General features: G+C 47.2%; 1 long non-coding RNA gene across 1 annotated transcript; it reads right to left on the minus strand.

Annotated features, from left to right (window-relative positions):
• Positions 1–20813: 20813 nt before the first annotated feature.
• LOC120761042 (uncharacterized) lies at positions 20814–56890 on the minus strand. Its single transcript, XR_005703540.1, has 4 exons — positions 56843–56890; positions 32942–33114; positions 22088–22187; positions 20814–21462 (listed from the first exon to the last, which is right to left on the minus strand). It is a non-coding gene; the product is annotated as an uncharacterized LOC120761042 (long non-coding RNA).
• Positions 56891–72089: the final 15199 nt, after the last annotated feature.

Genomic DNA, 72089 nt, shown 5'->3' on the forward strand with positions numbered 1-72089 from the left:
AAGCAGAGATCTTTAAAAGAAACCAAAGCAGGGATGGTGTAAAGGACTAAGGCAGGAGATGAGTTAAGGGTGGGCAAAGTCATTGCTGGGCACGGAGGGCTCTGCTCCGCTGCAGCTCCCTGCCAGGAGATCTGTCTCAGGAACTGCACAGCCATCACTGAAAAAGGATGTTCACAGGCCTTACACAGCCAGGCTAGAGTGGGTAATTGCCCAAATCCTGTCAGAGCCCCTGACATTCATTTCTGCCCTCCCCACAGGGAAAGAGTGAGTAATCTTATCTCTCAAAGCTGGACAGTAAGTGAATCCAGAAGAATCATTGCCCTTTCTTTCATCACTCTCAGCACTAAATTCTAAAAGTCTGAAGATCTGCTTTTTATTTCTTTGTGCTGTGAGATTCCTCTGGTGGCTCTGGAGGAGGAAAGCACCCCTCAGGTCTGTGGGAGTCTCCCTCTGAAGGAGGCGAAGGAGGATTCCCACGTCTCCCCAAACCACCGAGGTGAGTCAGGCAGGTGTGGGCTGGTGGCTCCAGCCAGGCAGGGATTCTCAAACCAGACAGGCTGAAATGGATCATCCATTTCTCCAGGGAGAACTGGTTTCCATGAGCTCTTTTGGGGTTAGTCAGACAGACACATGGGCAGAAGGAGCTCGTCCCCTTCCAACTGGCCACCCCAAAACCTTTCCGAGCAGAGCTGGGGATCCTTGGGAACCAGTGCTGGCTGCTCTCAGAGACCACAGAACAAACCACAGGCTCCAATTTCCACCCCATCCTGCACCCACGCGCCAGCCAGCACCACCCCAATGTAACTCAGCCCAGGGGCTGCCCCAGCACCCAGCGTCACCAAAACCAGCTCCCAGTGAAAAAACCCTGTACCCAGCTGTCCTGCACCTGTGCCACAAAGTTCACCCGGAGTCTGGTTTGCTGTTAGTGAGACAGCAAGCAACAGAAGTTACTCTAAAAAAATCTATAGCTCCATTAAAACTCCCTTTATTCAAATTATTGGAGAGCTGTTCTTGGTGCACAGGCAAGATAGGGAGGGAGTGGGGCAGAAAGTAGCAGTTGTGTTGCCCAGCTCTGGAGCTGTGTTCCAGGCAAAGCAACCATCATCATCATCAAAATCACATTCTTATACATGCAGTTACAATAACCAGTTATTTTCCTGGTTGCAATAAAATGATGGTCACCAGCGGGGCACAGCTTTTGATATTAAAGACAGACTTCTTCAAATAAGAGAAAATGTTACTGCAGAATTCTGTGCAGTGTTTTTGATCACAGGGTTTTACCAAACGCACTTCAGTGGAAAGTGGATGATCATTTTCTCACAAAAATAACTTTTTTTTTTTTTTTTGCCATTACAGATCTCCTCTCTCTATTAAAATAGTGAGAGACCCTGCAGATTTTTTTTTTCCCAAACAATTTTTAGTCACTGTAAAAATATGTGTAATGAAAAAATTCAAAAACTGGACTGAGTTAAGATTTTTTTTTTTTTTTTTTTTTTTACATAAATGCCTCCCTGTTTTGCTGACAAGTTTATCAGGGTCAACATCAGCTGATGGAAATGTCATTGGCTACAGGCAGTGGTTGAAAGCACCTGTTTTGGAGCACCACAGGACAGCAACTCAGTGAGGAACATCAGCCCTGGGGACAGGACAAATTCTTACCAGGTGAGACTTCACCTTTCCTGCTCCAGTTCTTCCAAGTCTCCAGTTCACCAGCCAGGTCCAGCTCCAAAACCCACAAATCATAAAAATACCAGTAGACACCAAGATGTCTGAAGTTTGGCCTTTGCAGTCACCATCATGAAAAGCCAGAAAAATATTCAGACACCTAATTTCAACTAAAATAAAGTGGGTGTTCTTCTGCCCATGCAAAGCTTCCTGCCTGTTCCCTCCCTGGATCACATCCCATGCTTCTCCACTGCAAAACACATTGGAAAATGGTAATGGGACTTCCCAGGATCCTGTCGCTTCCAGGTCAGGTTGTGTGAGGGCTCAGCTACTTTAATTAACACGAAGCCCTTACTGGCAAATGAGCTGCTCTTAACCAACACAGGAGAGCAGCTCTGTGCTAAACGGTCCCATATCCTGCTGCTGCCAGCCTCTGGCTAATTTCCTGACCCAGACTCCAGCCTAAGGACTGCAGGAGCACCTGCCTGGATTCCCAGTGGATGGGAGGGAGCTGTGGGAGTGCCAGTTAACTCCCATCAAGCCAGGAGATGGCATTCCATAACGTGTAGGGCAATGCCTGGGCTTTGATGCCCCAAAGCCCTCTCTTTTGTCCCTGCCAAGCCTTCCCACCCATCAGCACCCAGGTGAGTCCTCAGGTGGAGCAGAGCTGTTCACCGGGGAGGGGACAGCCAGCACGAGAAGGGGACACAGCCACCAGGCAAGAGCAGGCAGCTGTGACCAGCACTGCTCCCACCTGCAGCCCTCCAAAGGCACCATCTGGCCACCAGCAGCTTCATTTTGCAACCTGAGGGTCCCTTTAATGCATCCCCCCACCCCTTTTTATGGAATAGGCAAAAAAGTCGCAGTAACTGATCATAAAATTTCAAACTCATTTACCTTTCAGGAGGCAACTCAGCGCAGGCTGTTACAGGGCAATTTGGTACATCATAAAGTTTCCTATTAGAACAGAAAATAGAGCTGCTTGCACGGGCTGCCAATTGGAAATAAAATAGTAGTGGGGTCATGATCATTAGCACTGCTTTTTCTATTAGGTTTGCCTTCCACCAGGGTGGGAAGAGGAAGGAGATTTAGGTGCAGGTGAAAAGAGTTGAGGCAGGTCTGGAAGACAAGAGGAGAGGGAGGAAGGCTGAAGAATTTTGCTTCAGGAAAGCAGCAACAGAGCTGAAAGCAGCATAAATAATGGGTTTATTTCTGTGAAGGAGGAAAAAAACCTTCTTCCCCCTACCAGGAGCTCCCTTATGCTGATGCTTACGCTATCAGCATGCTGAGCCAGGTGAGAGGCTCAGCTCACCTCCACACACTGACTCAGCCACAGACCCCCATCACAGAAATCAGAGACACCAGGAAAGAAATTGGTCCATGGAAATCAGAAGGCATCAGCTCAGAGTTTGGGGCACTCATGCCACACCTGTACCTGAACACACAGACCTCAGGCCACTGCATGGACCTGGAGCCCAAGTCCCAAAGTAATAGTGAGGAGTAACATCATCATCTGTTTGTTAATATTCATCCCACGGTTCCCATAAAAGCCCTTGCACCCCTCGAGAGCTCTGTCCTCTTGCATTATTCCTCACAATTTATTGACAAATTGTTCCTACACCACAGCTGGGAGGTAACCAGAGCCAGCAGCGCTGTCTCCATCTCGTGGGGGAACGCAATCCCAGCCGGCCCAGCTCACTGCTCGCTGAGCAGGTCGTGGGTTTGTCACCTCCCCACTCTCCCCTTGGCTTTGGGGTGGTTTCCTCTCAGTTACAACCTCCAGCTCCTCCTGTCCTGGCCTTGCAATCATCCCTGAAGCATTCCACCCCTTCCCACCCCACCGCCCTTCCTTTGTGGGGAGTCCAGCCGCAGCTGGGCAAGACCAAGGGCGCAGGAAGGCTCCCCAAAACTGTGTGTAGGAAAACACTTTTTCCAGCAGTAGCAGCACCTGGACAAGGAGCCCTGCTACAGCTGTACCCACGGGTCTTTTCCAGCCTTGAAAAGCACCAACAGATCTCACACAACCTTTGTGCCTCTTCAGCCAAGAGCCCGCTCGTGGCCCCGCAGCAGAGCGGTGGGCAGGGCACAGCTCCTGCAACTCGGGGAGCTCTGCCTGGCTTGGCTTTCACTGGCCTTCACCTCCCCAAAGAGCCAAAAGCTGGGCTCCCTGCAAGGCAGGACGTGTCTCCCTGGCACTGCCTCCTCCGTCCCCAGCACTCTGCCAGCTGGCAGGGACATCCCAACCCTTGTGACTGCTCCGAATGGGAAACACAGCCAGGCTCACACTCAGGCACACACCCGGCATTCCCAGCAAGGACCAGGAAAATAAGGGAGCTCCGTGGTGAGATTTTTGGTGGCCTCCTGGCAGATTAACATGGGTTTCCACTGAAGGGATTCCTGTAGCCCTGCTCTGAGATGGTGCTCCAGCCCGGATGGGTGAAAATGCACCCATGGCACAAACCCACCTGGCCCGAGGGCCGGGGAGCCCCGGGTTCCCACTGTGTCTGGTCTCCTTGGACTCTGCACAGGTGATCACAGGAGCAACAAACTGGGAGGCACTGCAGGAAACTGCTCATCTTGTGGCCAAGAGGCTGGGCCAGCTTCTCTTGCTGCACACACACTGCTCTGCCAGCCGAAAGCGGATCCAGTCCCAAACACCAGCTAGGCACGAGACCCAGGTGGGCTGGGCTGCTGACCCTAAAGCCAGACAGGACAGCACCAAGGCTGAGGGCAGGGTTTGTTTACAGCAGGTGGGTGAGGGTTTTCCAGGGGTCTGTTGGGGGTGGGAGTGAAAGCTTTATGGAGTGCTGGTGGGTGCTCCTGACAGCACTGAAGGCAACACGGATTTAGCACAGACTGCAGCACTGTTGTCCCCTCACCCTCTGATTTCCGAGTTCCAAAGGCTTGGGGTGACAGATAAAACTTTGCTACGCCATACTTTTAGGTTTATGTTCCACCAAGTGGCTCTTCACATTCATTCTGAACATTCTCCTAAATAATTTTGCTGCCATTAATTAGCACTGTCATGGATTTGATAGCCTAGAGCAGAGCTATCAGCCAACAGCAGGTAGCCCATGATACAACTTCAAGTCACAGTCATCTTTTATGGCCAGGATTCATTCCTTAAACCTTTTCTAGCTTGCTTTGATTTGGGCTTTTCTTATTAATTAAATGGCAAGTTTTTAAGTAGCTTAAGATTGAATTATAAGGCTTGTTTAGAGGAAGGAGAATGATCAGAGCAAAGGGTAGAAGCCATATATGTAATATATACATATACTTAAGACATGGAACTTTGCTTCCAGACGTTTGGAACAAATTAAATAGAGGATCAAATTAACTAGTGATTGAATTAAGTGGAAAGCATCTCATTACCTAAAAGATGGAAACATGTGTCATTTTATAACGGCTAAAAATAAAGCAAGAATGGGTTGAAATGAAAAGCAGGAACCTGAAAATGTCAGCCAAATCTGGGGTCTGGTGAGCCCTCCAAACGGGAAGGCTGTAAATAAGGTGGGTTTTGCCACAAAGTGCTGGGAAATGATGGGCTTGGAAAACCAGATGTTGTGCAAAAGGAGCTGCTGCACGTCACATCTCACACGTGTGCAGGCAAAGAAAGGTGTGCAGGGACGAAGGGGGCTCATCCAGCTGGGTGGGGTGCCCGGGACACCCTCCTCACCCCTGGGCAGAACCCTTGGGTTTGGTATCTGCTGCTCCACTGAAAATCCAGAGTGACGCCGCTCGCTCCGCCAGTGGGATGAATGAACGCTGCCAGAGAACGAGTTCAAACTCTGCCGCTCGCAACCCAGCTGCGCACTCACCCTGGATTTCAAGTGTTTCACAATGAGGAACAAAGCTAGGAGTACAAATGTATCTTTTTAACCCAAGATTAAGACGTCTCATTGCTGCCTTCATTCAGCACCTTTTTCACAGGGCTCGCTCTGCTGTTTTCCAGACGTTCAATTTCCTCTGAAATAGATGTGAAAAGCAGAGGGGAGCATTCAGATCCAGGTTTTTGTTTCAGCATTAGAGCAGAGACCGTCTCACACGTTTCTTCCTCTCCTGTGACATTGATGTTCATCTTCCTTCCTGCTCCTCTGGACCTTACAAATTCCGGTCGCTTCTCTTCCTGACACCACATTTCACTCAGGGATGCATCGGATGGAAATTGCACTGAGCTGCCACGGAGAGCAGGAAATCAGTCTTTCACTCTGCCAAACTCCAGCCCCAAATTCAGGATGAGGAATATGGCCTTAGCCCTTTCCTATCTAATGTCATATTTTTTCCTTTTGTTCCCGTTATATATATATATATGTGTGTGTATATATATATATATATATATAAAATGTCCTGACAAATGCAAGTGGAGCTTTTCCAAGATAAATAACATTATCTTTGCAGAACCCTACAGCACCCCATGGCAACTCATTATTTTTCAATTAAATTTACTGCTCATTGGCAGTTGCTGTACTTTAATTTTCTGCTATTTGTTTACTGAAGACCAAAATGCATAACACAAAGCCCTATAAAAGTCAGCCTAAGTTAATTAAATGTGAAACTGGAAAACCCTAACTTTGCCTCCTGAGCAGTTTTATCATGAGATCTCCCTAAAAATGTCACTTTTTGCAGAAATTTATTTAGACATATGTAACCACGATTAATTAAATGTGTGGTCCCTCCACAACTCACTCCAAAAGACACTTAGCTGCACTTTGTAACCACTGATTGGAGAAACAGGAGTTCACAGGATTCACAATGCCAGAAGAAGAAAAGATATTTCAGTCAGACCAATATTTTTAGGCTCCTTACATGCTTTTGAGTTATTTTGCCTGAACGCAGGATGCCTGAGCGCAGGTTTGGAAGAGATGCACTGCATTATTTCCCTTCTATTGTCCAGAAGACCTGGTTTCTTTCCTTGATGGTACCATGGATTTGATGGATTGCAAAGCAGTGAAGTATTTAGGTTTACATCAGTCATTTTACATACTAACAAAAAGTCTGTTTGAGTTTTTGACTCTGGTCAATGTCCACTACAAGCTGTTCCTCACATGGATCAAGAAAGGACAATAGATGTAAAAAAACTTATGAAGACACAAACCTTGGCTTATGATGCTCCTACAGCACATCAGAAATAATTTTTCCAGTAACTCAATATTTGCATTCTCCTCTCCAACTGAGACAGGCAGAGCATGTAAACCCTATTTTCCTACCATGTAAATCTTCCTTTCCATGTACATATTTTTCTGCATGGGAGATGGAGACCTCGAAATCATCTCAGACATGGATGTCTATGATGCAGATCATTGTCTCTGTCCATCACAAACCCACAACTCAGACACCTCTGCCAACCATGGAAACACACACCTTCACCCAACCCTGAGAGAGGAAGGTAAAATAGAGACCAAACACCAGTTAAAAATTTTCCACCACTGTTTGTAGCAACAGCCTGTAGAATTTCCTAAGACAAGTCATCAGATTTTAGGCTGAAATCTGGAGGCAACTTATTGAAATCTAGGAGCAGAATTTAACAGGTCAGAAACACTTTCCAGTGCTAGAAGATTCCCAGCTCGGAGTTTGAAACTCCAGATTTATTTCTAAACACAGCGATCATTTGAAGGAGGAGAGGAAAAGGGCAATCTTTTCCGACAGTCACAAATTAGAAACAACACAAATAATGAACAAAGGACCCTGAAAACAGATAAAAGCCTCCATGTAGGTACCCACAAGCCAGTTTGAAGAAAACAGAATCCAAGGCTTCAATATTTTGCTGAGGCAAAATACTTCAGAAGGGAGATGTACAGATTGCACACCTCTGAAGGTTTGGCCAAGGTTGCTGTTGCAGGAGTGAACAGCTCAGTGGGAAGAAAGTTTGTCCCAGTAGGAACAACACCCAGAGACCTGGCCAGAGCCCATCACAGGCAGCAGAGCACGAGCTTGATCCTCTGATCCCAGGAAGCAGAGCTGTGCCTGAGACAGCAGCACCTCCAGTCAGGTGCAAGTGAACGGCGTTGAGGTGAGATTTGCATCCTGGGCAAGGTGGGAGAAGCACGGGGTCAGCAGCCAATAAGTTTATAACGGGATTTCTTCCTCAGGCCAAAACCAGCCCAGATTTATGGCGCTCCCACACCACTCTGAACTTTGCGACACTCCTCCTGAAACATTTCATTATTGCTCAATTACTGTCATGTTCTCTGAAAGACCTGGAGGGGGAAGGTGGTCTCCATTTGGAGGCCAGATGCCATTTCCATTTCCTCGAAAAAAAAAGCTGCTCTGTGCAATAAATAACCCAGTCACCCTTCAGAAACAGGCTTTGAGGCTATGATAAGTTTTTTTTTTAAAAAAAGTGAAAAGTGTGACATGTTGTATGTGTAATGGAAACTAACCAGAAACTAAGATGTTAAATTAGCGGTGGGGCACCTTTGTCCTGCGGCAGGGCCAGACTGTCTGGCTGGCTTGGAGGCAAGAGCAGCAGGAACTCCCCCCAGCCTCAGCACTGATGCTGTCTCACTGAGGTACCTGCGCTGGGCTTGCCTAGGAACGGTTTGGCAGTGTGGGGGCTACAGAAGTGGCTGCTCTGAGAAGCTGCAGGAAGCTTCCCCCCTGTCCAACTGAGGAAAATTCCAGCTGGCTGCAGGATAGACCTGACCTTGCCCAAGGCTGAGCCCATCAACGAGGCTAGAAGCACTTCTGGGATAAGAGATTCATGATGGGCCAAACACCTTACCTCCATGGGCACCCAGGGCAGCGCAGAAGAAGGGGCAGGAGCTCCTCCAGGTGCTGGAGCTGAGATTCTCCTGCAGCTCGTGGTGAGGTAGCTGTGCTCCTGCAGCCCGTGCAAGTCCACAGGGGAGCAGAGATCCACCTGTATCCCCTGGAGGCGATGCCTTGGGAAGGCTGAGCTGGAACAGAGACTGCACAGAGATGGAGAACAAAGTCAAGATACTTATCAAAAGTCCTTTAGGACACACCTTGGGCAGGACAAGAGCCTGGCCAGGGCTGCACCCAAGGTGCACCCAAAATGGGCACAAAATGGACAAAGGCTCACAAGGTCTCTCACTTGGATCAGTTTTGGTCCATTTGCACTTTGGGGTTGAATTGTCCAATTGCAGCTCCAGGCTGTGAGGTCCCATCCTTCTTGTTCCTCCCTCCAGCCACTGCTGTTTGTGCTTTTGGACCTGAAAACTTGTCCCAGCTGTCCTTGGTGTGCAGCAGGAAAAGGATTTGTTTTGTGTCGCTGCTGTGTGCAGAGAGCTGAGTGACCCTGAGTGTGAGCTCAGAGCTGCACCCCTGGGCAGCACAGAACCTGGAAAACATGAAAGATAAAACTTAAGGCGTCAATTTCCCCCCTGCCCATGCCCTCCCAGAGCAGGTAAAAGCCCAGAGAAAGCCGTGTCCCTGTGGGAAGCCCACGCTGGAGCAGGACTCCTGATCCTATAGGGGACCCACGCTGGAGCAGCCTGTTCCTATCCCTGAAGGACTGAGACCAGGGAAGGGACACACGTGGAGCAGCCTGTCCCTGAAGGACTGCACCCCATGGAAAGGACCTACACTGCAGCAGGCCATGGAGGAATGTTTCCCAGGGCTGGAGCAGTGTGAGACTGAGGAATTCTCACCCTCAGGAAGGAGGAGAGGCAGACACAGCATGTGATGGACTGACCACAGCCCCATTCCCCATCCCCTTGTGCTGCTGGAGCAGGAGGAATGAGAATGAGAGAATTTGGGACTGAAGTTGAGGCCAGAAAGAAGGGAGAGGAAGGGGAAGGGCTTTTCAATTTAGGGCTATTTCTCATTATCCTGCTCTGATTTGATTGGCAACAAATTGAATGAATTTCCTCCACGTCAGGTGTGCTGCCCCTGATGGCAGATGCTGAGTGACCTCTTGCTGCCCTTATCCTGATTCAGAAGCCTTTTCTTCTGCCTTCTCTCCCCTGCCCAGCTGAGGATGGAGCAGCTTTGGTGGGCACCTGACGTTCAGCCAAGGCGACTCCATCACACCCCCAAACATCAGGGCTCTCATGAGACGTGCCCAAACCAGTCCTACAGCACCAACCCGCAGCAGCTTGGGACAGACACACGTGGTGGCCCAGCCCAGGATGGGGATGATGCACCTCAGGGGAGGGTAATGGTGACAACAAGGACCTGAGCCCACTGCCCAGGACACGATCATCACCTCTGCACAAGCAGGTGCTCAGCACCCGCCTAAGATGAGCTCTGGAAAACGAGAAATCAAGGATTTTCCGTGCTGAGGAGCAGATTTGACCTCTTGTTCCTAGACTTCAGACACTCCAGCCCACTCCAGCACGGGAGGTCTTAAATTCTGCATCCTCAAGCGGAAAATCAGAGGCCCTGCTGTGCTCCAAACCCCACCCCTGAGCTGGGTCTCTGTCACAGAGTGTGTGAATCACCTGCCAGCTCCCATGCATTCGCCAGGCAGACACTTGCACAGCACATTATCACCCAAAACGTCTCCTCTGCTTTGATACCAGTAACAAGTGTCTGTTTGTACATATGGAAACCACATGATGTGTTCCAGATGGAAATTCATACTCGATTTTGGAGAAGGAAACGAGCTATTTCATACGAGATGCACAATTTGTTGTGTGAATACGAAATCCGTGACTGCCTCACATGTTATGCTGTGAGCTAATCTTAAAAAAAAAAAATATATATATAGAATGAAAAAGGTCCCATCTGTCTCCAAATCCTATGATCCAACTGTTCTCAGCTAACTCCAGCCCTGCCAGTACCTGGTACACATACAGCAAGGAGAGGTTTCTGTGCCAGGAAGTTAGTGAAAAACAGGAGCAAATACAAAGCTGCAGCTGGAGTTACATCCAAGGCAGTGAGGAAACATCTTGGAGGGAATAGAGACCTTATGGCTCCTCTTCAGCTGACTGAAGTCATTCCCCGACTCTTCAAACTGTACTCGACCTTCCCTTTTATCCAGGCTCCCCTGTAATTATCTTCTTAACATAATTTCCCTGTAGTTCCCTGAAGAGCCTTAATGGGATCACTGGGAAAGATCCAGCTGCACATTAGAAAGCAAGTGGGGGCAAAAAGATGATGGGAATATTGCCACTCACGTTGGTGAGGCTGCAAGTTCAGGCTGGGGCTTGCTGGCCTCAGCAGCAGCTCTGCCACACAAATTCACGGGATCTGACTTAGGTCTGACATGCTTTGCTTCTTCTGTCGTGGTCTCATTTATCTGCACCAGGGTCCTGAGCCTGACCTTACAGTTCTGCTCCAGCGTCACCAAAGGAGCTCCTCCCCTGGCATCCAAGGAACAGAATTATTCTGTAGGAAATAGCAACATTTGCCTGTTCCTTTGCAGTGTGTTGCTGCGACTGCTTCAGCTGGTTTGCCTCAAAAAATGAAACAGGTTTGAAACAGCAGCACGAGGTGCTGCCGGGTTCCCAGGCCTGACAGGACATTTTCATGCAATAGAAAAAGAAACCCCAGCTCCCAGCTAGCAGTGAGATCACTGAAACCCAGGTCAGCCCTGGTCATTCCTGTCTCTCTCCACTGCTGAGGGCAATGACGCTCCTCTACCTGAGGTGCCACAGCTGAGTCCCCAGGTTTAATGAGGTGAATCTTTGCCATCCTACAGGTTTAACCCACTTACAGCATTACACAAAATTGCCTGGATTAAGATAATTTTGTGTCTTGAGTCCATTTAACTAAGCAGTGCAGATCGCTGTAGCTGAATCTCTTGTCCCTGGAGATTTATCCAGCCTGGATTTTAGCAGCACAACCCTTACACCACCCTTTTAGGGGGTTCCAAATTGACAGCTGCTTCTAGACTTGATTCAGAGGCTGCTGCAGTCAATTAAAGACTTAGGCACACTTCAACAGGGTTTAGATCTGCTCTTTTAGGACCTCTATTAGTTATAAACCATGTCCATGTTTTAATCAAGAGACCATGCATTAATGATTTAAGAATTACCCTGTCTTGGCCAGCGAGACCTCACGGACATCTTTCTATCCAGATCTGTCTTCCATCACACCAAAGATTGACACTGATGAATTTTGCCGTCTCTGTTGAGAGAAAAACAAATTAGCAAAAGAGTGAATTTATACTTCTCACAGTTCCCAGAGATTTCTCCAAGCTTTTTTTTACCTCATGCTTCCCGTGACTCCTCTGGTGGAACTCTTCCTGCACTGGGATGTGTCTGCTGACTGCTGACAGCAAAAATGGTGTTAGAAAACACCCAAAATGTGTAACATGGAGGGGAAGGAGAAGGTGGGGAAGGTGCAGGACTGGCTCAGCGCGTCGCACAGCTTTGGGAAAATGGTCAGCTCTGATTGTCAGCTTTAGCTGAGATTCTGAGATCCACAAAGGACAGCTGCTGCCTTTTCTGTGTTCTCCAAGTCCCACCCCGTGGCCACAAGTGCTCAGGCAGAGCCATTTAATACAGAATCACAGAATGAACTAGGTTGGAAGAGAACTTTAAAAGATCTTTTAAGATCATCGAGTCCAAACTGTCACCTAATTAACACCTTCTCATCAGCTAAACCATGGCCCTGAATGCCACCTCCAGTCCTTTTAAACATATCCAGGGGTGGTCACTCCCTCCCCTCCCTGGGCAGACAACTCCAGTCTCCAATCACTCTTTCAGTGAAGAATTTTTTCCTGAAAAAAATAATAAAAAGAAAGCAACAGAGTGGAAGCAGCATTTTCTCAGATGGGCTTTACCTCTGGCTCTGTCACCTTTTCTCTCCACTTGGTTGTAAATCCCTCCTGGATCCTTTATAGTACGAGAGGCAGGGAGAGGGAAGAATCACCTGGTTTGAAACAAAGCAGCTCATTCAAAAGCTGTTGTTTGCCTTGGGCGGCAAACACTGACTTTTACAAACAGCAGACACGTCCTGGGGGTTTGGGGTGACTGCTGCAACATTTTCTGGCCGGGTAGTAAACAGCTAGGTAACCACTGACACTGCCCTGATGCAGGGTTTGAGGTTCCTTTCCTCTTCCCTGGGGTACATAAGCCATGATCCTTCTAGAGAAACAAATGATTAATCATAGCAGGGGCACCTCATTAAGATTTATTACAAACCCTTGTGATAGCTCAGGAAAACTCCTTCCAGGAGTGGTCCAATAAAGCAGAATTAACAGGACAGCCCCTCAGGTGGAACCATGCTATCCCAAACCCCTTTACGCTGACCTGCAGCCCAGAACTGCTACGAGAGCAGCTGCCCAGCACCAGCAGAGCTCTGCAACTCTGAGCAAGAATCAGGCACAGAGCCCCAGCTCCAGAGCTGATGAACAAAGAGAAACGGGGAAAACACAACACAGCTATTTGACTGTGATTTATGCCCCATTCCACCTCGCCTTTTGGGAGTAAAACAGCACGGGATCTACAGACATGGGCTTTGGTCTGGTGTGTGCAGCTCTGCTGCCTCACATCACTGGAACACGGGCTGCAGACAGTCCTGCCACGTGGAACCAGAGCCTGCTGCCACCAGGAATGACCACGTGCAGGTCCTGGATGCACTGATGGCTCCTGCACGGCCACGCAGGCTGCCCGCACACCTCCAGTTTCTCCACGGCTTGTAACACAAACCACGGCACCAGAGCCCTTGAGAGCATCACTGCTGCTCTGAGAGATTCAGCAGCAGACTCCAGCTGGAGGGAAGCGAAGGTGTCACCTTCTGCACCTTCAGCACAGACCTGACAACCATCATTTTGCCTGTTCTCAGAACCAGGCTTGTCGCTGTTTCCTTTCAAAGTGAATTTTTTTTTTGCCAGTCGTGTTTAAAAAAAAAAAAAAAAAGGCTGAACACAGAAGACAAATAACCCCAAGACCCAAGCACAGTGTTGGGGTAAAATGAAACTTTTCAGTTGTCCCAATATTATTTTGTTTTCCGGGAAAAAAAAAAAACAACTTACAACTGGTAACCAGGTCTCCGCATTTAAAGAGTGTAAACCCAGCATCCTGAATTGCCATTAAAGTAACTTGAAAGGTGCAGAGCCCAGAGCAGCTCCTTTCAAAGGTGAAATAACGTTTCTGTGGTGAGCTCAGTAACTCGAGGGAAAGCTGCCCAGCGTGTGAAAACATCCAGGACATTTTCCAATTTGTTTTCCCCATTGGTGCGTGATGTTATCCAGCTCATACACAGCTGAACTAGATCACACCTTCCAGGGAGATATCCAGGTCTGAGGTGAAGCATCCGAGCTAGAATTAATTCCCCTCTTGTCCTGGTCAGCTGCTCCACTGGGTATTTGCTGTGTTGCTTCACAGTTGTCTTTCCAACCTAACTTCAACATCCATCCACCAGACCTTCTTCTGGTGCAGGGAATTACCTGCCATTACCTACCACACTGCCCCCAAAATTCCTTTTCTGCCAGCCAAACCGCCTGAGCTCTTTAGCCTGACTCTCATTCTGGACCTTAGCTCATCCCACAACAGCTGAGTTATCTTCCAGCCTGAACCCAAAAGAACAAAAGCCATCATGCTGTTGGGAGGGTCATAAACTTTGTGCTTTGCCAAAGAGTGCTACCCACTGTGCAAAAACCTGCCTGATGAAATTGAGGGGTGTGGGAAGGGTAACACTGGAATGGGATGCCCACAGAATCATCGCCCCTGGAAGTGTCCAAAAGATGTGGTGCCTAGGGACACAATTTAACGGTGAATCTGTGGGTTAATGGTTGGACTCAATGATCTTGGAGGGCTTTTCCAGCCTTTAATGATTTTGAGGAAATCCCAGTCTCCAAGGCTCTCATGAGCAGCCAGTTGTGAATATTCACCAATTTCAGTTATCCATCAGCTCACGAATGTCTGGCAGTCTCCACTCTGTTAGGGAGCTCTGAAGTCTCTCCTTTGCCATGAGGCCGTGAGAGGTCTGTGAGCTGTGTGTGCTGTTTGAGATGGTTTCACTCAAAGTGGCACCTGCCCATGGGGAAGAGGAGAACTCTCCAAACAAATGCCTTATTATTTCACCACTTGCATGGGAGCGGTCCAAGGAGCGGTTTCCATCAACAAAACTCTCTCTGGGTACCACTGACAGCTAGAGCTTCCAGTCAAGGCATGCTGAGGTGAAAATCCAAGGAATGCCATTCCTTCTTGGAGCCAATTCCCTCGGTGTCAAATCGCCAGCCAAAGAAAACACATTAAAATCAACGCCCCTAAAAATGACAAGCTCCCAAAAAAACGCGCCCTGAGAACAGAGATGGTCAACCCAAAGCTGTTCATGAGGCCGCCTCCAGCTGCCAGGCTCCCTGTCACAATATTGCCCCACAGTTTTTCCCCAGTGAAATATGGGTCTCCTGGCTGGAGCCAGAGGGCTGCTGCCCCTTTGCTCAGGCAGCCCTGCAGGAGTGTGGAGCAGCCTGTGTTTGTTCAGCCCCAAGAAAGGCAAATCTCTTCCTTGACTCCCAGAGTCACGCTGCTGAAAGAACATTCCTGCATGGAGGGGTCTTTATGCTTCCCCACAGGCTGTGCTGGTGGTCTCCCAGAGCAGGCTGTGGTGTCTCAGCAGCAGTTCTAATTATGGAGCCCAAGGAAGCAGATAAACAAGAAGCTGGATGGTTTTGTGAGTGAATTTAGGCTTGTGATAACAAAGCCAAGCCCTGCGGCCAGGCAAAGCCTGGGGGAACACCACAGTTTCTCATCTAGTTTGATTAAGGCAAGCCACCAGGAGCCTGCTGAATCAGCTGAAGAGTGAGCTGCCGTCCTCTGCAGAGCTCCAGCGATTCCCAGGATCCCATCCCGCTCTGCCAGCACCCCTGAAATGCCCTGGGACAGCAGCACCGAACTCCTCCAATAAACCCCGCACTGAGGGCTGCTCAAAAACATGGTCAGGATCCTGCAAGCTGACCCTCGCCCCTCAAGGTCCCTGTATCCTTCCCCTCAACCCACATCACCCCTCTCCTGACCTACAGGACCCCTCCACCCGAGTCCAGACCTCAACCACCTCCCCTCGACCCACACCACCTCCCTCCTGACCTACAGGACCCCTCCACCCGAGTCCAGACCTCTACGTGTGCAGGCTGCAAACTGCAGTGATCCACGGACCAGATACAACAGGAGCAGCAGGAATAATTCCTGCTTTAGCTGGAGACATGGGCTGGGCGTTAAAAGAAGCTGTTAAGGGTAATGGTGGTTGTCCACCTCGTGGTCTCTTCAGAAAGAGAGTGGAAAAGATGTTTCAGTCAGAAATGAGTTAATGACCTGAGTGTTGAGGTTCAAGGACAGAAGTTTATAGCCTGCTGTCCACAGCAGGTCAGGCTAGATAAGGCTTTGGATGTTTCCAGCACTTGTATGTCCATGTCTCTGAACAAATAATAAAGACACTCCACTTTAAGTTCAGTTATGGGGAAGTTGAGGCAAGTTGATAAAACAGCCAGACTTTTCCCCAGCGTTTGGCAGCGAGGGGAACCAGCACTTTTCACTGTATTCAGCACCCTGCATGACACTCCAGCACTTTCTGGAATTCATCCACGTCACTGCAAAGACCAGAACTGCCCACCAAGCACATCCTCAGCTGGGGGCAATGGCTGAGCCCAGGCTGTGCTCAGGTGCCCAGGCTGGGCTCAGAGGTCCCAGGAAACACGGGCAGGGTAGAGGGGCGATATTGGTGTGAGCAGGTATCTGCTCCTTGAGCCAACAAAGCCCTGGGCAGGCAGCAGCAGCTCCATCCCCTCAATCACAGCAGCTCCTGCAGCAGAGGAATCATCCGGGCACAGAGAGCTCCTGGTTCAGCAATATTTCTCTGATGCCTGTGGAGTAATTACCAATAGCTCTTCCCACTGTCCCCTAATGGAAGGTGGCCTCATTAATTACATTACACTGAGTCAGCTTAGCATGCTCGGAGAGAATCAAAACACTGTTAGTCCTTCTTCCAAAACAAGCAGCAAACTTGCTACGACGCCTTGTGTTTAAATATTTCCCACCATGCCTTAAACTCTGAGCCTCATTTCCTGTGAGAATCACTTCTCCCACTCCTGGGCTGCCAGCACCAGGCAAAACACAATGTGGTGTTTTGGGGTTCCCAGCAGAAACGGCAAAAGAGGGTGGGACTCCTTGGGCTGCTGGACTTTACTGAAGCTCTGGTATTGATACAGACATGCAGCACCTTAAAAGCATCACGAGCCCTCAGCAGCGTGACCATATTTCACAGTGTGACCATATTTCACAGGGTGACCTCCCCTGGCCCCTGCACGATGCTGGCTGTGAGGAGGAACCTCCTCTGCTGGCTCATCAACTTCACCTAAATGAATGTGGCTGTTAATATCGACTAATCTGCATATTGCTCCTGCTGTTAATGCCTTTCCCTGACTAACTCCGTGGCTTCCCGAGGCCGCTGCTCTATGGCACAGCGCATTTACACCCCAAATGTGCAAGTGAGGCTCCCTAAACCCTGTGCAACATAAGCTGAGCTTAACAGAGCACATTGGCAGGCCTAGGTTTGCCCTTTCCCATAAACATATGAAGTGACATCACTTAGGTTACATTATTTAGCAAATAATGTTGTTTAATCCCTGTGGTTACTAGAGAAAGGCAAAAGAGGTGAATCACCTTCCAAAGACACCTTTTTCTTTGATGTTATTTTAAGGAACATACAGGAATTCGGAATAGGAACCATCTCGTAGTAACCACTACGTGGTAAGGAAGAGACCAAAGCTTCTTTAAGGGAGCAAAAGTGGTCATATTTGAGAAAAGAAAAAAATGTTTCTGCTCAGAACCTTGAAGATATTTTGAAATGTTGAAGTTTTTCCTTCCCATGCAATTGTTCAAGAAACATCATCAGCATTTAATTTTTAAGGAGGGATTTAAATTCCAGAGCGTGCAGCTGAAGCAAAATGAATCAAACTAAACATTTAGGGTCTCCTATTTGTTCTGCTGAATAATCTTCCTCTTAGCACTATCAGAAAGAAATTAAGAAACATTTTTTAGTTTAACAACTAAAAGCAAAAATCAATTATTCAGAGTTCTAGTTCTGAGCTGTTTTGAAAAATCTACCTTTTTGATACGCTTGAGATCATTTAAAGATATTAAGAAATATGGCTGTGTGCACCAAATTAAAGGAAGCATCAAAATATCAGATGCAAAATAAAAGCTTTCAAACAAATCTCCATAACCATCAGTGAAAACTTTTGACAATTATTTATGTTTCAAATATAACAGGTGATTTTTCCAATTAAAATGGAGATGCAATCTTTCTTAAAAGTAATGAAAATGCAAATACTCACTACTAGATAAATTAGACTGGGAAAAGGCACATATACAGAAAATAGGTCATGTTGCACTGAGTGAAAGAGGGAGGGAAAAGCAGAAAATTGAAAGGAAAAGGCAAATTGAACTCAAGTTCTTATTTCTCAACAGCATCCTTTAACAAAACCCACTCTTTATGTTTTCTCTACAAACATTGAACCAACAAGGAAAAGGTCACTGGGATCTGACCTCCCTTTAATAATACATTGACAGTTTTTCCTTTGGAGGGAAAAACATTTTGTAGGAGCAAAGACAAACAATCCCAACTAGATTAATAAATTTACTTAAAAGGGAGAGCTGAAAAAGGAAGCCCCACAAATCACGGCAGGCCTTCTGTTTTTGTTTTTAGTACCTTTTGTTTCAGCACCTTGTCATAAAAAAAAAAAAAAAAAAAAAAGAAAGAAAGAAAGAAAAGGGAAAAAAAAGAAAAAAGGTGCATAAAACAATATTTGGAAATAATATTTGGAATACCACGGGGTGTTAGGGAAAACAGAGCCCCCCTTGAGGAGCAGAGTCCCACTGGGCAGTCAAACAAGGGAGCACTGAAGAGGCAAAAACACTGCATGAAGAAAACCCACTTTCCTCCTCACCCTCTTGTTCTCACCCCTGCCTCAGAGGTCAGTGGTTCATTAATTTAATTAACCAAGCGGCATCTCCCAGGGCTGCAGGCTCGTTCCCCTCTCAGTTATCCCGCAGGAGAAGAGCTGCAGTGACATCCCATGGGGCTGGAACCACAGGACATCAGCCCAGGTCTGGGTTTCTGGCAGGGATGAGACCAAGTTAAAATAAACCATTGAGGTTTCAGGTTGTATTTTCAGAGGAGAAAAAACAAAAGGGGAGAAAAGTCCTGACAGGGGGGAAGCCCTTGGAGCCCCCAGCCAGACATGACCCCTCCATGTGAGCAGGGCACATTGTGGCTCTGTAACCTGTGATCAATCCACCAACATCCTTCAAGGAGGCAAGAGCCCAGACTCCCTGCAACACCAAAAATCCCCATGAGGGGCTGGGTTGTCCTGCAGCAGCAGTTCCACTCCTCAGAGAGGAGTTCTGCCCCAGCAACATCCACCCTGATGATGCCTTAAGTTTTATCGTCCATGTATTCCATGTTCTGTGCTGCCCAGGGTGCAGCTCTGAGCTCACACTCAGGGTCACTCAGCTCTCTGCACACAGCAGCCACACAAAACAAATCCTTTTCCTGCTGCACACCAAGGACAACTGGGACAAGTTTTCAGCCCCAAAAGCACAAACAGCGGTGGCTGGAGGGAGGAACAAGAAGGATGGGACCTCACAGCCTGGAGCTGCAATTGGACAATTCAACCCCAAAGTGCAAATGGACCAAAACTGATCCAAGTGTGAGACCTTGTGACCCTTTGTCCATTTTGTGCCCATTTTGGGTCCACCTTGGGTGCAGCCCTGGCCAGGCTCTTGTCCTGCCCAAGGTGGATCCTAAAGGCCTTTCAATAAATATCTGCTTTATTCTCCAGCTCTGTGCAGTCTCTGTTCCAGCTCAGCCTCCCCAAGGCATCACTGAAATACACCAGAAGCAAGAGGAGAATCAAACACTCCAAGCTCCAGGGAAAAGATTTAACCACAGACATGAACCACAACATGAACCAGTCTCTCTCTCTGATCCAGGCACAAAACTCCAAGGGATAAGTTCCACTCTGGCCCCAGGAGAGCTGATCTTGCCCTGAGGTGGAGGCTGGAGCACCTTAGACATCCCCTGTTCTCTAATATCCTGCCCTTGCTACGAATGTTTTAAAAACAAAACAAAACAAATATAAAAATCCCACCCAACCAAAATGCAGAAATGAATTATTACTAAAATGCTTTTCATGATTACTGTATAAATAATATTCCAATAAAATGAGAGATGCAAATCTCCTTTAAGACCTCATTCACCACATTTCTCCTCTCGCCTTTCAAACCTCAGCATCAGTAGCGTAGTCTTTCGTCTCCTACCCATCAATTGATACTTAAATAATGCATAAAACTGTCTTATTAAATGCATGTTGAATATTTATTTGGAAGCTCATCACAAGTTGAAAGATAACCTTCATTTTCAATTCCCTTTGGGGTAATCAGCTAATTGGGTATCAGCTGAAGCTCAGCCTCCTTCAGTCTGCTGACAGTCAGCGTGGGAGCCCCTCCTAACAATGCCCTGCACCCCTCGAGGGGCTGTGGAGCTTTGTCCAACCCGGGCTAAGCCACAGGTTCCACATGAAAGGAAAGACAATTCACGTGGTCACTGCCATCCACACCTTCAGCGCTGCCTGTGCTTTTGGATTTGGGCCAGACAGAGCTCACAATGTCCTTGAGACAACTGCTTGAACCATGGCCTTAAATCAACTCTGCAGGACCTCCTGGCAGGAAGGAACCAAGATCTCAGGCCGGTTCGTTCCTAATGCACTTTGCATTAAAACACCTTGTAATGAATTCAGTTTTCAGAATCAGAGGTGCTTTCATACATCCTGGACTGTTTCTGTTCTGACCCATGGAGCTGTTTCCTGCTCACCACCATCAGGTCAATGTTAAGGGAGTCAGGTCAACTATCATGGAGCAAAGGCAGAAACAAACATTATTTTCTGCTGAAGAATCCTCTCTCGTCTCTGAAAAGAACACTAAGGTTTGGAGGGCAGTTCCAGACCCGCTGCCTCAGCCTCACCAGTGAAAGGCTGATGGTAAATTGCCATTTATTCTGTTTTGGTTTATTTTATTATTTATTTTATTTTAATGTTTCATTTTATTTTTATTTTGTTTTTATTTTATCATATTTTTAATTTCTAATTTCAATGTTTCATTTATTTTTAATTTTTATTTCTTTTTTAATAATTTAAATCTTTTTCCTTTTAAATTTTAATAATTCAGTTTATTCTATTTTATTTAAATTTTCTTTTTTGATTTTAATTTAATTTAATTTTATGAGAAACGTGACAGTACCAATGAATTAGGGGCAAGGGTATTACTTCAACCTGGTAAAAAACCATGAAGGGCTGCTTAGCCCAGACACACCTCATTCCTGAGAGTCCCATTAAAAACCCACTGAGCACAGAGCCACCACACCCTCTCACAGAGGAGCAATTCCCAGTCTCTGAATGTTCTGTGGTGCAGGACCTGACAAACCAGCACGTGGAAGAAATTCACCCCTGCCCAGAGCTGGTGGGGTCTTTGGCAGCTGCTGCAAATCGCTGCACAGGAGGCCAACAGCAGCTCCTGTGCGCAGCACCATCTTCCAGGCTTGTCAAATTCACTTGAAGAAAAAATTCAGACAAGCAGGGCTCGCACAGCAAACACCTGCTGATTTCCATACACTGGATTATTTCCATACACTGGATTATTGCAGGCTAGTGTTTGCCTCCTTCTCCCACTGCTGCTCACGCTGAGCTGGGCTCCAGCAGCACACAGCAAGACATCCCATGGGATGCAGGAATCCTGCTCCTACCTTCGCACCTAGGAAATATTCCTTTCCCCCCCGAACGCCTGCTTCGGTTTCAGCTGGATGCTTCGTGCCTGGGATCGGCAAGGAAATGCAGAAAGAGCTCCAGAAATTCCTGATAGCCGCAGATTCTCACCAGCTCCGGGTTTCCTCCTGCGTAGAAAGTAACAGCATGTGTGTGAAAATCCCAGTGTGCGCTCCCCAGGCTCGCCGAGTTCTAAAGCTCAGCGAGGATTTTCCCGGAATCAGAAGTGAAGTGACAAATTGGTTTGTGATTTAAAGCTATTTGACAACCAAGTCCTGTAAGGAAGATGTAATCCGTGGCATTTTTGTCCCAATTAAGTCTGATAACGGCAAACGAGGGGCTTTAAGCACCTGTGGAATGAGGCACAAGCAGCACGCAGAGGGCACTGAGGACCCTGCCTGCCTCAAAATCAAACCTCGTGGCGTGAGGTGTGGAGGGGAAAATCAACTCACACAGCGACTGACCACAGGCACAGCTTGGAAAGAAAAAGGAAACGTGAAACAGAGACAAACAGACACTTCCAGGGCTTTCCTTTTGCCTCAGGCAGGCAAAGGGGAGAGGAGCCACATGGAGGGCTGATCTCTGTCCACAGCCCTTCATTCTCCTGGTGGTGTCTGCATGTGGGCAGGAGAGATCTTTCCAGCCCTCACCAGGGAACTCCAACTTTACCCTCCACATTTCCTTTCCCAGCAGTATTCCCCACCCCAAACCAAAAGGAGTTTTCTTTTCCAATCCCTGAGGGGCATCCAGTACCTGGGTCAGGCTCCTCAACCACATTATTCAGGTTTCTCACTGCATCCGCTGTCAGGAGAGCACAGGGTCACTGGAATTCTTGGGACTCAGGCTGGAAAAGCTGCACAGAAAGTGTTTAGCATCCAGATATTTTGAATTTTTAATGTATATTTGGAAAAAAAAATAAAATGACTCCCCAATATTAAGGCTGGCTGGTAAGCTTGGATTTGGAGGTTGGGCGTGACCCCTGAAATGAGTGGTGGATCTTTCACTGGTGTTCTACACATGAAGGGAGAAAATGTTTAAAATGTGGCAACCACTACTATTTAATTCCTCCAACTAATTAGAAAAATGCTTTTGTTTTCATTCTCTTCTTTCCTGTTTTATTTGGGGGTTTTTGAGTCTTCCCCATCTTCCCTTCCTAGATAAAAAGGGGGAAAATGAGAAAGTAAAAGCTCAGCCTTCCCCATACTTTAGCTTTTTCTAAACTGCTCTGAGGAACCATTTCTTCCAGGCAGGCCCCAAGTAGCCTTGGACATGTTTTAAAAACTCAAATGCCTGTAGATTCCTAATTCCAAATTTCCAGCACCGAAGGTGTGAGCCGGTTTTGAATAAAGCTGAGCCTGCAGCGACTCCCAATAAATTTCACATCCCTGCAAAAGTCCCGTTGTTGGGAGCAGTTTTCTTCCTTCCATTTACAAGTTGCCTTCATTACCGCCTTCCTTTACCTCACGGAAAGGCTGCGGGTGACATCTCCCGCGTACCAGGTGCAGAGCCGTAAACTCAGGAGTAACTCCGCTAAATTTAATGTGCTTAGCGTAGCTACTCTGGATTTGCGCGGCTGCAAATGAGATCAGAGCCCTCCCAGCCACGGGAGCCGGGGGGAGGTCAGATGCTTTCCATGCATTCCCTCCCTGTCAGCGTGCTAATGCCGTGCAGCTCCCAAAGGCTTCTCCCCAGGCACGGCGGTTCCAGGAATGGCACTAAAAGCACGGCGAGGACGCAAGGCAGAGCTCACACCCGAGCAGGAGCGTGGCTGGGAAGCTTCCAGCTTCAACAAACTGATGCCTGGAGAGGCTGCCTGGAGCAGGGGCTGGAGAGCGTTAAAGGAATAAAGTGGGGATTCATTGCAAGGCTTTTAAAGGATACGTCGTGGGCAGGGCAAGAGCCCGGCCATGGCTCCACCCGAGATGGACAGTGGGTCAAGAGTTTTCCCATTTTTAAAAGTTTTGGTCCATTTACATATTAATTGTCCAATTACACTTTCAGCTTATGAAGTCCCATCCTTCTGATGCCTTCAGTTTTATCTTCCATGTATTCCAGGTTCTGTGCTGCCCAGGGTGCAGCTCTGAGCTCACACTCAGGGTCACTCAGCTCTCTGCACACAGCAGGGACACAAAACAAATCCTTTTCCTGCTGCACACCAAGGACAACTGGGACAAGTTTTCAGCCCCAAAAGCACAAACAGCGGTGGCTGGAGGGAGGAACAAGAAGGATGGGACCTCACAGCCTGGAGCTGCAATTGGACAATTCAACCCCAAAGTGCAAATGCACCAAAACTGATCCAAGTGTGAGACCTCGTGACCCATTGTGCATTTTGTGTCCATTTTGGATCCACCTTGGGTGCAGCCCTGGCCAGGCTCTTGTCCTGCCCAAGGTGGATCCTAAAGGCCTTTTAATAAATATCTCCTTTATTCTCCAGCTCTGTCCAGTCTGTATTCCAGCTCAGCCTTCTCAAGGCATCACTCCCATTTGCTCTCTTCGATTCCCTGTTGTTTGCACTTTCTGGGCCTGAAGCTGCAACTTTTTCCCTTGGTTCTGGGGGGAAAAGGATTTTTTTGTCTGACTAAACTGTGAGGAGAGCTTGCTAACACTCCACTTGAAGTTCAGAGTTATGTACCAATGCAGTACAGAATATGGAAAATGGGAAAGCTAAAACTTAAGGCATCATTACCTTATCTTTGTGAGCTGAGAGAGGAAAAGATGCAGCAGCATCCAAAAGATGGCAACAAACTCATGCTTGCTGATGCCACCACCACAGAATCAAGGAATATTTGGGTTGGAAGGGACCTTAAAGATAATCTAGTAAAGCAAAACAGGGTCATAGGTCAGTGCATCTCAGTCTGTTTATATTGGAGGCAGTGAAGGTTGTGTGCTCCAGCTGGTCTGAAAACTGAATACACTAAAAATGTAAAATAAAAAGCACCACAATACTCGCCTGCTTTGGCTTCTTATTAGCAAATATAGCTGTGAGGGATGATTAGGGGTGCTCATCATTTCCATTGTAATGATGAGGTATTATTTGTAACACCGTTTTAAATTTGCCTTTCAGTAACTCACCGAGGAGAATCTGACTTCTGTTCACTTCATTATTGTGTTCTCGGTGCCGGAGTATAACAGAATTGGTTTGTTTTGGCCAGCTGAGCAGACCCATTTTTTGTGGGGCAAAAGGATTGCAATGACTGCAAAAAAGAGCAAGAAACAATTAAGGTTTTCAAATTTCATTAGCTGCAATATTAATTCTAAGTTTTGGATTTTTTTTTTCTTTAAAAAGCACAGACGGTTTAGCAAATGAAAGCTGCCTCTCACCTCTGCTATTCTGAACTTCCAGGATTTCACCAAAATGTGCAATAATTTCCTCCAGGTCAGTTTTGGGACAGCTTTGCTTTTGCAGCGAATCACAGAGCTCCAGATCTCCGAGGTCCAAAACAAATACATTCTGAATTTTAGCATATATCTGGCTTATTGCATTCCTGAGAAAGAGTCCCGAGATACTACTGACAGTGAACTGTGGAGTGTTTCTCTGGGGCAGCATAAACATCTGATAGCACATCCTTTATTCAGGCTATTCCCTGCTTGCCACTTAATGCTTGACAAGATTCTGATAGGGTATTTGCAAAAAAAAAAAAAAAAAAAAGAAAGAGTGGGTAACCATGAAACGAAAAGCAATCATATCTACGTTTACACAAGGCACTAACTAAAATTCTGGCCTATTCTCATCATAAATTTTCTTAATATTAGTTAAACCTTTTTATTTTGATGTGATGTAATTGCCTGTGAATATCTGCAGTACGGTATCAAGTTTTAAAGCTGCTGAATGTTTCTTAGCCTCAGTTGTTTACACAGCTTTGCCAAACTTTAATGATTTGAGATGAGATTTTACAGGTGAACAATCTGCCTTCAGCAATATTTTCTCTTTAATTTATATCTAAAATGACCTGCCCCTTTCTTGGATGAGGATACAAAAATAACTTTTAGCGAAGTTGAACAATTTGAGCAAATTTTTCCTTAAAAATTCTTCCCTGCCTGTTCCAATTTTGGACCAGGCCTTTTATTGGGGATGTCCTTCAAAAAATATGGGCCATCTACAAGCTTTTGTAGTCAGGGTTTGCATGACCTCAGAAAAACCTGCACTTGCAGAAACCTCAGCTTTGGGGCACGTTCAGCCCAGAGCACCGGGGTGGAGCTGTTCCCAACTCCAGTGACCACTGCAGTCCACACCAGCCTGGGGAATGAGGATGATGAGTGGGGTCTCCTGTTGGGAGTCATCCTGTCTGAACCCACTGCCCCTCAGTAGAGCATTAAAAAAATAAAAATCTCTATATCCTGCTAACACTGAAGCTTTTTGAGCCAGTCCTGCTCTGAAGAGCACCAAGATGAGGTAAAAGAGAAGCCAGTGCTGCACATCCGTGGAGAAAAGGAGGAAAGATCCTTATGAGACCTGCATCAAATGAGCTCTTCTTGCTCCTGCTAATGAGAAAACCCAGGACAGGATTTCCATTGAATGAGGATGATACCTTAAGTTTTAACTTTCATAATTTCCAGATTCTGCACTGCATTGGTACGTAACTCTGAACTTCACATAAAGTGTTAGCAAGTTCTCCTCAGAGCTCAGTCACACAGAACAATCCTTTTCCAGCCCAGAACCAAGGACACCGCTGCAGCTTCAGCCCCAGAAAGTGCAAACAACAACAAATTGAGGGGAGCAAACTGGGAGGGTGGGACTGCATCACCTGAAGTGTAATTGGACAATTAACACCAATGTGTAAATGGACCAAAACTCATAAATGTGTGGAAACTCGTGCCCCACTGTCCATCTTGGGTGTAGCCTTAGCCAGGCTCTTGCACTGCCCAAGGTGAATCCTTAAAGGCTTTTTAATAAATCCTCACTTTATTCCTTACCTCTGCCCAGCCCCTGTTCCAGGCAGCCTCTCTGGGCACCAAGGACATGAAGAGTGGAGCTTCCAGGCTCAGCACAGCACAGCCAGAACCAGGAGCTCTGATATCCCTGTTCTGAAGGACCCACCTGAACCCCTTGGAGGGAGATCAGCAGCCTCAAGGCCAGGCACTTCCCAAAAGTCAGCCCCACTGACTCCATCAGGAGTTTGGCACTGACGACATTCCTGGCTCGGGAACGCGGCTCAGCAAAGCCAAAAAGAACAGACTGACCTATTAAACCTTCTACAAACAGCACTGCAGGAGCCTTTTCTATTCCCTGAACGTTTGGCAAACCTCGAGCAAGCATTGGAGTCAGGCTGGATTCTAGGAGCTGGCAGAGCTGGGGAGCTGCTTTCTGCTTTGAGCTGGTTCGCTCCCTCCAACTCTGCACACACTCACAAGGACCTCTCATGGTATCTGAGACTGTGGTCACTAAAAATAAAGCAGACAAGAGGAGCTGTTGGACTGGAAAGCAGCTGGTTTTAGGTTGCAAGGGAAGGCACTGAAGCATTTTTCCTTTCTTCCTCTGCCTTCCTTCTGCTTCTTCATTCCTCAATTCCCTCTTTTCTCAGCCCAAATCCCTTAATCTCAGTGCTGATAATTGTAATTACTCTAATACCTCGCCATCTGAGCAGCTCAGAAATGTCCATCTTGGGCCAGTCCCTTTTGTGGTGCGGAAGAATGAATATGAAAAGCACATGGGCTCCTCCAGAATTTTAATTTAAAACAAATATGGAGCCAGGTCCAGATTAATGACATTTCCACCAAAGGCTGCCTTTTGCTGGGGGTTTCTGAATCCAAGTTGGTCTCTAATCAAAGAAGGGAAATGATGATGGGGGGTGACAGCTGGAAGAGCTGATGGAGAAGGGCTGGATTTTCTCCAGGCTCTACTGTTCTGACCCACACCCAGAACTGTGGTTAACAAATCAGTGATTCCCCCACTTCAGCTGCTGGACTTCGGTAAAACATTCAAGGATCATGGGTGGTCAGCACAGAAATCACTGCACAGCCTCTTCCAGGGAGAAATGGCACACAAAAAGACAGCTCATATAGCGACAGTGAGAGCAGGGGCTGTGGGGTGGGAAATCCTTTCCCAGGGCAAAAGAAACCTGATTCACAAGCAGCAGAGGGATGATGGGCCTTGGGAGGAGCTGACAAGCTCATTAATGCCTGAAGTGGGTCAAAACTTGGAAGTCTTTGCAGGTCAAGTCAGGGTGGGAATTAAAAAGCAGCGTTTGCAATCTGAATTTGTACTGCTCGGCACCTCAAGTACACAGGACATTGGCTTTCCAGTCATGTACCCAATTAGTGATTGTAATTTTTAATTAATTTCCTTAGCAGTTCTTGAAGGACCACAAATTTGTCTAACAAGACAACCCACTTACTGTACAGCCCAGCGTGCTTCTGACACTGCAGATATTCAGGGCTGGCTCCCTTTTTTTCTGTCTCCATAGCAGTGACTCCGGGTCCACCAAATGTACAACAGGTGAGAGAGGTTTGATAGAAATGTCAGAGCCAGGAGTGGATCTGGTTAAATTTCTCCAACTTTCAGACATTAGCTGACTTTCTAATTTACTTCACACGGAGTTTTCTTTGCTCACTCCTACTAGATCTGGGGGGGAAACGCTCTAACAGTTCTTTAACCACCAGTAAAGCATTAGTGAGGTACAGTTTATCAATAAAAAGACCTTTGATTGAGTATATAAGTCCAGGAAGGCAGCCATCAGTGATACCCCACACCATCCAAGCCCAGGAGAGGCTGGATACGTGGAGCATCCTCACCTCCCCCAGCAGCTGCTCCTGCACATTTGCTGCCCACAGCAGTGGGGACATGGAGCCTACAGCTCATGAAAACCAGAAGCAGCTCGAGTAGAAACAAACGCTCTAAGCTGAAAACCCAAAGCCTAAGAAAATCTCCAGCCCAGGATGAGAACGAGGTGACCCACTCCGGGAAGAAGGTGACCTGTTTTTACCCCGTTTCTGATGGTTCTGATCCTCCGAGTCCCCGTGCAGCCGCACTGTGAAATCCATTTGAAACATCAGAGAGAGCCTGTGCATCAAACTAAAACGAATTCTCCTACACACCCAGCCCCCTTTCAGGCCAGCTAAAGTCTCCTGCTTTCTCTGCTACACCATTTCTCTGCCCTTTGGCTCGGCAGCTCTCGCTCTTCACGGAAATCAAGCAAGCATTTGATTCCCTTGAAAACCCAAATTGAGATGCTCGGGTTTATTTTATTCCATTTTCTTAAGCCCAAATAGAAAAATAGGCTTATACACATAAATTTAAAAAAAAAAAAAAAAAAAAAAAGAAAGAAATAATAACCTGCCATTTAAATCCTGTTCAGTCAATTAGCTCAGTGCCTCGCTCTGAGCTAATGCGATCGTCTTTCTTTGTTTGCTCCTATTTATACTGCTCTTTAAAGTTCATTAAAATCACTGCTGCTATCTCACACAGAACAACTGTTCAAAACATCAGTGTCATGCAGTCAAGAAATTTATGCTTTGAAGTTCCCTCCTTTACTCATTTTTATTCGGCTTTTTTTCCTCTCTTTTCCTTTTTTCTTTCTTTTTTCTATGCTCCCCCCTCCCTTAATGACTAAACCAGTTTTATGCTCTTCACAGTTATTCCAAAATCTGTTCCTCCTGACACGGGGCTGATACATCATTCCCCGCTCATAACCCTTTTTCGCATTTTCATCATTTCTCCCCTCCCTCGCTTTGGCTCTCTGCTAAGTCCATCACAGCTTTGGTTTTATATCCTCCTCGCTGTATTTTATAGCCCAGTAAAACCTAGAAAGCTGCCTCAGAAAAACGCACACATGGCAGCCCTTTGATGTTTGTGTTCGTGTGGCAGCTTGCTGGGACGTGTCAGCCCTCTGATGGAGACAAAACCCCGCAGAGCCGCGAGCTCTGGGAGCATCAGCAGAGCCAGGGCAGGGACAGGGGGACAGGGGGACAGGCGTCCCCACCTGAGATAAATCACCTTTTTGCCCCAGTTTCCCCCCTCCACAGCAAATTGTTGCTGGTTTTGCAGTGTGAGAAGCTCCACGGGACAGGAGATGTTGGCTTCCCCCAGCGTGTCACCCCGGGAGATCCCTGCTCCCCTGCACGGTGCCAAAAGGCAAAAGGCAGCATCTCCAGCCAGGGAGAGCTGCTCAGCAGTGACAGACAGCCACAGCAGAGCCAGGCCCAGGAGCAGGTGGAGGATGCTTGTAAGGATAATGGGGATTTGGCTGTGAGCTGGCTGGAGCAGGGTGAGAGGGCAGCTCCACTGCCCTGTGCCCCAAGAATGGTGTTTGACAGTTCTGCAGCAAATCGCTTTTCCCATCCGGCCAGTCCTGCCCCTCCTACACCTGCAGGGAGCCACGGGACAAGGCTCCCAGTGGAACCTGGAGATTATCTCCACTCTGGCCAAGAACAACGTGTTCCGCTGCCATAAATCCATCCCAATGGAGAGAAAGGAGCCCACCCCAATTCCAAACCTTTCCCTGACTTGCAGCAGGGTCCCCCCATGCCAGAGCTAGGACAGGAGCTGCTGCCCCAAAAGGTTTAGTGCCTAAGCAGAACTCAGAGGAGTGCCTGTTCTAGGGTCCATAATTAGTCCAAAATTAATGAACATTAACAAGAGGATTACTTTCAGAGTGGTGCTGTGCCTGGCAGGTAACACTGCCTCTCCTGGGACCTGCACAGAGGTTCATAGAGGATTGGGAGGAGAAATGTGGATTGATTCTGCATGTGTCCATCAGGTCCAGATCACAGACTGCCCTGTTTTCACCAGCAGCCTGCTCTCTCTTCTGCTGGTCTTATTTTCAAGGCTTATAAAGACAAAATAGCCTGCATGGTTATTCAGGAGCACATCAGTAGATAATTTTAGCTGCCTATGCTCAAATTTTGTTTTGAGCAAAACAGTTAAGAACGCTGCTCAAGCTGTACATAGATCACTCTGTAATTTTGTACCTATGCCCTTTAGAAAGTGATATTTCCCACTCCCCCAGAAGAACTGGAGAAACTTCTGTACTGAGAATGAGCAGAAGACCTCTGCCGGGAGCCAGGATCAGTTTTCAGCCCGCAGCAATTAACGAGTGCTGTAGACCATCACTTAATATGCTACAAAGAGCACTGCCAAATCTCAGGATTATATCTGGAGCTTTACTCTCAGGTCCCCTGTGTTTGGAAACATGTGATTCCAAGAAAATCTCGGCTTTAATTTATTTTTTTTTTTTTAAATGCTCTTCTAAATTTTACGTCTGCAGAGAAAATCCCAAAAACATGAACAGTAAAGGCCATCAAAAGCAGAACAAAGAGGTCTGTATTAATGTATTTATATTTTTTACCTTTTTCTTCTGGCCAGTCTCTGGAGTTGAGGACCTGTTTTGTGATATCTTGGTGCCACAGTGACCAGTGGATGCTGTGTAGCAGTAGTTTTAAAAAGAGTTCTGGCCCCAGCCCCAAAGGTCAGCAGGTGGCTGTGACATTTCACCACCACAGTGCACAGATCAGACATCACCCCACCTTTGCTGCGGCTTTCGAAATATGAAAACACTATTTTCACCTCTAAACCCTGGCTAACGCAGGCTGGGGGATTCTCTGATGTGTCTTAGCTGAATGCAGCAGGAGTTGAACCGCTCCTGGTGCCCAGGTTCTGCCTGCAGCTCCTTCAGCTCGTTCCCCTCAAGTCAGGTAAGAATTTGGAGGTCAAAGTTCCCTTTGTGGCGAGCTGAGGAAGCCCTGCCTGGTGCCAGCTCAGGCAGACGCGTGCCAGCCATGCCACGCTCAGCCCTCCCCACGAGTGGCTGCTGTCTTACTCCTCTGATGACAGCTTGGGAGCAGTAGAGAAATCTAATTTCTCAACATCAGATTTACGGCTGAACTGGGCCCCTCTGACAAGGGAAGGCATTGTGCTTATTCAAGCTGATCAAGAACCTGAGAGCAATTTCTATGGGGGAAAGAAAAAAAAAAAAAAAAAAAAAGGAGTCTGCTTTAATAGAAAGATATTGAAAGTGAACTCACAAATTGCTTTGGGTTTCAGGTGAACAAAGCACATGAAGGATTTGATTTTCAGCTGCTTCCCCTTTCTACTTTCCCCAAAACCACACTGCTCTCAACAGGAATGTGGTACACAAACAGCTCTAAGAGCCACAAGTCACTGCCCAGACCTCTGTGCTCCTCATTTTCACACAACAGGGAGAGTTGCTGGCATTTGATCCAGCTTGTACATCCTCCTGGAAAAAGTGCCTCCCACACAATGCCCAATAAAAACTCGGTGCCACCTATTACACGAGATTTCTAAAACACAGTGATACAGCAAGAAGGCAGCAAAACACATCTCCAGGAGCTCACGTGGGCCAGCACAGGGAGCAGCACCCATCTCAGCAGGTTTGGAGGCCAAGGGCATCCAGAAAACCCCACAGCACTTGGAGAGACGAGGCCAGAGCTTGCCCCCTGTACAGCACACCAAGGGTTAACAGCAGAGGGCAATCAGTGCACTCGATTTAGGACAGCTTTTACACAGCTAATTTGTCTGCCTTCTTGAGAGGTTCTCCACCAGGGTCTTGACCAGGAGCCTGAGGTAGGGGGTGGACAATGAGCAAGGTTTTACGGGGTGAAGAGTCCCAACCAGGTATGCACCCCAAAAACCCTGGGGAGAAATTCTGGGTTGAAATGCCTAAACCTGCAATGGGGTGGGAAGGTTTCTGCTGTGGTTGTGGTTCCCTGGGTTGTGTCCTAAATGTTCACCACCCTGGTTGGAGGCCCAGGATTCAGACTCGCTGACAGTGAAGGTGCTGATGGGCATACAGAGAATTTCCAGGCACAGTGCAGCCCTCCTGTGATCCACTGAGCTGTGCAGCCAGCAGGGACAGACCCCACAGCTCCCTCTCCTCGTCACTGCCCCTTGCTAACCTCCCAAAATGATATGTGCCACCCAAACTTGCAGAAAAAAACCCAGACTGATGGGTTTGTCATGGAACATCTCCAGGTGCAAAGGCAGATAACAATTCCCTGTCTCCTCAGATACCAATCCCCTGCTTCCCCTCACCCTCCATTTGCCAGTGCAAGGTGAGTTCTCTTCCAGCTCCACACTGATCCTGGCAGTCACTTGGCCATGCTCAGTAACCACAGCACAAAAAAAACCCTTGGTGGGTGTTCACAGGCTCTCCCAACCCCCCCCCAGCTCCTCTGAAGGACTCCCCAGCAGCACAGCTCTCACACAAACCCCTACTCCAGGACACAGAGGTTTGCACCCAGTAGCAACACTAAAAACAGGATTTTGGGGTGTCTAGACCAGGCAGGGCACGAGCTCAGGAGCTTCTGGTAAGGAGCCTACACGTGAGCTGAGCAATGCAAAAGGAGTAATCAGAGCTAACACTGCAGAAATATCTCTGAGAATATTCATGCGCTGAGCTCCTACCACGGTGCTTATAAAGCCAAAGCCGGCAGCACTCCAGACAGAGCCACTGGGGAACGGCGCAGGAATGAGCAGGCAAGGCCCCTGGCTCACACAGGCAGGACATAAAGCAGAAACACACAATTCATCCCGCTCCAGACTGGGCTGGACTTCTCCCTTTGGCTGGTGGATTAGTGGCCACGCACAACGCCCCTCACAGCGACTCTCAGCTTGTTTCCCGAGGAATTGATTCTGTTTGCAGTTTCTCGTACCTGCTAACCTCTCACAGGCTTCAGCTGCTCCAGGGTAAGGGCCAGGCTGAGCCACGTGCCACGTGCCCTGCCAGTCTCTCTTCATCTCGCGCCCTCCTGTCATCCTGCTGCTGCTCGTGGAGGCAACACAGAGAAAACGGATGGGTTTGGATGCCCAGCTCCAGTGCTCCTTTCTGTGGGAAAGAAAAATCAGCGAGAATGTTAAAAGTGGGAATTTTATTCGCTTGAATGCAAGTTCAGATGGCGCATCGGAGCCAGCTTGTCCAGGGGACTTGCATGTGGCTCCAGCCCTGCCTTGGGCATTTCCAAGGGCCCCAACTGTTCGTCTTTGCAGCTTGAAAGACCTTTCAAAGTAACTTTTGAAACCTCATAACTGCTTCCAGAGTCCACACATTCCTTCTGCCTTGCATAGAACTCGAATAACCCCTTTAAACAACAAAAAACCAGCAAGGGAGCACTCAGCAGCAACCTGACAAAAGCTAGAAAGCCCTTGTATTCTGACAACCTCAGGCCAGTTTCTGGGAAGAAGGCAGGTTATGGACACAAGGAAAGGGGTCCCACAGCAGCTATGAAGAAAGAGACTCCTGATTCCAGCACAGTAAGGTGGCCACGTCTTTTTGGCCCTGCTGAGGGCAATTCCCTTGGCTCCTGAGCCCTCTTTCAGTAGACACAGTGCCTTTTCCATACACAACTCACAGAATTCACAGAATCACCAGGCTGGAAGAGAGCTCCAAGATCATCGAGTCCAACCCAGCCCCAACACCTCAACTAAACCCTGGCACCCAGTGCCACATCCAGGCTCTGTTTAAACACATCCAGGGATGGTGACTCCACCACCTCCCTGGGCAGATCATTCCAGGACTTTATTATTCTTTACATTTAAAACTTCTTCCTGATACCCAGCCTGTATTTCCCTTGGTGCAGCCTGAGGCTGTGTCCTCTCCCTCTGTCAGTGCCGCCTGGAGACAGAGCCCAACCCCAGCTGAGCACAGGCACCTCTCAGGGAGCTGTGGAGAGTGATGAGGTCACCTCTGAGTCTCCTTTTCTCCAGGCTGAACAGCCCCAGCTCCCTCAGCCCTTCCTCACAGGGTTTGTGCTCCAAGCCCCTCACCAGCCTCGCTGCCTCCTCTGGACGCACTCAAGGGTCTCAACATCCTTCCTAAACTGAAGGGACAGAGCTGGACACAGCGCTCGAGGTGTGGCCTGACCAGTGCCAAGTACAGGGGCAGAATGACCTCCCTGCTCCTGCTGGCCACACCACTCCTGATCCAGGCCAGGTGCCCTTGGCTTTCTTGGCCACCTGGGCACACCCTGGCTCACATTCAGCCGGCTGTCAACTCATCCCATCTCATTCTCCAGGCTGCCCCTCTGCCGCACACCCAGCACGACAGAAAGGATGAGCGTGGCCAGCGGTTTCCGATGACAAAACCCCTGCACTGACACAGAGAATGGACCTAGATGTTTCATGGCAGTCCAGAGTAAAAACACTTCCCAGCGCTACTCATAAAAGGAACACGAAGAACTGCTTTTCAATGTGATTCTCCTATTTTTCCCTCCTTTCACTTTTCATGCTCCAGAGAGTGAATAACTTCAGATTCGATGGAAGAATGGAGAGAAGGACACCAGGAATGAGTCACTTATTATTGCTGCCATTCTTTTCACAGAGTTTTCCTCCCTTTTGAACAAGGCCCTGGCTGGTTTCCCAAGCAAGAACTGAGTGAGCTGACCGTCCATCCATCTCTTTTTAAATTACTTCTGTACTGCATTGAATAATTGTACCTCCATTTTACTCCAGGGCTAAAGGTGACTAACTTAAAGGTGATTATCTTTTGTTAATGGCCTGCATTACTGAGAAGGATCTCAGAATTACCTTTGTAATCCTTCCCCACACTTTAATGTTGCTATTATTATTAATACTGCTCTTTAAAACATTTTTTCTCCTGTCATGTGGAAGCAGCAAGTGCTGCTTCTCAAGGAGGTGCTGGAAAGGATGCCAGATACCATCAAGCAGAAAGAACTCAGGGCATCACATCAGTTTTAAAAGTGGTGGGGTTCAAGCCCAGTCACGAACGAGAGGCATCATTTGATCAAATTGATGCAGAATGGCTGCAGCCAGGTTTCCACAGTCGATACGGATATCACCGATCTGGGAGCATGGAAGATTTCTACAATATGTTTTATCTCTTAAATAAACCCATTTTCACCCTGCTGCCCCACTGATGGCCCTGTGGGCACTTGCACTGGTAGCCTTTCTTTCACCTGCTCCACTCTGGAATGCCATCCCAAATCAAGAGTTTGCAAGCCCAGCTTCAGATCCAGCATCAGTGACTGCAGGTTTTTCTCCCCTCAGGTTTCAGAGGAGCTCATCAGCGTTGCCCCAGGAGGATCTCTGCCCAAGGCAGGTCACACAGGACTCCCGAAACACCCCATCAGGAAATCCCAGCACACCATGAATAATCTGTATTAGGCTCACATTTTTCACGGCCCTGACTTTCTGCAGTCTGCCCTAACAAATCTCATTTGCCAAGCTTTCTCCGCATTGTCTGCTGAACACTGAGCCCCAGCATTGCTTGATAGGTGTGGGAGAGCACTCAAAGCAAGGCTCTGCAAGGACTCTCTGCCCAGCACCACTGCTTGAGCACCCTTTCACTGAAGAAATGTAAAATCTAAACCCTGCGTGGTGCAACTTGAGGCTTTTTCTCCTTGTCCTGTCTCTTGTTCCCTGGGAGCAGAGCCTCACCCCCACCTGGCTCCACCTTCTCCTCAGGGAGTTGTGCAGAGCCACAAGTTCCCCCTGAGCCTCCTTTTCTCCAGGCTGAGCCCCTTTCCCAGCTCCCCCAGCTGCTCCTCATCAGATTTGTGCTTCAGCCCCTTCCCCAGCTTTGTTGCCCTTCTTTGGGCATGTTCCAGCTTTGCCCAGGCATTGAAAAAACCCAGCTCTACAGAGACAGGGCACCTGAGAGGCATTTTTAAATATTTCATTCCATTATCAATCTCATAGAAGGGTGAGAACACAAGAGACGTAAAACTCAATGCCATTCTATCAAAACCCAAACTATTTCTTTGTTATGATACCTTATATATGCTTTTCAGCCATAGCTTTTTCCACACCATGTTGCTAATACTCCTAACACCAATCACCGATTATTTTACCCCATGTGGTCTCGCTACAGTGCATCTCTCACAGTTCTGATTGTCCAAAATATCTTCTCTCTTTGCAAGGCCATCATTTGGAACTTGTTTATTGCTCGATTTCTCTCTCAACAACGTCTTCTCTATTCCATTTCCAAGTCAGCACACCTCATCTCAGAGTTTGCACACAGATGGACAAGACTCTGTGAGCTTTCAGTCAGGCTTTCAGAATCCTCTACAAATCCATTCCTCACATTTTCTCCAGGCTGAGCCCCTTTCCCAGCTCCCTCAGCTGCTCCCCATCATACCTGTGCTCCAGCCCCTTCCCCAGTCTTTTGCCCTTCTTTGGACACATCCCAGCTTTGCCAGGTCAGGCTGGGGGATGAGATTGTGTGGGGCTACTGAAGCCACGGGAAATCCAGTTCCACTGCCTTCTCTGACCTGGATCTGGGCTGGAAACCAAAATCATGTGTGAGAAATACAAGAGGCCAGCTCCAGAATGAAAATGTCCCCCACCAGGCACAGAGCCAGGCTCTGCCATCTCCCCTTCAGCCTCCCCATGCACAGGGAGCCAGGGTGAATATCTGCCAAAAAAAAGAGAAAAGACCCCGTAAAAGCAGCACCCTGAAGGGAAAGGAGCTAAGGGAAAGAACCCCAGCCTGAAGAAATCAAAGGCAGCAGCACTTGGCAACGCAAAATCACACAATTTGAGGAAAGCCCACGTGTCCCCAGCCCACAGTGGCTCTCCAGGGAAGGGAGAGCCCCACTCCAGGCTGGGAGCACCTTCCCATGCCTGATGAGTTGTGCAGTTATTTAACAACTCATCGTCTGTCACTGCTAACAGCTTTACACATAGCCAGGACTTCCTCAGCTTGCTGCGCACCTCGTGGCCACGGCTGCCAGCAAATAAAGGTTCACCCGTGGCTGATGGCCTCGTTCCTAAGCAGAAATTCCACTCTGGGGCTGACTACAGAATATTTAAGATTAATCATCGCACTTGTCAGATGATTAAATCCACTCAGCATTTGGCCTCTCCTCTTGTCATAACCCATTTATATTGAAATCATCGGGGCTTGCCCTGCCCATAGCACTGGATCGTTCAGCAGAGGCTGGGCTCAGGTGGATAAAGTGCTGCTATATATCTCAGGCCTGAAAATCACCTTTCAGCTTGCTTCCACCGTAAAACCTGCATTTTTGTGGCCTGCAGTCGGGCCAGGGAGATCTCCAGGATGTTTGTTTAACTGCCCAAAACAGTGAGGCAGGCAAGAGAGCCAGTAACACAAAACCCCATTCCTCATACTGGTTTTCAAGTCGGGTTAAGCAAGTCAAGGGAAATGGTCTGAGAGGCAAGAGGGAAGAAAAATACATGAGAAACGACATGTAAAAATGTCTCTCTGAGAAAACAGTGCTTGGTTCTGAGAATAAAAATCTTACTAGAGTCAGAATAGTCCTTCCCTGAAGCAGAAATTTTTCCAGTGTTCCCATAAAAATGAAAGCCATAAAGCAGATTTTCAATTCCAAAGCATACACATTTTCAACTGAAAAGCTTTCAAATGTAAATAGTTCTGTTGAGCCACGATGGTCTGGCTTTGAGTTACCGCTAAAGCGTGGATGCTTGTTGAAAGCAGCAGATTTATTCCACAGAAATTTGTATTTAATTAAAATACTTCTTTTATTTTTAATTTTTTTTTAAATGTAGAAGAGTTTTGGCAGGGAAGTTAGAGACGGGTTAGCTGTGGTAAAGACATATGAGTGTGCCCAGGACTGACTTTTCTCCCCGAACGATATCTGTCCTTTGGCTTCAACGGGACATTGCCCTGCACAAACGTGGTTTTAACCCTCAAACACCTCCACTAGCTCCAAGTCTGACACCCAAATATATTATTACTGACAGGAAATCTTCAAGCAGTTCACTAACTCAGCTCAGCAGCTACATTTTGGTAAGTTATCTAAAGCTGCAGAACCTAGAAAACAACGCTGAAAATCTCAAGAAATATTCCCTATGAATTCCCCTGGAGCTTGTAGCGAAACCACAAGAATAGCTTTTCTTCAAGGTATTTGGAAACCTCAGCTCCCAGCTGGATTGGAGAAGGGCGGAGGCAGAAGGAAATGAAAATCATCTGGGGAAATGTTCTAAGGCTGCTTAAGGCCTTGTGGAAGCCTCTGTCTGGATTTGGGTGAAAGAAAGAGGCAAGGGCAGCTTCAGGAAGTGAGTGAGATCAGAGGCAAAGATGCTGTTTGCATTTCAGCAGAGAGCTTCGGCAATCTCGAATTTCAAAACGGCTGAGAAAGGTGAAATTAGACCAAAGACCGTCCCACCAGCGGCTGGGATGGTCTGGAGTGGTGAAAGCTCTAAAGCAGCTGAATTTAGAGGTGGATAAGGATGATACCCAGCTCTATTTCACAGTCTCACCTCTAGTCTTTCACCTCAGCACAACAAACATGTTCCTGTCCAAACTGAACAAACGAGCAAAATTCCCTCCAAAGAGGGTGCAAATAGAGAGTTGAGTCTTTTCACTTTAAAAAAAAAAAAAAAAACACCTCTCAAATTACTGCATGCAGGCAAATTACAGGTAAAGGCTGCCTGAACTACCTAATCAAGGGCTTTCCTGGCACCAGAAGTCAGATTCCCAACATCCACATGGGGTTTCTGGGAGTTTTGGCAGCTTCCACCTATGGAACCATCACTCAGGATAGAAAAGACCTCCAAGGCCATCAAGGATGCCACTGGTCGGCACCAGCACCACCTCCAAGCTTCTACGAGCTGGCTGGATCACCAGAAGCATGCTGGCTGAAAATAATGTGAATTACGGGTCAGATGCAGAGCAAATATTTTGATTTACAGAGTTGAATTCTGGGTGTTCAAAGTCCCTGTGCAGGTGGGAAGGAGCGAGGAGGGGGGCATCTTCTGCAGCTCCCTCCACCTGGCAAAAGAAATCATTCAAGGCCAGGCAGAGTGGGCTGAGGAGCGGCTGAGGGAGCTGGAGGGGCTCAGGCTGGGGAAAAGGAGGCTGAGGGGGGATCTTCTCCCTCTCTACAGCTCCCTGAGGGGAGGGTGGAGCCAGGTGAGGGTCAGGCTCTGCTCCCAGAGAACAAGGGACAGGAACAGCCCTGGCTTGCCCTGTTTCCATCCAGAGCTGAACCCACAGAGGAGCTGCGCCATCTCAGCACAGTCCCTTGTTCCTGGGCAGCTAGTGGTGGGAACAGCTCCAGAACTTGCTGCACATCTCACATTAACCATCCCCACCACGGGCAAGACAGAGGAGCAGCACCAGCACCCACAACTCCCAGCGATGGTGGGAGGCCACAAACTGTCCCCAGAAGGGCTGGCAAAGCTCCCATGGAACGATCCCAGCTCACACTGGGGCAGATCTGACTTTGCTCCTGCACAAGACAGAGCAGAAAAGCATGAAAGCCTTGCTCATGAATCACTGTCGGCCTGTGACGAGGGTCGTCCAAGCTGCAGTGAGATTAACTGCTCCAGCCGTGATTCCCTCTCCAATCCCCTTCCTGTCCTCTCCAGAAGTTGAAGGATTTGGAAGCCATAATCCAGCAAACGTGGCTTTTCTCTTCCTTTAACCTGACGGTATTTCACGTGGATCAGCTGCAAAAACATTTCAAACCCCTGCAAAATCTTTCAGAAACTCATGAAGGGGTCACCCTGGGAAACGAGTGCTTAATTATGGAGGCAAAGATGTCCTGCAACACCACGAGCAGCTAGCTGTAACGTGGTGGGTGCCTCTCACAAACTACTGCTGCTGATTTTTGTATTTTTCTCTGTCTAATCACCACAGGCAGCCTAAAACAGAGCAGCATGTACAGAAATCAATGCTGGGGAAAAGCACTAAGGCTCTCCTCATCAGGGCAGGAACTCACATGCGGAATGGAGAGAATACTGGAGAGTTCATCAGCAGCAAAAAATCACCCCGCTATTGTTGTTGTTTGACTTTAAATTGCTTAATGTACACCTCAACATTCCAAAACCACATCCAGCTGTTGCAATAAAAAGAGAAGGGTTGAGATTTCCCTCGTGCATAATATTCCAGTTTCCTTCTGCTGCTCTCCAGGAGACAGGTAACCTGCCCTGAACTACGTCTGTGACTGCCTTAAGACAATCGGTAAGAGATGAGGAACTGGAAACAACCCAAATGCATCTCAGTAAGTGAGAGAAAACCCGACCTGGTTCAAGCTGAGCCCAGGTGTATGTGACAAAGCTTTGAGCAGGAACTAAAGTAGGGATTTAAACTGAAGCACTGTACATTGGAGTGCCACAAATGCTTGAAATTATTCTAGTTTCAGCCATTCCCTCCCTTACCAAACCAAAGCAGTAACTCAGCCGTTTCCCAGTGATTTTTGCTGTAAAATGCTAGACTGCAACTAGAAACATCTTCTGATGACACCAAAGGTGTGAAAAATCCAGGTATAGACCAGTGTGATGGTCTATACCCCTCAAAAGGAGGAGGCAGCAGCAGCTTCTCTCCATGCAGGAAGGAGACATCAGAGCCCCAGGTTTGGGAATGAGGCTTCACGGGTCCCCTCCACTTTCCACAGCCACACAAAATTGCAGCTGGCAGGCAGACAAAACACCAAACCCGACAGAAAACGTGATCCTCTCGGAGGAAAATCATACCTTCTCGGCCAAAAAAGAGCAAACCGGGTCCCAGAGTGCTCTGAATTTAATAAGGCGTGTTATTTTTAGCTTTTATAGATGAAAATGTCATTAAAAGCAAACATATTTCTGGGGGAAAAACAAAGTTAATTCCTTGCAATTTGGAGCCTTTTGAAGGCCACCTCTACTTTCAAGAGAAGGTGATGGGTTATAATAATAATAATGATAATGATGATAATAATAATAATAATGCTAACCACATTAGGCACATTTTTTTCCTTTCCACACAGAGTGCTGCAACATTGCTTCCAAACAGACAATGACATAATTTCCTTCCATTTAAAAAGCCATGTATTGCCACCACGTACCTGAGGACCCGGCCTTCTCCTGCCAGAAGGAGCGCCTGAAGTCTGGCTGAAGAGGCAGCACGAGGAATCCCAACAGCAGGCAGATGGCTCTGAACCCAGCCAGGCACAGCCCAAAATGACCAGCCCAAATCCACACTCACAAACTGAGCCAAAAAACTCTCTATCAGCAAGGGGGTCAGTTCATTTTGGGGTCAGGTTTTTTTTTTTCCTGAGGGCTACTGGCGCTGGGGGTAAGTAGGAGGGTAACTTTGATTTCAATCTTCATAGAAAGCTTTCATACCTCATGAAAACATCCACGAGCAATGTGGTTTGCAGAAAAAAAAGTCATCTGGTTCCTGGATTGCAGTTGTAGGAGCACAAAGCTGGGCTCTGACTCCATCTCTGGGCATTCAGGCTCTCTGCACCAGCAGCACCCACGAGTCAGAGATGCCAGTAGAAATCAGTCTTCTTTTATGACAGGACCTAAAGCTGGATTTAGGAACCATTCTGGGAACGTTTTTGCTCAAATCCTTGTCAATCTGAAAATCTCCCAACACTCCTCGAGGAGTAGATGTCAAAGTAGTAGATTAATGACTTTATCCACGAGGATTTTGCCACCTCCTTGGTCTCCCCAGCCCCTTGCAGTGGTAAATACGGGTTCTCAGAACTCACCAAGTGAGGAATGTGGAATTTTCTCCAGGATAAACACATCCACATGCCATGATTGACTCTGACTCAGTTGTAGCATTAACGAAGCCCCTCTTGGACAGATGTGAAGGTGGACATAATCAACATTCTTCCCTAGGTCTAATCTGCTGCTGCCCTGGTGCTGATCCCAGAATCCATCCGAGCAAGACCACTGCAGTGCCTCTGGTGAGGTGTAGCTGGAGGAAGGTGAGAGGCTCCAGCTCTGCCTTGCATTGCTATTATTATTAATTGTAATAATTTTATTGATTTCCAGCTACAGGAGCTGAAATGCCACACAACCAAAAGCTTCCAAATACTGCTGCCCCTCAGCCCCCCATATCACTGGAGTCGTGAGGTATCTCATTCAGAGTTCAATTTACTGAAGGATTAAAAAATCACCAGGAAACCTTCAAACCAAGCACATGTTGCATTCTCAGGTGTTTACAGCGAGGGCTCCATGATCTGTTTTCTCTTTGCAACCAAACTCTCCAGGATCCAAAGAGGATAAAGCAAATGGGAGGGCTGGAAAGAGCAGCAGTTCCAGAACTGTGCATTCAACACAGGACCTGTACATCCACGTGCCCAGGGAGCGTGGAAGCCTCAAGGGGTTTAAAGCTTTCTTCTGAAAAAGCCATGCAATGCAGTCTTGCTCAATATGAACTCAGGAAAATATCATTTCTGACAGGGGTGGGCTCTAAACCAGAGCTTTAACACGATTAATTTTAATTTCTGCTTTTCCGGGCTCTCTTGATGAATTTATTCTAAACACCAGAATAGATTCCCAAATGGTGCCAACCAGCTTTTGTTGGAGACCTCTGCCAGCCTATGGTAACTCCTTATTTACAAGGTTCTTTAACAGGAAGAATTCAGATATTTTGAGAGGTCAAAATAATAAAAAGTAGCACTAAATTAGGGGGCTGGGAAAAGGGACAATGGGCAGACAGATTTCAAAAGCCCATTCACGAGCCTTTGTTTTGGAAGAACCTGGGCCACAGTCAGAACAAAACCTGCATGCATCTCCCCACAGCCTAATTCAGGGAGACCACAGAGAAGTGATAGACCTGATTTATCAGGGTCACAAGCAGGTGAAAATCCAGAGGATGCTTCAAGAGACAAAACCCTCTGATGTTACAAGGGAAACTGCCCTCAGCTTCCACCCACTACGGATCAGAGGCATATTTTTTTCAGAAGTTCTGGGGTGAGTAAGGAGCAAGCAGGCTGTCAGATCAAGCAGCTCCATGTCTGGAGGACTGATGGGGAGCTGTGAAAAACCCTTTCCTCCCCAGTGAGTTACCAGGCAGCCAGAAATGGCTGAGTAAAGATCCCCAGAGCACCCAGCCATGCTTCTGCCGCCGCTCAACTCCTTTACAAACCTCTGCCTCCACCAGAGCCAAAGGAGAGACAGCTCCTCTCCTCGACAGCCTCTTTTGGCCACACAAATACGACACGAGAAATTCCAGGCTCTAACTACCTTGCTAAATAGCCTGTAATGGGTAGAAACACTTCAACTCGTTATTCAGCCTGCTTTCAGCGCAGATTAACTCACAAGTTCTGTCTCTGAGCATCCCAGCACATCCCAAGCTTTACTCCACACTGAGTGAGATCAGCATTTGCTTGATGTGGTTTTCCAGAAAGAAAAAAAAAATAAATTTAAAGAGCGGCATTCTATTCAAAAAGGGGTCAACAATACAACAAAATAGGTCATGTCATCTTAATTGGGAAGTCATAAATTTGGGGCTGTCCCCATCCTGGTAACACAGTGAGGATCTTTGTTCCAGGCATTAGGCAAAAGCCAGCACCCTTAGCCAAAGTAACTTTTCAAGCAAACTCTCATTGAATAAATCTTTCACACCGAAGGGAACATTTTTCAGTACTCTGGTTTTTAACACCATTAACTTTAACTGTCAAGCCTGACAAGTATGGAAAACTGTTTTCTTACAAAAGTTAACACAAAAAAACATTTTCCACTAAAAGGAGTTTTACTGACTACGCATTAACTCTCCATTTTACCATTTAACTCTAATTGCTATTTTTCTCCATTCCAAATTTCTTTTCCTCTCCAAGATCTGGACTTTAAAGAGTCCAAGCAGCCAGAAATCAGCACTTATTTATAGAAGTTCTGTGACATGGCTACATTGTAATGAAGTAATTATACTAAAAAGAAAGATCTGGGAATAACCATGACCTGTTAATCACATTCATTCACAGGCTGCAATTCTTTTTTCCCCTACTGTTTCCAAGTGTCTAGGTGAATTCTTGAAAACATTCAAGTTTAAAAACATTTGGGCACTCTGAGAGCTGGATCAGAATGTGAATTAACAGCCACATGTGAGTAAAGTCCATTAGAGGACCCATGGGCTGTCAGTCCCAGGTGGGGATCTCTCCTCACTTCACCTTCTGGACATTAGATTTAACTTGGGTGTCTCCTCAGCCAGTGGAAAGCATCAGTAGACATAAACCACATCAGTGTCCGTCCCTCCTGGTGAGGGAGTGGAGGATGTGCCTCTCATCTCCAAACAGGGAGGGATCAATAAGAAGCTGAGTGAATTATTCTGTACCTGCAATGCTTTAGTCAGCAACAAGGCTTTCAGAAAATTCAGTCCTGGGTTCATTGGTTTGGGTTTCCCCTAAAATCCTCATCTAAGGTGATAAGAAACAAATGAAACTCCTGAACCACTTCTGTATCACCCTGTTTTAGTGAGCCCTCCTCTTGTGTGGGACACAGGCAGCTGAGCTGGGAGCACGCCCTGTGCCAGAGGCCCTTGGAGTAATCGATGACAAAACCAGATGAGACCACTGTGATTTTGACTTCTGACCCCTTGCATAACACAGGTCACAAGACTTCCCAGAACTGACTCCTAAAACTAGAGCAGAAATACCAGGAAAAGAAAAAACATATAAAAATTTCCAATTAAGCAGAGAGCTTCATATTTCTCGGTGTGCTGTTGTGAGTGGTTAATTGCCCTCACTGCTGAGTGTGGTTTATGTCTGTCTGAGTTTCTCTACCTTCGGTTTCTCTCTACTGGGTTTTATTTCCTTTACTTGCTGGACTGAACTCAGCTTTTTCACTGTATTTATGTTTCTGTCCATCAGAGTGATCAAAACTCTCCGTCACCCTGCTCTCTGTCAGATGATGCAGTGTCTCCTCCAGTCTCCGGTGGGTGGATGTGCTTTCCAACCATTTAACGAGTCCTTTTTCTCAGTTCTCTCCAACTGTTGATGACAACGTTTTCCTTGAACAGCCAAAGCCTCAACTGGAAACTGCAAGAGGAGTCTCTTCCTCCTTGTCTCACATATCCCCATTTTTATACCCCCCAAAAATGACATTTTCTTCTCTGTCACACTCCCAGACAGGGGTTTGTGCTCGCTGATGGTCCTACAGCTCCACACGTCTTTTTCATTGTCAACAGCTCTCTGGACACGGCTCAGCTCTACATGGGTCCTATTAAAATATTTTGCTCATTTTCATTTAGGTTACTAATGGGACCCGAATCATTCTGCTCTGGTGATCTGACTTTTATTTCAGTGATTTTCAGATTCCGACATCACCACAGAGGTAGATCAGTGATAACCCCCAGGACTCCATTAGGAGCACGTCCATTCACTGATGAATTTCCATTTAAAATGGGAGAGTACTGCAGGTTCTTATCTATTTCAGCGGTGCCTAATTGGTTTTCTATCAGCCCAGTCTTGTATGAGAAGTTATCTGTAGCCAGAGGCAATTCTTGCAAGGGACCACAGGGTGTTCCAGGTTGGAGAGGGCCTCAGGAGGTCACCTACTCCAACCTGCAGGTCTCAGCCATGAGATCACACCAGGGTCCTTCCCAGAAGTTTATCGTATCTCTACTATTACATTTATCAACACAATTTGTAATCTTCCCGGAAAAAAAATAATAATCTAATTAGACAAGAACTTTATTCTATAAGCCCGTGCTGATTGACACTACTTGCATTAATCCCTTTAATTCTTTACTAATTACATGCCCTATCAGCAATTCCATTATTTTGTCTAGGATTAATGTCAGGCAGAAAAATCCGTAGTCCTGTGAGCCACTTTGTTTATCCCTTAAAAAATAATGGCACACAGCTAAAATTCTTCCACACAGATGTAACACGCTGGTATTTATTACCTCTAATTAAGAGCTGCTATGCAATCCTCATTCAATATAAAAGGTGTTTTATTGTTAAAGGACATGATCACACAGCCTCCCTTTTTCCCTTGTAAGGAACAGAAATATTTATTGAACTCTTCAAAATTCTGTTCAATATTACTAACAACACTATCATTTTCATGTAGCACTGAGCTATTGTAAACATAGTTATTCCACTCAAGAAAGAGAGCTGCATTTCTATGGGGATTTCATTTTGAAAGCCATATGTTGGAGCCTTGTGCTGCAAATACTAAAAATGTGCTCGGAATTCCTAAAATTACACTTGAAAATATCCAGACACAAAAACAATTGCATCTAACATAGAAGAAATTCTATATTAGACCTCATTTTTGCAGATCAAGGGGAACTGATGACAGAATGTAAAAATATAGCAGCAGCTTAGGTACAAGAGACTGATTTGATTACATTTGTTATGTGCAAATAGAATAAAGTCCAAATGAGTAATGTATCTACTTGATGATTTCCAATGCCAGCTTAACAAAGCTGAAAATAATTACAAAGCAAAACAACTGAAAGAAAGACTTTGAGCAGGAATATGTGACTGATAATTGGGAACTGTTCAAGACCATTTTCCTCCCTACACAGAGGAACCACAATCCCCTGGAAAAGAAAGAAGGCTGAGCTGGCAAAAAAAGTCTGATCTGGCTTGAAGGACAAGCAGAAGCCAAATCATGAAGTAGAAAATAAATGGGAAACTCTCCATAGAAAGCAAGAAATGGTAGTGGCAATGAATAGAAGTCAGCAGTAAGAAATTTCGCAAAACCAATAAGGGATGCATGGGTGGAAGGAAAACAAAAATACGGGGGACAAAAGAGGAAATGAAAACCCCCACTCATGAGGGAGAAGATGCTTCCATGGCAAAGAGGTTTTTACAAAGCAAGGTTGTTGAGGAAGGTCCTGAAGGGTTAAATTCCCACCCACCTCCCTCCTCCCCTCTCCAGCAAAGGATCCTTGTGAAAGATCTGTGCTCTGCATTCGATATGCGCCAAGAGAGACTCCGGTCTGGCCTTTCTAATAAAGGGCAATTCCTTTGCATTCTCAGACGTCCCCTAAAAACCAAACTCCGATATTTCTGCCGTATTATTACCCTGGTCTGTAGATGTCTTCAGACTGAGGAAACCCATTTGCTGTGCAGGTGTGACCTGCCCCTGCACTGCTCAACAGTTTCTCCCTGGTAAGAAAAGCCCCTCTAGAGAAACTGGTACTTGGAGCCAATTAACAGAGCTCTTCCACCTTCTGTTTGGCCAGTTTGTGTTGGCAGCCGCGTGCAGTCCCTGCGTTGCAACGTGCCACATTAAAGGGAAACTGGGGAAACAGCGTGTGGAGCCGCAGGAAAAAGGAGGTGCCTTGAAACACTGCTGGCCTGACTTTTTTCCCAAACCTGCGTGCCATTCTTAATGATGCACTTCATGATTCATCTTGCGCGGCGGCACCAATTAACTCTGGAGAACGTAGGAGCTGCGTGGCACCGAGATAAATTTAACTCTGGAGGTGAGCAGAATCCCCAAAACAGCAAGCAGGGGAGAAGGGTGTTCCTGGAACCAGGGGAAGTGGGGAGTGAATACCTGGTTCACCAGGATGCGATTGCTCAGCAGCACTTCTGAGCAGAGAGCCAGTTCTCATTAACCACAGAGAACCACTGGGGTGAGAGCGAGCCATCCTGTGGAGCCCAGAGGAAAGGTCCAAGCTCTTCAGCATCTTGGCCAAAATCCTTACAGATGAAAAGACTGCATTAAGCTCCTCAAACGACTGCCTTAGAAGGTCCTTCTTGCTTTTCCAAGCAGACAGAATGAAGCAGGGAGGGAATTTAAATCCATATTTAGTTTAAAAGCAGGGCTTGGAATCAAGGGACTTGTTTGGGTTTAGACTCACAGATTTTTATCTCTTCAGATGTGGTAGCCTGACCTCCTGCATCATCCAGGTCATGCAATTGCATTTTTAAAAAATCTGTATTGAGCCCCTTGACTGCTGTTTGAGCTATGGAGTCTTTGTGAGGGAGACATGCATTCTTGATTTGAAGAGATCAAACCATGGAGAATCCACCACACATCCTGATAGACTGTTCCAGAGTTTAATTACTCTCACTGTTAAAAATTTGTACCTAATTTCCAATTTGAATTTGTCTGGCTTCGGTTTCCAGCCATTGGGCCTTGTCATGCCTCTGAGAGCTCAATTAAAGAATGCCAAAGCATCAGATACCATTTCCATCTGTCAGTGTTTAAACACAGAAACCTCGGTAGCAGATTCTCATGAGGTTTTTGGCAGGATCTGAACTACCAGCAGTGACTTTTCTGTCTGTCTTCAGAACTGACTAGGAAGCCAAGTAAAAATGTTGAATTATATTGGTTTTTCATAATTAGCGAAAGCTGGGAAATACAGAGATCTGATTAGAAAAATCTCAAATGAATCTTGATTTTTTCCAAACTCACTCTTTTCTCCAATTAAATGTTTTACTGGAAGAGCTCAGCTTCAAAGTATGGCATTGAGGACTTCACTGGACAAGGGCTGTGGCTGAAACTGCACAGAGTGGTGGAAAAATGAAACTGCAGATCCACTGGGAGCTGGATCACAACTGAAACAATCATTTCTGCTGTGACTGCAGTGGAAATGAACCCAGAATGGTTTGAGCTGGAAGGGTTCTTAAAGATCATCTGGTTCCACCCTGACACCTCCCACTGTCCCAGGCTGCTCCAAGCCCTGTCCAACCTGGCCTTGGACACTTCCAGGGATCCAGGGACAGCCACAGCTGCTCTGGGAAGTGTGCCAGGGCCTGCCCACCCTCACAGGGAAGGATTTCCATCTAGCATCTAATCTAAATCTCTCCTTTTTTCATTTATAACTGTAACCCCTTGTCCTGTCACTAGCTGTTCTCTTCCATCCCCAACAGCTCTGGAAATTCACCCAAACTCATCCTGCAAGAGTGTTGCAGGGTTTTCCTTCTGCCACCTCCCTCCTTCCTCTCCCATGGAGCAAGTATCTGGACAAGCAACTGGCAAAAATAATCCACATGTCCAAACAAATATTGAATGAAATCATCCCTAATTCAATGGGATGGGCACTCTCCTCGGCAGCTGTCTGTCAGCAAATGGTGACATTTTCTCTCTCTAAAGAGCCACAAACAACTTCTAGACCACAAAAGCAAGCATGGAGTGAGAGCCAGACTCGACTTGTGCATCCAAGCTGCCTGGATTTGGAGGCCTGGCGCAGTCAGGGCTTGCTGCTGGGTGAACTTTAAATGGATGGCCGGGAAAGCGGGGGCTTGTGATGGAAGCAGACTCACAATCTCATTTCTGGAGCCACCACCACAACTCCTGCATGCGAGAGGTTTCTTCTTTGCTACTCCAACACTCTGCTCACGAGGCAGCTGTTGGGATGAGCTATGCTTCCTGCAGAGCGGAACTTGCCTGCTTGAGGCAGTGGTACCATATTCTGAATTAATCTGCCACGTGACAGGCAGACAGAGTACTTGGATATGCCCAGAGCCTGGTGAATTTGGCTGTCTGTCACCAGGGATATTTCCTCTGGGCAGGCAGCCTCCATCATGATCAGGGAAAGAAGGAACCAAATTTTTATGCTAGACAAATACGTGTTTGCCAACCTGTCAGTAAATTATTACTTCCACCTGAGCTATTACTTTCCCCACTGCTTTTCTTATTTAGCCTGAAAGCACAAGATACAATCACAAAGAACAGGACTCTCAGGTGGGACTTCACATCTGCATGGACTTGGATAAATGTTGCAGCAAATACTCAAGGTGTGTTCAATTCAGCCACAGACACTTTTTGTCACAGCAAGCGTTCAGAAAATGCAAACAGGTTACAAAGGTCTGTCCTCTCCTACAGAACACTGAATGCTCACCTGAGGGAGACTGATTCCTGTGTCTGACATTGGCTTCTCTAAGGTAGATCCAAAATGCTGCAGGGAAGAGGCTCAGGCAGGAGCTCAGAGGAATTTGGAGGATGATAACTCATTAAGAATCCACTGCAAAACCAGAGACATACCTGAAAATGGAAAAGACCTCACAAGCTCCTTCACCTTTCCTCTGGCCACCTCAGGATTGATCCTAAACCTTCACCTGCCCACAGAAGGGAAACCCTGCAAAAGGCACCTCTGTGAACCAAGGGATCCCAAAGGTTGTGCCAACCTCTGGGACAGCCCAGCCCACCTTTGCTGCTGCCTCTCTCAGAGTCAGATTTTCCAAGCCCATGGAAAAAAAAAAAAAAAAATCAGACAGCAGGAGGTCGGGCTCTTTTCCCACATTCTTCAGGTCATCTGTCCCATAGATTCCTGTTACTGAGCCTATCTTTGACCCTGTAACCTTGGCCAACTTAATCTTTCTATTATCAGGAGGAAATAGTGATAGTTTTTATTATATCTACCTGTCTTAGATTTATTGCACCCAGAAGGATGAGTGTTTTCTATTAAAAACTATCTTTATGTTACCATATCACTAAAAGGGAGAAGTATGCAGGTCCTGAAAGCTGTTCAGCCCAACCACCTCACACTTAATATTTCTCTTGGCTAAAAAAAAAAAAATGTCAGGAGTTACTAAGGCCCTCAGTTAGCAAAACTCCTCACTATAAATGCACCTTAAAAATACATGCTTAATTTCCATTTAGATCATGGGAAATTACAGCCCAATCCCAGCAGGCACCTCCAGTTTTTTATATATACATTTATAGATATATAATTACAGGTTAGTGGCATAAGCGCGCCTCGGAGCACGTGCCTGAGTACGGTGCTGAATCAAAGCTCCTGCACCCTCCACACCAACCCCGCAGCAAAGCACCACAGCGTTATGGGAAGCACCATTAGCAGCAAGCACGCCCCAATAAAACGCAATTTTAATGCTCGGAAACATCCCGTGTTATCCAACCGAACCAAAGCACCGGCGGCTGCCGCGAGACAAGACCTGCGTTTGATCTCGCCTTTAACACAGCAACACCAGCTCATAAACGAGTTAGGAAACACATTTAACCAACAACCCACAAGTTCCTTTCAACGACCTTACCGATGTCAGCACACGCGATAAAATTAGCCCGGTGGAGTCTGCGATTTTGGCGTGATTATCTGCTAATTATGCTCTGTAAGCTGAGAGGGGTGGGCTCAGCAGCTCGCCGGGGGCTGCTGGCTGCCTGTCTTCCCACAAAATTTGCTCACAAGGCATCTAAAAATAACTTTATAGACAAATCTTCCTCTGGAGGGAGAGGCAGGGCAAAACAAAAGAGCGTAGACAGCTTAACCTCTTCGTGCCCAAATATCCACACGTGGAGTGAGGTAAGCAATGCCCACTTTAGCAGAACAGAATCCTTTGGCAGCTTCACATCAAGGAGCCAAGGCCTAAACCCAGCTGCTTTTCTCATTTCCTCCCAATTCAGTTTCCTGCACCCTCACACCTGCATCCTCCCCCTGTCCCTAGGGTATCTCACGCGTGGTCATTGCCTCTGTTCCACGAGCTGGGTGCCTTCAACCCCACGTGGAGCTTTAGGGCTCTGCTACAACCTACCTGCGAGCTGAGAATGCCCTGGTTTCCTGCCCAGAGGTGACAGGGTGTCCTGTCCTGATGGCAGCACAGGCTCCATGCTCACGCCAAAAATACAAGCAGAGACTTGCCCAGCGGCTTTCCCGTTTCCAGCCTTCCCTGCCCTGCTCCGACTCCCCCAGCATCAGCTGCTGACTTCCACCCTACTCTTGTTTTATGCACATCCATCCCAATTCTTTCTGAAGGCTGAGAGTTATCTCTGTCCCGGAGCACACAGGGAAAATATGATGATGTTTATTGTCACGGGAACATGACACACGATCATTTTCTCTGGCCATCCTGATGGGGCAGATCTATCAGAGGACTGAAAGAAGCTAAGTGGATGAAACACAAGCAAAAATTTATCCACTAAGCAATTCTATTAGGTCACAGACCAAAGGAGGTTATTGATTCAAAGAGCACAGCGTGAGGGACTAAATACTTATGAGCATCAAAGCCCCACTGCAGTCAATTTCTGCTCGCAGCCAGTGACTGGAGCTCCACGTCAGGAAAGGATGTGTTGTTCCAACAGCAGTGATTTGGTGGGAAATGTGCTGTTAGTGCTAAATGTGATAGAGCAAATATAAGCACTAGAGGCAAACGATTATACACGGGGTGTTTAAGCCCCTCAACAAACTAATTATGCTGCTGGTGAAAAGCAAGCCAGGAAGAAGCACAGAAACTCAAACACAGGCTGCACACAGCACTGGCCTTTATACAAAGGTCAAATTCCCAATTTTTAACACAAAACTCATAGGAGACCAAGCTTTTCCACTTCTTGGTTGTGTTTTTCATTGCAAGGTCATCTCCATATTCAGTCTGATGAATTTTTATTTTAGTCCAACAGCAGCCAGCAACATTAACAGCCAGTAGGGTTGAAGTCTCCCTGACAGAGCAGGTGGGTGACATCCACAAACAGTACACAGATAAAAGCAGAATTGCAAGGAACAAAATACTGCCAGCTTCCAAAAATTAAGAGCCACTCCAGAGAAGCAGTGTTAGAGGCAGGCGCTGGAGCTAAACCTCAACAAGGATCCTAAACCTTAGAAATTCCTTCATACTGCCATGCAGATGAGATGTATTTCTTTAAAGGCTTCATTTTTGGAGGTAGCTGAAAAGAAAATTAAGACATTTGCACATCTTGTTGCCCTCTTCTGTCTTTCAAGGCAGAATGAAGATATGAGCCAGGCCTGTTATGCATTAAACCATAAATACACACTTGCAAGTCTCCTGATGTTTGCCCATCATTATGTTTCCACTCCTAGATAAGGCTACGCTCCAAAAGAACCTCAGTTCTGCTGAGGGAAATGCACAATATTGCTGGCAGAATTGAAAGACCGCTTCCCTTTTTCCTCAATAATCCCCCCTCTCTGTATAGCTCCTCTGTGGATAGATTAAATTATTTTTTAAAGCTAGTTTTTCTTCCAATAGCGTCACCACTGTTTTCCACTAGAAGCAAATGCACAAAAACGCGAGTTCCTTGAGTTCAAGCTGATTTAACAAATCCCCCTGTTCTCCAATCCCATTATTCCTCAGCCAGGCTGGCTAACATCATCTTCCAGGAGTCACAAGAAGTTGCCCCCACCCCACAGTGTGGGACCCACCGGGGGCTTTGCTTTCAAAGTGTGTGGTTTGTATTCTTTTTAATCCTCAGCTGCTAAAAATGATTTGAGGAGCTAGGACAGATGCTGGAGGCTGTGGTGAGGTGGTGATTTAGAAGGGTTTATGAAGCTGGGCACCCTGCCTTTTACAGAAAACACTGTATTCCACAGAGACATTTTAAAATCATAGGCTAGGATGGGATACAGATCTAATATTTTCTCATGTAAATTGCTTTCCTTCACCCTTTCTTTCTTCTGTTGGCTGATGCCAAGGATTAAAAGGGTCAGCATGCGGAAATCACGCAGACAAACCCCCAATAAACCATTTTCACCCAGCCTGCAGATCATCAGGCCTTAGTCTGTGAGCTGAGAGACAGAAACCAGTGGATGCTCTGTGACCTGAGCTCTTTGCAGTACAAAATGTCACAAAGAAAGAGCCAGCTTCTACGATTGATATGGGATTGATTTGGGGATTATTTGTATTCAGTTCTTTCCCAGGCAGCTGGTTTGGGGCAGGGGTGAGGGCTGCTCTATGTGGACAGTCCAGTGTGGACACTCAGAGCCACACAAAGCCAGGCTGTGCCCTCCTGGACACCTCCCTGCCCAGTTCCAGGCTGTGGGAATGCATTTCCATCTCCAGACAGGGGAGCAGGGACACAATTCATGCTGTCACTTACACACGTCTTGCACGGCTGGACATAACGCAAACCTCCCCCAGGAGCCTGAACAGGAGTTAATTCTCTGTGCAAACATCCTACTGGAAGAGGAAAAACCCCTGGTGCACACAGTGGAGCTGCACTTTCACCTGCAGCTCCCCCAGCCCTGCAGAGCTTTCTCTTTGCCTCCTGCCCAGCAGAATTCCAGCAGACACTCTTTCTGTGCTGTGCCAAAGAGGAGGAGAGGACCAGGCACCCTCACCTCGCTGCTCTCTTGCTTTTGGGTTTTGCATTGGCCAACACATACCAATTCTCTCTCTCTCTCAAAAAAAAAAAAAAAAAAAAAAAAAAAAAACAAAACAAAACAAAACACACACCAAAAAAAAAAAAAAAAAAAACCAAAAACAAAAAAAAACAAACCCCAACAAAAAAAAAACAAAAAAAAAAACCCCACGCTTAAAGACCAGGGTTGTAAATGTTTTGTGGGGTACAAAACCCATCAGGTCACAGGGTTTTTTTTAAACCATCTGCTTTCTGCCCAGTGGAGGGGTGTGAATGCTGAATCACAGACACGGCAAATTAGAAAAACAACATTTTGTGGAGAGCAAAGCGTTGAATCTGAATGCTTGATCAGAACCAGCCCAGGTTTAACTGAGGGGTTGCCGTGATCTGGAAAGGATTCCCACACTCTTCAAGAAGGTCTAGATTTAGAGCAAAGCTATCCTGCACGGGTTGGATGTTCTTACCACCCACAGTATAAAACATCCTGAGGTCTGAGTAAGAGCCTCCAAGGACTTGCTGAAGTCCAGGACACTGCCAGCCATGCCTGATGCTGCCCATGAAGCCCAGGTCCGTACCCAAGGGTGCCAGACAGCCACTGAAACTGAATTTGTCACAGCCTGCTACTATCAGAAGAATCACTCTCCCTGAGAGCTTCCAGGGCTCAAGATTTATTTTGCATCATAAATACTTTGTCCACACATCCAGAATAGATCAAATTAAATAGAAATCGAATATTTAAGGAGATCTATAAAAATTCTCCCCGTGGGAGATGGGGATAAAGGAGACAACTCGTACAGTCCTTCATTAACCCCCTAACACGGTTCTGGGTCCCAGCTGGTTTGGGACCACCCCTTTCCACATCAGCACGTGTTTCCTGCCACAGCCTGGCTGAGCACGATGTGCATGACACATCCTGTCATCACCAAAGCATTCCTCATCCACATTTCAGGAATCTGCAACGTGCCAAGTCAATTGTCCTCCTGCTGGCAATTTCACAGCCTCTAGACCAGGGACTGCACTTGATTTTCTCCACTGTTTCACTCGCCCATCAATATCCAAAGTCCTCCTTCCCTCAAAACGAGTGTTTCATTTTATTTAAAAAGACAAAATCAACCTACTGATGGCTTGGTACCAGTTCCACAGACCAATCCACTACATGTATAAATTTATACTTCCATTAATCAATACTTACTCATAGATGAAATGAAGGAGCAGCTGTCTGAGCACATATGTTTAGCATCAGTTCATGACTATAAGCTAAATATACCTCCCATGGCTCCCAAAACCTCAAACAAAGAGCTGCTGTTCACTTGAGATGCACAGCCAGGGTCAGGTAAAGGTTATGAGTTATCCCTATCTCAAGGTTACTTACACAGAACGTAAACTCCAGGATCAAGTTGCAGAGTCAGCAGCAATTGCTCACTCAAAGTCAATCACCTTCAGCAGAGACCAAGCAAAAGCAGAGGCCTTTGGGTCTGCCCAGCTTCCAGGAGTGAACCCTGCTGTTATCAGCTTTCCTTCTCCAGGGAGCCTCCTTAGATGTCAGGACTCCTACTGCCAGCCCTGTGCAGCAGACTCCAAACAACATCACTGTCAACATTTCCTGGCATATTTTGGAGCGACTTCAAATTCAGCAGAGCAGGAGAAGTGGGGTGAGGATGAGAGGTGTCAGAGGGCTGTGTGAGGGTCTGACTGCCCAGACATGGAGCAAGCTGCTGTTTCACCCCACTGTCCAAGGGAGTTGTGGGGCACAAGGACCACAGGACTGCTCTGGTACACTCTCATTTGAAAACCATCATGCCAAAAGGTGTGCTCAGCTCATCCTTCATCCCAAAGGCTGGGTAAAGAAGAATGATGTCCTTCTGAAGGACAGCCAGGAAACCCAACAGACCAAACTGTCCGCAATTTTCACATGTGTTTAAGAAAATACAGAGCCTAATAATCAGGTAGGATAAAAGGATAAAAGATATTAACCACTCCTGTGCCTTAAATCTGTGCACTCAGTGAGGAAAATACTGGGATCTCAACCTGCAAGTCCATTTTTCAAGCACATTTTCTTACCCTTAGAAATATCCACCAAAATCTTGTTTTAAAGGCATTTCTTCTGAAGTACAGGCTTGAATGCATTGTTCAGATTCACAGTCCAAGCATCTGATGCGCTGCTCAGTATTTTGGAGATGATAATCCATCTTAAAATGGAAGAGCCAAACTGCTCACACCCTCACAAGAGAGCAAAGCACATATTTGGAAGAAGACCCATTCCCATCTGCCTGCAGCCTGCTCTTAGCAGCAGGAAGTCTTGAGGAATTCCTAGCCTGCCGCACAGGAGAGTTGCAAGGCTCAGGTCTGCATTATCTGCAAAGTGCTCTGAAACTCTTCTATCAAACCTTTAAATAAAAGCCAAGTATTGTTTTGTTACTGGCACAGATTGCCCAGAGAGGCTGTGGATGTCCTGGGAGCAGCCAGGACCAGGGTGGACAAGACTCTGAGCAAGATAGGGATGTCCCTGCTCAATGCAAGGGAACTGGAAGGAGATGACCTTTAAAGGTCTCCCAGCGCAACGTGTTTTGGGATTCCATGGTACCTTCCTGTTGCAGCAGCCCTCTTGTTAGAGGGTAGAAATAAGCCAGGACACAGACATCTTGTTTATCATAACATGAAAAGGGTCCTGGTTTATTCCTCTTTACAGCTCAGCCATCCTGACTCCAACCATTCCCTGACTCTGGCTGCAGCAGCTCCTGCTGTAGGTTTCCCTTGCAGCCTCTGACTGCTGGTTATTCCCTGCTAAACTCGGACTGCAGGGATCAGTTTGCAGTCCCTGACTGCAGCTTTTACCCAGAGAGACTGTGGCTGCAGGTTCCAGCAACAGGCTCTGACTGCAAGCCCAGACTGACCTTACAGCAGTGATCCTCTCATTCCCTCTTCCTTAAGGTTCCTTCTCCTTCATGATCCTCCCCACCACCTAACCCACTCCCTTTTATCACACTTACCTTTACTGGAGATAGCTGTGACTCCTCAGGAGTGAGGCTGCATTGGGTAATTAACATAGCTGTTTTATTTATCAGGGACATGGCCACCTGCATTCCCTTCTCCTATGCTTTCCCTCTGCTCTCAGCCAGGCTGTGGGACTCTCCACATCCCACATTTTCCGTGTCAAAGGGAGAAACCTTTTCTCCCTCACTAGATTACTCTTCTTCGCTTAAATAAACACTCATCAGCTTTCATGTGGTTCTAAGACCTGCTCAGCAACATCCCTGCTGCTCCAGGCAGCCTGGAGCACCCCCAGCTGTCCCTGGATCCCTCCCAATGTCAGGAGCAGAGAAGGGGAAGAGCTCCTGCTAATGCAGTGTTTCATCCTGCATGGAAAACAAAAGCTCGGAGCCCCTGCACCCAATCCTGCACCTGGCTTTGTGCTTTGGGCCTGAGGAGCACATCCCAGCAAAGGCTGGAGGAGACTTCACCTGCCCCTTGTATTGCATTTCCCTTTTAGTCTGTCCCTCCCCTTTTCACAGTGTTAGGTGGGGAAACTGAAGAAAAATCTCACACTGACATCAGAAGCCATCAATCACCTGCTAAAAACAGATGAATAATAGAACAAAAAGGAGAAAGAGAGAGAGAAAAGCATCAAGGCTGGTCCTTCAGTATGAAAATGCCTGTCCTGGTGAAATATACTGTAAATTAGTCTGAGACAAGGGAATTTGGAGCCAGCAGGAGCTCCAAAGCACACTTAATATCAACTCCAGAAACATTACACTAATGGATTTTTAAATATGATTTACAGGATGCTCTGTCTGGGAGCATCGAGTGGATGGAGGGAAATGAAGAGCTGACCTGGCATGAGTGATGCGCTTTGGGAGGGCAGGTGCTGCCTCCCTGCTGCAGGAGGAAAAGTTGGGTGGCAAAGAAAGAGGAGCATTTTGAGGGCAGCACAGCCTTGAAGGTTTGAAGGTGGGTGGCCAGCCCTGCACTTTGGAAGAGCCACTCGAGGTACCCAATTTGCCAATCAGAGCAGTGGGGATTTAGGCACACGCTTCCCATCGACAAACACAGTTTGAGTATTTGGAAACCTGCACCCCACAGGGTTTTATTGATCTGGACCCCACACACAGCCTACTTCAAGGGGCAAAATCCTAAACTTCTTTTGGGGTGTAGGAGATTGAGCCACAGACACCTCTATGCAGGGAGGCAATTGTGCATGAGCTTCTGTGCTCCCTGATAAAAACCCCAGATTTTCTCCAGGATAGAACCTCCTAAATACATTAAACATCTCTATCAGGATGAATCTCAGGTGGTTCAAAGGGGGAAGACAAAGCCCATCCACAGACCCCTTTGAAAATTCCTCTGCATAGGCTGAATCCCCTCACAGGGATGGAGGAGAATCCCCTCCCAGCAGCACAGGGCGTTCCTTCATCAGCATTGGCAGAGATTTTTGGATGGAGAGCAAACAAGTTGCTACCCACAACAAGAGCCCAGCCCCTGGTGATTCAGGACTTGTCAGCAGGGCAGTGCAGAGCGAGGGTGTCCAGCCCTCTGTCCCCCCGTGCCAAGGACAAACCAGCTCTGACTGCGGAGGGACAGACCCAGCAAAGCGCTGGAGCCAACACTTCAGTTTCAGTAGGTCAGGAACTGCCCCCTGGCCAGCAAAGCACACCTGGGAAGAAGAGGAGACTGGCAAAGGTTTGGAATTAAGCACTGACCAGCATGGCCAGGATGCTGGCATCCCAGTAATTTTCACCCGCTCAGACTTCTTTTTTTAAAGGTTTGGGGTTTTTTTTTAATTTAAATGTCCCTCTAGAGAGAAAATAAACACTTGCTCAGCTTCATGCTCTGTTTCTAATCTGGGTCGATTAAGAGGGTAACCAAATAAAACAAACACAAATATCGCCTCTATAACAATCTCCTATAGCATCATCATGTGATTCTGACAATGTATTTCAAATTATTAACAACTCTTAGCGGCTCCATTCATCATCGTCTTCGGTGTCAAGATACTTCAAGAGTCAAGCGAGCTTTTAATGAGCCCTCAGACTGAAAGAGGAAAGAAAATATATATCCAGTGCATAGTGCTTTAATGATCACCTAATTCCTTTTATTGTATCTCCTGCTATGATTTATGAATTAGGCAGAAAGAGCAGAGACATTTGAAAGAACACTCGTGTACACAATATCCAGGAGAAGACAAACTTGCATTTATATAGATTGACTACATATGTCTGGATTTTATATATAACATTGGAGATTCGTGCTGACGTTTGTTTTTCCTTATAAGCCCAAGATGTTCTCACTGCACAAGTCGCTATGTAATTACGGATTTGTCATATTGATTTAAACTCCTACAGCCCACGGGCTTGCCTGCTCGCCTTTGTGTTTTATACCAACACAAAGAGAGCAGCTCAGAAAGGTGGTTCTTTAGCTCCAGGGGTATTAATGAGCTGTTCCTTACAGGCTCTGCCTCTCTCCCTCACTGACCTCAGCTCACACCCCCCCAGTGAAATGACTTCCATCTGTTGGCAGCGCAGGGGACAAGAGGTTCTGAACGTTTCACAAATGCAGGTGACCCCTCTGACCCGCTCGGTGTAAGCACTTAAAACTTGCTCTCACTTTTTTATTTACCCTGCAGTCATATCCCATGAATAAAGGGGAACAATTTCCTTTCTGCGGCAATGACTACCCTCGGTTAGGTGGATATTCCCTGCAGATGCCTGTTGCAGGGTTTAAGGAGTGATTGGTGATTTCTCAGTGTCCTTCTGGAGACCCTGCAAAGAGCCTGGAGCTGCAGTGTGGCACCACGCTGGGCTCAGTGCAATACCACGGCTCAGGAATCCATCACTGGGAATAAAACAAAGAGCCAAAGCCTTAGCTCGACACACATCTGAAATAAAACCTGCCCTTTGTAAAGAATAACAGAGGCTGAAGCTTCGTGGACATGCTGGAATACAGGGGATAGACGTGTGGTGTCAGACCCTGCAGGGCAGGGGCTGGGTGGAGGGCAGGGAGAAGCACAGGGGTGTTCATGCTGCAGGCAGCACTTGTCCAGAAAGCTGATCCCTTGGCCAGGAAATCTGCCCCTGTGCCCTCATGACTCTGGGAGAGCAAAAGCAGGGGAATGGACGCTCCCAAGATGTCTCTGGAGAGACTTTCCCCAACAAACTGTGGCTCCCAAATCCTACAGTCAAACCAAGCACACCCAGCACCTGCACAAGCTCCCTCAGCCACTCACATCCAGTGTCACTCAACCTTCACATGGGGACCGGGTGTAATGTCCTTCCAGTGTTAGCAGGGGCGGCACAAAACATCTGTGGCTTGGTTTGAGTGTTCCCTCCCCTGGACTGGCAGGGGTTACTGCTCACATGGGGATGGGAAGAGGCAGCACAGGGACCCCAAGCCCACGGCCACCCTGTGCCAGGTCTCAGCAGCAGCTGCCGAGGGAGCATGCAAAGAGATACACGTTGGATTGCACACAAAGAAGCTGCCACGCTGCACCTTCCCCTGCCTCTGAGCCCTTGCTTCTGCGTCCTGTCCCCTCCTGGCACACCACCTTCGCTCCTGGCTTCACTTCCACAGCCATTCCGGTCATCCCGGTGCAACCTAAAGCTGAAAAATGAGCACGTGAAATCAAGGGAAGCTTTGAGTTTGGATCACGAGCACACCCAGCTCTGGGCAGTGTGGCAGTGGCACAATCCTTGGGCAGTGACCCTTGCCTTTTGAGCTGCTTTTTTGGGGCTGAAATCGTGACCAAAGTCTTTCCAAAGTGTAAAACCTGCACTTTGGAAAGACTTTGGTCACCAAACATTTGGTCTCCAGAGGACAGTCACCTCTGTCAGCCCAGTTGTTGCCTAATAGCAAAAGGAACAAACCTTGCAACAGGGTCAAAGTGGTAAGACAAAAAAGAAATCCTTCAATGAAAGAAGGTGCGCAAGAATCACCCCTGAAGTAATAGGTGCATCCAGAAAACTCACCCCAAAATGGAGCTCTTTGAGACAGACACATGAGTGGATGGAGTTTGGAGATGATCCCTCAGAAAGAACCAAGGAAAATCAGCAGGACTCTTCAAAGTGATCCGTTATCCTGGCATTGCTCTCACGTGAAAAATCTGGAAAGATATATTGATGCCTGGTAATCAGCCAATTCAATGAAATTCTGCTCAAGAGAAGAGGCACACGAAGTGTTGTACCTATCACAGCATCCCTCTGATGGTCAAGCATAATTCAAGACGTGTGAAGTAAATGATAGAAGCAAAATTAATGCCACCATCAGCTGGTTCCTGAGATGAAAAAGACACCTATGGGGAAATTAAAACCATCCTTCACATCACTGACAAAACAGAGTTTCAGCAGCCATTGGCTGTGCTTTTTACAGGCTGCTCAAAGCATCCAGCACATCCCTCTCTGTCATTAGGTAAAGGAACTCCAGAGCATCTCACCGAACTCCCTGTGATTTTATCATAAACAGGACCCATCCCCAGGAGGAGCAGCAATGAACAAGTGGGTTTGTACTGGGCAGAAGTGCCACCAAGCCTCTACAGCGGGTACAGCAAATTCATCCTACAGCACCCCTGGATAAAGTGGGAGCAGCTGGTGATTGCCCTGGCAGACACCTATTAACCCACATCAAACACAGGAATGACAGCCACAGCTCGTTGCTGCAACCTTCAGGAGTACCAGTGCCAGTGTTCAAAAAAAAAAAAAGATTAAAAAAAAGTGCTGTTGGTGAGTATGGGCTACCCTCAAGCATGGTGAAAACAGGTGTGTGTGCGTGTGGATGCAAGCTGTCAATATACTAAAGGAACTGATGACTTTGATTATACGAAACCACAAACATCAGACCAAACAGGCAGTTCCCAAAAAAATCCAGAGATCATTAGGAACAGCTTCCATAGCTGTGGCCTCCCTCCTGAAAACGTGAAATAACTGCGGAGTCTCAAAATATTTAAGGGTTTGATGAAAAGTTTAATTTTTTCCCTTAGCAATTTATGGATATGAATCATGGGGAAAGAATGCTGCTGACGGGGAGAAAAAACTGAAGCCTTAGTGATGTGGTCCTGACATATCTTTTAGATTGAAAGGAAGATGAATGCTGATGCTAGAAATATTACTGGAGAACAAGCAGACTCTGCTGTCAGAAATCAATAGATACAGACTTATGTACTTTGGTCACATCAGACGCTGAGATGAAAATAAACCTCAAGAAAGTGATTACAGCCAGGGAAAGCAGAGAAGAAGAAGAAAATGAGCAGTGGGAAGATGGAGGGGACAGCACTGCGAGGGATGTCCACACGTGGAGAAAAGGAACGTGCTTTGCTCAGGTCCCTGAGTACAGCAGTGAGACAATCAGAAAAAAGAGTGGCTGGGAGGGGTAGGAGGGCAGAGTGGAGAGAGCAAGCAAGGTGAGAAAAAGAAATGTTACAATATGATCTGTGTCCACTCTAAACAAGATTTTTGGGCTTTATCCCATGTGTGGTGGGTTGAGCACCCACTAGAATTATTTACTCTTTTTCTGCTGTGAGATGGGATTAGGAGAAGATCAAAGCAGGCTCAAACTTTTAAGGGTATAAAGAAATCTTTATTAACAAAAGTACAAGAAAGAGGAAAAAAATTAATAAGAATCAGAATAAAACTCTTAGAACACTTCTCCTCCCCCTGCAACATTCTTTTTCTTTGCCTGACAACATAGAGACAAAGCCTGGGATTTAGGTGAGTTGACCGCCTCTAAAAGCTGCTAGCAGCTTCTCTTAGAAAATCACTTCCTTCTTCCCTTTTCACTAAATGTCAATCAATGCAAAACCAGCCCACCACGTAAACTTTTTCTTTAACTCTTTCCAGAGGACCATCATAACCCTTTCCTTTCCATAACTTTGCAAGAAAGGCCAGGGGAAAAAACCAAAACTTTTAATTTTGCATGAGTAGCCCTTTCCCACATCCATCCAAACCTACCACCACCAGCACGTGCAAAAAGTGACCACCAGCACAAGGTCTGTGAGCTGTAGAGCTGATCAGGCTGTGGGGGATGTCCAGACCTGGACTGGCCTTCCAAGAAATTCCTCAGGAGTCTCTACCCCATGCACAGGCGGGGAGCAACCACACAGAGCTACGCCCCTGGAGCTCACAGAGCTACACCCTGGAGCTTTGCACTCCAAAACCTGAAAGGAAGAAGGCAGGACAGGTCCTCATCTTGCTAGAGAGAGCAGGTTTGTGTGCCTGTTTGTGTCTGTGTGGGTTTGTGTGTGCACAGACCCATCTGAGATGCAGGACTTGGAGCCACACGTGGCACCCAAAGCTGACACCAAGGCAAGACACTTCCTCCTGCTTTTCCTCCCATCCCTTCCCTGCCCACTGCCCTCACAGTGCCCCTGCAGGTCTCTTCACCTTCCTCTGAACCCAGCTCGGATTTTTTCCCCGTTCAGCTGTCTCCACATCATGCAAGGCTGTGGGGATGGAGCAGATCCCGGGCACGGGGATCTGCAGTGGGGCTGCCACAAAACCACGCCTGCACAACAGGCAGCAGCTCCTCATATATTTTCAGAGATTAAATCCCTGACACAGGCTCTTAAAACTGTGATTTAAAAGCGTGGTCAGCAGCACAAGTGGCAGAGAGGAGAACCTAATCCATCTGAGGCAAGTTCCACTTTCAGGAGCTGCTGCTTGGAAAGGAAAAGGAGACCATGAACCCAAACTGCATTTCCAGATCTCTGCTGCTTCCAGACCCCTGCTAGGACCAGCTTTGTGAGAAGCATCAAGCACCCACTTGCTTGAAATCCACCCTCTGCTGGGAAGCTCTGAAGCACCAAAATATTTTGACAAGAATCCAAATCCTTTTCATGACAAAGGAAAACAAGAAGCAATTTGCAAGGCTGCGAGTGTGGAATTAGAAGATGCCTGCACAGAACACACACCTCAGGTTGTCTGAGCTGGCGTATCTCATGCAGAAGGTGATTTCTGGAGCTCCCGTGGGAAGCTGGAGATTACTGAAAAGACACTGTGTCTGAACCAGTTGTGTGGGTGGTTTTTTTTGGTGGTTTTTTTTTGTTTGTTTGTTTTTTTTGTTTTGGTTTGGTTTTTGTTTTTTTTTTACATCAGCCACTCATTCCAGACTAGTCTGAAGAAGTTAAATCTAAAATTTGTGTAGTCAAGGTCTATTTCGCTCTTTCCAAATTCTTAGGGACGAGCTTTGCAAGCACCAAGAATGACTCTAAGCACGGATAATTTCTCCAAGGTACTCAGCTGAGCCCTAACGCTCCTCCTCTGCACAAACCCCAAACAGAACCATCTCCCTGGGCTGCTGCTCAGCTCCGCACACTGTTTCACGCATGAAAACCCTCCTAAAACGGTACTCACAATCTAATCAAACAGCAGATAATGCCCCAGACTTCACTGGCATTAATCCCGATTTCTTCTGGCTAGAGTGTGCGCAAATAACGCCAGTTTCTAAAACCAAGGAAACAATTCAAGGTAAGACTGAGTCCCAAGCCAGCAGGTCAGGGAGGGGATGCCTGCTTCCACAGGGCCTTTGATCTTTGCTGCTTGACCTCGCTTTTGGCAACCTTGGGAGGTGAGGGGAATTGTTTGGGGAGCCCCACAGCCTATTGATTTCCTCACAAGGGGCAGGCCGTGGGCATTGTCATGGAAATGGCACAGCCCCACGGCTTGTTCGGTGTTCCACCCCTCCGGGATGCGCGCAGCCAAGGGCGCGCCTGGCTCCTTTGGAGGCCAACGATCTGCCAATCCGTTCCACCCCATGAACACCAAGGTGAATGTGAGGAGACCTCGCCACCTGTATTGTAATCTGCAGCTGTATTGAAATTTTCCTGGCAGAGCTGAAATTTTAACGTTTAATTTACTTGAACTAATGTGTCACAAAATTCCCATCCACACCGAAAATTCTAATGAACCTTTGGGTGGACGAAGAGACCTCCAAACTTTTGATCCTTTCCATCACTGCATTTTAAAACAAGCAGCCCCTTAAGAAGGTTAAGGAAGCAATAATAAAGACTTTTTAGTGTGCATACATGATCATTCCATACTGATGCACTTCAGCTTTAATAATATTGTATTAAATTTTATTGTAACCTCGCTGACATTTACTGCAAGGGAAAGTGCGTAAGTTTAACAGCCTTATAAAATACAGCCCAGTAATGTACCTATAAAGCATAATATTTCTATACCAATGATGAGCTATTGCAATTGCATCTAATTTAGTGGCTCATTATTAACGAGAGCAATCACCTCCTCAGTCACATGCTCTGAAACACAGCCTGGCGTGTCGCTGCCATTTCACATTTTTTACAAGGCAGCTGCTCCAATTCCACTCAGCGGCACAATGCTCTGAAATGCTCCTCTCGTTATGAATTAGCTGCAAAACGCCCCTGATGATGAGGAGGTGAGTCCTCACGCACATCACCGTGACTCGAGTTTATTCAGAGGAGGGAAAATGGTTTGCACTACCTGAGACCGGGGTCATTTAGGCTGATGTGACTCCCTCCACGCCCAAAGAGTTTGGCTTTTCACTAAAAACCTCTTCTGGTACCAAATGCTGGACTTTTGTGGAATTTAAGCTGGACTTTGGCAGAATTTAAGCTGGATTTTGGTAGCATTTAATTTGGATTTTGGTGGAGTTTAGCACCTCCTTTCACAAAAGCACATCTGAAAGTCCTTGTATCCACAACCACTTGTTCCTAACAAACCCTTAAAACTCTCCAGCGAGCTCTCTGTGGCCCGTTCCTTTTCTAGCAGGAGTTCCCAGCCATTCCCAGACCATTCCAATGGGCCAGGACCTGCTTGGATCGAGAGACCTGACAAAAAAAAATAGCTTAACTGTCCTTATAATCCCAAAAGAAGGCTCCTAAGCAAGTCCCCTAATTTTCCCCATTGGCACTGAGGACAAAGTGATGCTTGAAGTCTGAACAGTTGTTCTTATTAAAGAAAAGATGGACAAGGATACAAATTTCAGCACAAGCAACAGGCTCATTTGCCACCTCCAATGAGCATAAATTGTCTTTTTTTCATAAACCCCTTCAAAGCCGAGCAAAACTTGATGCTTTCCCTGTCAAGCTGTAGATTTGCGTCATTCAAAGGCCCAATCGTGGTGCTTCCTGAAGGGCACAACTTTAAAAGAGGCAGAAGAGGAACTCATCCCCACCTAATACACCCACAAGCTCCATGGCTGTGGGTTCCACATCTCCTTCAGCTGCACTGAGGCAAAGCACAACGCAAAGGCGACAGGACAAGACTCGACAAGATGTGAGGGCTGCCCCTGGCATGACCCAGGTTCAGAATGTCTGAGGACCTCTATCACACGTGAAAATCCCAGTGCAGTGAAGTCCTCGGGAGCAGCTGGGGATTTTCTGGGCTGTCAAGGTGACACAGCCTCAAAGCGATCGGCGGCTGCTGCTCAGCGGGACGAGACAAACACAGCTGGTACCTGGGAGAGATTAATTCAAGGAGTCATCTTGGCTGGAAGACAGGCAAAGATTTGGAGAGGCTGTGTGTATGGTGTAAAGAAAATAAGTAGTTCATTTTCTTCGAGCATTAAGCTGTAATGGCTGTCAAGGGGGATTACCGATATTGTTATGCCAGTGTCAGCACATGTTGTAGAGCAGCTATATTTTGAATTTCCATACTTGCTTAATTTAATGTTCAGATAATCTGGCAAATGAAAGACGAGCCTCAAAGACTCTTTTTTTCCCCCCACCTCTCTTTAAAAAAAATCATTCTATTAAGAACGTTAAATTCTTGGGAGCAAGAGCTGGCGTACACGGAGGGCACATACTAATCTCATTTATGCTGAGATTTGCTTTCTGTTAAGCAACAGAAAAATAGCTAATCAAGCATAATTCAATAATACATCATCTGCAGATGCAAAGACTCAGAAGATTGGTATGGAGCTTTGCCCATTTACGTGAACTGATGATCTCGGCCAGGTGCAATTAATTGCACGTGGGGTGTAGGTGCGCACCTCAAAACCTCCTCTGATGGCTCCTCCTCTGCTTTGGGCTCGCTGGAATCTGGGACAGCTGCCAGCACATTGCTGGATAGGCTATGTGCTTCTCTCCATGGGTCGCTGGGCTGTGGCAGACAAGAGAGCCCACCTCCCTGGGCAGGGAGCTCTGGCCCAGCTGCCACCGTCCCCACGGCCCAGTGCCACCAGAGGCACTCATTGCCTGCGGAAAATATCAGGGGGGGTCTGGGATCAGCTGGTGACACTGGCACCTCCCCTGCACCGCACCACAGACATCCTCAGAGGAACCTCATGCTCCTTGCAGAAAAGCACAGCAGGCAAACCACGGCCTGCCCAGCCCCTGCTGGCATCTCCTCGTTCCCGTGTTTGCAGCCACCGCCCAGCAGGAGCTCGGGAGAAGTGACCCAGCCGTTCTTGACGCCACAAGGAGCAAATGCTCCTGTGCCAACAGCTCAGGCACCCTGCAAACAGAGCAGCACCTTGGCCCTGCGCCCTGCAGCTGCTGCCAACGCCCCACCGGAGCCCCGAGCCCCAGTTCTGCTGCAGCTGAACCGAGAGCGGCACCTCACACCCACGGCAGATCTGGCGTCACGCTACACTCCTCGGAGCTGTCTGGAGGAAGCAGTTTTGTTTTCTGGACAAATTTGACTCTCCTTTTCTTTGTTTCATTCAGATTCAAGCAAAAAAATAAAAAGTATTTGAATTTCCCTACCTAACAGAGCAGAGTTTTAGTCCAGGGAGAGCTGCTGGGTACTGGAGGCTCCTGCAGCCCTGGGCTCCCTGACAGAGACATTGTGCCAAGAGCTGACAAAGAGGTTCCTTCATACCTCTGAAATCAAAAACATCCTCACTAAACAGTCTGCTTGGCAAGCTGGCAAATTCTGCCCTCCAAGTACTTTTTTGGTGTTACTATTATGCAGCTCCACAGATCACAGTGTCACACAAGAGGGCAAAAGCCCCATATTTCAGACTGACTTACGAGAATCCAGGTTATAGCTCTTGCCAATGCTTCCTCTAATATCTGATGCACAAGAAGGAAAAAAAAAAAACAAACCAAAAACAAAAACATTTTATGAGATTGGAGGTTTTGGAATGTAAAACCTAGCAATACCAACAGACAAGAGCAGCAGAAAGAGTGCTGTGCATGAGGGCCATAGGCAGGCACACCAATTGAAACCTGCACAAACAGCAGAGAGGCCAAGAGATATTTCTCTTTGTTCTCCAATCCCCTGTTTTGTTGTTAAGGCTCTTTGCTAATTTCCATGGAATTGCTACAGCACATTTGTAAACACACATGAAACGCAGCCAGCTCTGCAGTCACTGCTGTCTTGGACTATTAAGTACAATATTTAGCTCAGCCAGATGCCACCAGAAGTTCACCGAGGCCATAAAACAAGCCTGATCACGTATTTTCGAAAATGAGGATGTGAGGCCGTTCTGGAAGAGTTTACATGTATGTTTGTGCACTCATTTCCTTCCATCTGGCAAATCCCTCCCCGAGGCAGTGAGATGAAGCCCAAGGGAGGAAGAGTTTGTGTTCAGCCACCTCTCAGCAACACCCTTCAGAGGGAGGATTGTCACGAGGCCCCCTTAGCCAGAGCACAGACTGCTGCTGATGGCACAGAGGATTCCACAAGACGCTGCTGCTGCTTTTGATGGCCCACGAGGGAGAACAGGACCCTCAGCTCTCTGCTGGGTGCACACCTCAAGGGCAGCCGGCTCCAGAGCACTGTGGAGGCAGCTCTGCAGCTTTTCAAGGTGTTACAACACCAGTGTTCAGGCACGGCACATTTCAGGCCTTTCTCTACCCTTAAGGCAGTTTGAAGGGGCTCTGAAGAGGAGAGATAAGGCCACATTGAGGGACAATGCCATGAGTTCCATCCCCAAAAAACCTGCACACGGGCGGCTTGCAGACCTGAGCACCTCAGAAAGGGGCCTGATGGGGTGGAGCCATTCCTGGTGCAGAGCTCAGGGCTGAGGACAACAGAAAGACACCACTGGATTCTTCCTTTCCTTTCCTTTCCTTTCCTTTCCTTTCCTTTCCTTTCCTTTCCTTTCCTTTCCTTTCCTTTCCTTTCCTTTCCTTTCCTTTCCTTTCCTTTCCTTCCCTTCCCTTCCCTTCCCTTCCCTTCCCTTCCCTTCCCTTCCCTTCCCTTCCCTTCCCTTCCCTTCCCTTCCCTTCCCTTCCCATCTGCTTTGAGGCTCTCTGGACACCTCAGCCCTGTGCTGTTTCTTTCCCAGTTGAACTGAATCCAAGAGCTTGCACCATCAGTTATCTCGCAGCAAAAACAGGGCAGGAAGAGAAAAGCAAAGGACCTCAAATTATTAAATCTCTCAAACTGCTGCCCTACAGCATATTTAATTATGATCTGGTGCGGAAACTGTGGCAAAGACCAGAAATATGGGAAGCCACAGGAGGCACCGGAGATCAGCCCTACCAGGAGCAGCCAGGCAGGCACGCTCTAGAGCTGGTATCAGCTCAGGAATGGGCACTGAGCACAGACAACAAGAAACCCACAGCAGAGAGGTGTGAAACCATCACCCTTCCAAGGAAAAAGATCCTTCACCCCTTAGGCTAAACGCAGCCCAGGCTCTGTTGTTCCCATCCCCACCTCAGCACTGAGCGCAGTAATGCTCATTGGCTGCACAGCTCCTGCCCAGGATTTTTCCCTTGTATCTCACCCCCGGGATATTTTAATTGGTTCCACAAAGGTTTAACACAATTATTTCCCAAATCAAACACCTCCAAGCCCCTGCTGCAGCCTGGTGTGATTTAGGCTTGCACTGCCCCTGCACCCCATTTCTGACACAAGGTGCTAAGGGGAGGAGCTGTCGCCTCCCTGTGCAGGAGACTCTGCCTGGTGCAACAGAAGGCACCTCAGATGCTACACAAATAAATAAAATAAAGATATAGCCCCAGTGCTAGCAGGTGCAAACAACCCAGACTGGTGAGTGGCTTTAAAGTGAATGCAGCTCTGAAGATAATCCCTCTTTGTCTCACCCAGGGCTGGCTCTCTGCTTCGATGACCACACCGACAAACCAGCAGCTCCAGTATCAAAGAACAAAAGCAACTGAACAGGCAAGGAAACGAAACTCTTGGCAGATGGGCAGTGCCCAGGTCACACCAACCACCTGCCCACACCCTCCAGGCTCCTCCCTCGTCCCCAGTGAGTAATCACAGAATATCAGAATCATTAAGAAGTCCTCTGAGATCATTGAGTCCAGCACTAAACCATGTCCCAAAGTGCCACATCTACACGTTTCTTGAGCACTTCTAGGGATGTGGTCATGCCACCACCCTGCCCCAGTGCTTGACCACCCTTCCAGCGAAGGAATTTTTCCCAATATCCGATGTGAACCTCCCCTGGCCCAGCCTGAGGCCGTTCCCTCTCCTCCTGTCCCTGTTCCCTGGGAGCAGAGCCCGACCGCCCTGGCTGTCCCCTCCTATCAGGAGCTGTGCAGAGCCACAAGTTCCCCCTGAGCCTCCTTTTCTCCAGGCTGAGTCCCTTTCCCAGCTCCCTCAGCTGCTCCTGGCGCTCCACACCCTTCCCCAGCTCCATTCTTTTCTCTGGATACACTTCAACCCCTCAATGCCTTTTTCAGTTGTCTCCCCTTGATCCCATCACTCAAAAAGGACTCAGCAGAGCACATGGAGAACAGCCCACACCACAGCTGGGTACACAGACGTCCCATGGCCAGCAGCTCCCTGGTCCCATGGCCAGTGGGTCCTTGTCCCACTGATGCCTTAAGCTTGTAGCTTTTATATTTTGCATTAGTGTGGAACTGTGAACTCCATATAGAGTGTCAGTAAATTCTCTTTGCACTTTGGTCAGACAAAGCAATCCTTCCAGGCCTGAGAACCAAGGACACACCACAGCCTCAGGGCCCGAAAAAAGTATAAACAACAGTGAATTGCACAAACTGAGGAAATGTGACTTCATAACCTGAAGCTGTAATTGGACAATTAACCCCTGATATGCAAATTGACCAAATCATATCTGTCCGAAAAACTCGCGACCATCGTTCATCTTGGGCGCAGCCCCTAGGGGAGGCTTCATCCGCCCTCCGTGTACCTGAAGGCCCTTCATTAAATATATCTGCTTTTATCCTTTTGACTCTGCCTGGCCTCTGTCTCTAGGCAAGCGCAATCCAGGCATCACCACAATCAGCAGCTCCCAGTCCCAGGGCCAGCAGCTGCCTGTCCCGTGGCCAGTGGCCCCTGTCCCGTGGCCAGTGGGTGCCGTGGCCAGGGGCCAGCCCCGTGCACTCGTGTTCCTCTCACAGAATAACCAGGGTTGGTTGCGAGGCCCCAAGTTTATCCACAAGTTTGGAAACCTTGAGGTGCTCGGCCCTGCCCAGAGCCAGAACACATGTTTGTGGGATATACAAAGTGCTTGAAATAGAGGCCACAGAGGACCCATTAGAAATTCAATATTAGCTTTGTAAAATTGCTAATAATTAGCTACAGCTCTTTTCTCCATCACAGCAGCTGGTGACATGAAAGTGATTAAGTTTCTAATGAATAGATTAGGGTTACTGAATATATTAAATAACAAGGTTTTTAATCAACTGTTTATTGATTCCAGCAAGACAGTTCTGACAGCAAAAAAACCACTGGGTAGCAGTGGAATTTATTTATGGGCTAGTGTTCTACATCAGAAATAATTAAAAATAGATTATTTTTCACCAAATCTAGAGCTTTTTTCTCTTTGAGGCAGGTCAATATGGATTAAATTAACTGCAAATAATAAATTAAGGGAGAATTGAAAGCTAAATTCGGAGCAGAGAGGTGCTCCCAGCTTGGCAGTCAATCTTTGTTTGCAGTTGTTGGGGCAGAACCAGCCACAGATTTATTGTCTGGTTTCAGCCAGGAGAGACTAAAAGGTTGGACACCTTGGGCAGAGGGTTTCTGAGACACTACCCCTGCTGTCCAGCCTCATGGGAAGGATCCCTAAGGATCCTACCCCAAAAGCCATCTGGGAATAGAACGGTGTTAATTAATCACAAAACAAACTTTTATTTGCTCCCTCGATTCACTGGGTGCCACTGGGAGCCAGGTGAGCTCCCCCAGGAAATTCCTAGGGAGCCGGGCAACAGTCTGGAGCCCTGAGCCTTCTTTCTGGATTCAGACAGCAATCCCACCTTGCAGCCTGGTGTTTGGGGTGTAGCCAACAAAGCCTCATGGA

This window comes from Hirundo rustica, chromosome 18 (assembly GCF_015227805.2).
Source record: "Hirundo rustica isolate bHirRus1 chromosome 18, bHirRus1.pri.v3, whole genome shotgun sequence".
Classification (NCBI taxonomy): Eukaryota; Metazoa; Chordata; class Aves; order Passeriformes; family Hirundinidae; genus Hirundo; species Hirundo rustica.